Raw genomic sequence first — 72,089 nt, forward strand, 5'->3', positions numbered from 1 at the left:
AGGAGATGCTGGCGTTTGGCTCCGCCTCCACCCAGCACATGCAGTGCAGAGATCCTTCCCTCTCCCAGCAGGCTGAGTCTGGCAGGATGGTGGGAGGGACTGAGACACGGAGACAAAGTCATCAGCAACACAATCACAAAATCTTACTGCTGTGGCACCCAACCCAATATCCCACGTTTAAAGGGGCAAGAGGCAGTGAAGGTTTGCATGACACACTGGTGTTATTACAGCCACAGTCTGGCTCTAGAAGGACAAAGAATCATGGGGCCACAGCAAAATACTTGCAAGAGACTTTCATGTTTCCCTTGTCATCTCAAAGCAAAAAGTCCCTCACATATAGATTCTGTTTCTGGGGCATTAATTTTCAGATCTGTTTAGACGTGCATTGAGTGCATACAGCCAGTGGTTAAGGTACTTGACTTATAATTGGAAGGTTGCTGGTTCAAGCCCCATGACTGCCAAGTTGCCACTGTTGGGTCCCTGAGCAAAACCCTTAACCCTCAATTGCTCAGGTTGTACTCAGTCAGCTAAATGCCATAAATGTAAATGTCTATAGCAGCACGATTAAGTAACAAACTCTGTTACTATAAGACTGTATGAATATATTGTAACACCCAGTCCACTAACAAAGAGTTAAAGGGGCAGGAAGTACTGAAGCTTCTGGTATGACACAATAGTGACAGTACAGTCACAGAGAGTCTCTGGAGAGAGGTTAACAAAGACCACGGTCAACAAACAGTTCACTTGACCAAGAGTGACTCTTTTATGAATGCTTGATGGATTATGGACATGCACATCTTATCTCTCGAAGATATAAATCAACCCTCCCATGATTAAAACATGTGCAGTAATTCTAACACAGTATATGAGAGTAGATTGAGCAGGTCCATGTGTCCAATCATCTCTTACCATGAGTCATTCCAAAGTACGTAAAATAGTGTAATAATTCCCTGAGGCTGAGGTGTCAGACTACAATTCAGAACAGACACACATCAATTTAGGGATTTCTTCCCCATAACATACCTGATGTACAAAATAAAGGAATTGATATTGAGATTTTATTGAATCTATTGTGTTAAATAATCTAAAGAATATATCAGTGTAATAATGTGGCCTGTAAGAACTGTTGTTTGACAGCGTTTGCTCAACAGGTGTCAACTGTGATAGCAGCAAAGCATGTTGAAAAAGTAAATGCACCAGCTACTCACAATGGACATTCAGAGACAGTTGGTCTGATTCACCCATGTTCACTATGAACACTAAAAAAAAAAAGCTTAGTTTTCCTTGTATGGGGTGATTCCCCTAGGTGGACAACACCCATCCCAGACCACCCATACACATGACCCTAAACCTCTGGACATTTGCATTCAAATAAGTAGTGTGTTTCTGAACTCAACAGATATCCAAATTATTCAAGGAATAAAATATAGTCTGTGTTCACGCTTTGTTTATTTCATGATAATAAAACATTTTTTGCCTGACTGAAGTGCATGTTTTTTCCTTCCCCATTGTTCAAACGCATGTGCATCAGAATGTTTAATTTTCATTCTACAATCATTAAAATGATTGGTGAGGAACTTTTGGACTCACCTACACTGGCTTGTGTTCTCGGAACCTCTTGTATTTTTAGCTCCTCTCGAGTGTTCATGTCTGAAATGAAAGCAGGCCACATTATATCAGTGTAATAATGTGGCCTGTAAGAACTGTTGTTTGACAGCCTTTGCTCAACAGGTATCAACTGTGATAGCAGCAAAGCACGTTGAAAAAGTAAATGCACCAGCTACTCACAATGGACATTCAGAGACAGTTGGTCTGATTCACCCAGTCCGATGGAGTTATGGGCAATGCAGGAGATTTTTATATCTCGTCTGACATCTTGAAGCAATAAACTTCTTGTCTTGTGGTTAATGTTGCTATTCATTTGGATGATGCGCCACTCATAGCTGGCCACTGGAGGGTTGCTGTCACTACTACATGTTAATGAGATGTTACTACCCTCAACCACAGGCGTTGTTCCACTGGTATGTATGTTCACATTTGTTGGGGCATCTGCAGAAATGAATTTAATATAAACTATATATATTCATAAAGCCTTATTTCATATAGTCCACAAACTAGATTATGCAAGGATACAATACAGAGTTTATCTCAATTAGAGTTTAGCAGTTCATTTGATGGTTTGAAATGCTCTGGCATTCTTTGTTGCATTTTTAATGTGGTTTTATTTTTAACGATGAATTAAATTTATTCTCATCAATCCCCCTACCACCCAACCTGATATTTAATTTACATTTTTCAAAACGTTTAGATAATGTAAAATGAGGAAAACATTAGCGTAGTCTTTACTCACATAAGATGTTAAGTGCATCACCAGTCGCAGTGTTTCCATCTGACATTCTCCTGCATGTGAGCCTTTTACCATGGTCTCGACGGCTGGCATTGAACTGAGCGTGTGCCACAGAAACCCACAAGCCACCCGAGTCCTGTGTAGTGGTCACCTCATTAGAAACAGAAGACAGGCCCAGCCATTCCAGCAGAGGTGGAAACACTGGACAGGATTGCCGGACTGTGCATTTGGCTGAGAAAAGCGTTCCCTCCACTTGTCTGCTTTTTACAGAAATGCGAGTCTCTCAAGGTGCCACTGTATGAAAAATACAAATGTTAAAATCAGTGGTCAATATGATTACCTGGGCCAAAGTCATAATTATTTTCATAATTATTTATTAAATTTACTTAATAAACTTGTCTGCGTGTAGGTTTTGAACATTGTTTCTCCTTGTGTACTCACAGACTTTTATCTCTGTGTAATCTCCATATATGTTGTGAGGATTGATCCATACATACACACTTATTCCTCCATCCTCTTGGCGAACATTGTCAATCTTTAGGCTACAGTTTCCCTGCATAGTATTTCCCAGGAGTGATGGGCTTTCTCTAAACTGATTTATTATATCTTTGGTGTCTTTAGAATATACTGGAGGGTATCCATAGCGCTGATACTTGTACCAAGTCGCATATGTGTGAGATGTGGTACTGCACGGCACAACCACACAGGTTCCTTTGATGGCTGTAACGGATTTTGGCACCCGCACCTTTGAGCATCGACATGAGCAGCTCAGGAGTGAAGCTGGGAGACAGGACAGAGTGTAGAGTTTATTCAGCTTCACTAGATCAGTGCAGATCTTTTGTGATGGATGGTCTTTGGCTTTCAGCTTTACAGAGGTTGGTTTCAAAGTGGATAAAGCTTAAATTCATGGTGACTTCACCTAGAGCACAGAGAATCAGTGCCACAGAATAAGAAGATAATGACCAACAAACACAAGACGAGAGGACAAGGTTTAAATAGGAACACTAACGAAGGACAAACGAGGAACAGCTGGAGCTAAAGGGGAGGAGACAGGACACCATAGTAACAGACGATAGTAGGAAAACAAGGAAGTGCTTTAGGTAGCCAGGGAAACGGGGTACACTCCGGCATGCAAGCATGACCATCACATTGACATAGTGTTCTGCAAATATTATGGGAACCTTTTGAGTTTTCTTCTAAAAACACCAGAAAAACTCTGCAAATACAGTAACATGTGTCAATGGAATGGCACTATTCAAAGATTCAACAAAAGTTGTTGTTTATTTTTATTGTCACAACACTTAGTTTTGAACTGCTCAGTTACACCAAAGTGTTAATGAATGTAAAGGACTGCATGTTCTGATAAATAAATGAATTAATAAATAATAAAGCCTTCCTTTATAAACTGTCATCCTTCACATATTTATTCAAACCTTACTGGAATATTACTGGAGCTTTACTACAAGAATATTCTACTGTAATTTGGCCCCATCTGCCACTCTCAAACCAATCATTAGGAAAAACATCTATTACTGTAGGTATTCCAGGACTATTTTGAAAAGAATAGTCATAATTGGACCACCCTGAGTAAGTTTTCCACCTGTCTCCCATGGGACGCTCATCATCACGTTCACAGACAGGTAAAATCATGGTCTGTTGATCTTTACCTGTTAGAAAGAGTTTAAGCACTCTGTCCATTACTGCGCACTGTAACCTAGAAAAGAGATGGAAAACAAACATGGTGGAAGTGCACTTGCTGCTGGTGATTTTCTCCCAAAGCCATTTTCAACCCAATTCAGTTTGCATCTCAGTGACATGGTGTGCTTGCTTTCATTCTGTAATGAAGCAACCACTAAAACAGTACTAAGCAATCTGAATTGAATAATCTGGCAGTTTATTTATTTTTTGGCAATTATGAGTTGACATGTAAATGACATACTAAAAATGTCTAAGGCCAGAACTATTTTATTTATGAAGCATCACACAAGTTAGACATTTTATCCTCTTATATTGACTTGTGCTTTTGAAAGCATTTATATACAGTGTATGCAAAAAGCTTTCAGACCCTTCCAAGTTATTCATTTTTTCTTGTTCCAGATTCATCTTCAAATGGATTTAACTCACTTTCATCTCTTCAATCTACACATTTCTGCAGTGCCCAAGAGCTTAGTAGGCTCAATCATACTCACATGTAACAAGCAATATTCTTCGGCGATTTGACAACCCAGCAATAAATGAGTTATTTGGGATAAATTGCCATCATCAGACAAATAATGAATTATCAATATAAATGAGATCTAGGGTTCCTTACAGAAGGACAACTATCAGTGCAGCACTCCACTAATTAGGACTTTTATGGCAGTGACCAGGCAGAAGCCACTCCTCACTAAAAAGCACATAAGAGGCTGCTTGGAGTTTATAAAAACGCAAAGATGAGTTAGGCCGGAGGGGAAGTCGGATGCAGAAAATATAGAGTGATCCTAGGTGAAAACCTTTTGCAAAATGCTCAAGATCTCAGGCTGGGGCGAAGGTTTATATTTTGGAAAAGACATCAACTGAAAACATTCCACCCAGAAAACCCAGGAGTGGCTTCAGGAAAGCTGTGAAATCCCTGGAGCGGCCCAGTCAGTGTCCAAACATCAACCCTATAGAGCGTCTCTGGAGAGCTGAAAATGGCTGTACACCAACAATTCTTGTTCTTTCTATGGAAGTGACAGTGACACAATCTAGTATAGATGTTGTGATCAATAAGCATAAGCATTTTTTATTTAGTAAAAATGTCATAGTGTATGTATAGAGTTCCAATTTTAAATAGTTATATATTTAAAAGACTTAACTGATGTTCTTAATAAAATTACATCAAAAATCAAATGATCCCTTATTGATCTGTGGTTTAAAGCTGTAAAATTATCTCTCAGTATTAAAGAGTTCATAAATGATTTCGAGTACTAAAATTGAAAAGGCATCAATATACTTCCACCAGTCCGTATGTCTAATCCTACATTAACACAATGCAGGTCCACTATACTAAATTTCTTGGTATATTCATTGATGAGAAACTATGCTAGGAAGGACATTTACTTAACCTATATTGTGTATTCATTTATACATACTTCTCATACTGTAATATTATATAGGCCAGTGCTTTCTACAGTAATATAAACTGTTTACATATTCTTCAGAAATGCTTTGTTAAAATTATCGATTAGCTAATTATATAAACTTTCACCAACTTTTTCAAAACCTCTGGCTGTAAATGTTTATGAACTTAACCCAATATTTCAGTTTATTTTCTCCTATTAACAGTCTTCTGGACTCCATTTCAAACAGGTTTCAGTACAGCTTGTGAAATCAGTTTATGTCTGGTTTATATATGTAATGTTTTAAAATTACTTCATTTTTAGATATATTGATAGATTCATTTTTATTATATTTTTGTTAATTCCATGGCTTTGCACAACTGCATAACTTCTGTAAAGCATTTAAGCTGCATTTTAGTGTATGAAATGAATTATTATTATTATTATTATTATTATTATAATTATTATTATTATGGTTTCTTACCTTCCTCTGCTGTAGACACCACACTCACTGGCAAGTAAAGAACTGTCCTTTAATCATTTTCTTTATATAAAAACACAACCAAAGATATTTTTGACATGCTGATTTGAACACACTCTCTCATAGTTCGGACTTCCTGTTTCCTTGAATTGAACTCTATTAGCATCTGTTATCTTCACACTTTACCACTGACACTTGATTGCCATAGTGTTGCCACTTTCTGTCATGCTGCAGTTATATGCACAGTGCATATAGCAAGTAGTTCTTAATACAAACTTCAAGACAATGGCAGTGTTACACAGGAAATAGATCAGTTCTCCTCTTTGCATTTAAACGTACTGGTGTTTGTGGTTTTGCAGGCATATATATTCACACCACTAAATTTATCACTGCCCTTTTATCTGGGCATTGCGATGTATAAAGCCCCCTCGGCTGAAACACCTCTGAAATAATTTTTTCCACAAAAATATCAAAATGTCACCAACTTTCCTTTCAACACATTATTTACAAGCAATTATGCTTGGTGACTTAGTGATCTAGAAATATTTATCATTAAGAAAACTCATTAAGAAAAAATGTTTTTGATCTCATATACTAATTTTGATCTTAGATTATATCATGAGATGATGATATAGAATTCCTGGGACTGAAATATATATATAACTACCTCACTCCAGTAAAGTTTGACTACTGCACATATCCAGAACACATGGAAATATTTCATTTTAAACATTCTGTGATGTGTTCTGTGAACAACATCATACTGTTTGTTTCATCATCTGTATGTTTGCATTATGTGCCAGAAAATATTAGTGAAAGTCTGAGTCCACCGAGGAATATCTATGTTCTTTGAAATGTCTAAATCCTATTCCTTGTGTGGAGTAGGTGTGGTATCATTGAGGGGGTAAATGCTTTTATGGATTTTGAAAGCAGATCCTTTTTTGGGCTGAGGGCGCTAATGGCTTGCGTTAAAGGTGGTGATAGTAAAGGGTTTTGTTTTATGCTAATCTTAGACTTAATGGCATCAGGTGAGGCGCAATGATCGGATCAGGTACAGTAGGGTCAGGTTCACGAACAGACTCAGAAACAGCCAAATCATCAGAAGGATTACACGCGAAAGTGTCTGAACATCACCTAACGTGCATGTCTGAGCACGGGTCAGCACTCAAGTCAGGCTCCGAGTCAACAGGGTTTTCCACCACTTCGGGTACAGGGAACGCGATACCACAAGCTATGCCGTTCCCAAGTATAAAGGAAACGCCATTCACTGGCAATTCAGGACGAACAGCAACTTTCTCTTCTGAAAATAGCAACACACTGATCAAAACAAAGGATACGATGGGGCTGGAGCACGACTGGATACTGTAACGCTTGGAGTTAGTGCTATTTAAGTTACACTCCACCCCAGATGAGCAGAGCTTTGGGACCGGTATAGAGAAGCCTGTGAAGCATGCGGTGTAGACGTGAGCCACACTCACTAAGTTTTGTAGTAATCTTGCTGGTTTATTCGCCACGCCACCTAGGCTCGCTCTTGGAGTATTGTAAACAGCTCATACATGAGTTGTGGAGACGTCCAAAGCTCATAACGCGTTACTAAAGAAGTAAATAATGACAAAAGAAGAGCTGGGTCCAGTAATGCCCGTCACGTATAGTACCAACCAAAAACTCCTCTGCGTGGGCTACATGCACACGCCTTTTACGTAAACGTAACTTAAGGAGACGGTACGCAAATTACTGACCGTTACAATGCGCGTATTGGAGGAGCCGCCAACTGTTATGAACCTCCGTCTAGGCTTGGAGGCCGTACCAGCGAAAAGCAACGATAAACGCCTAACGGAATGGAGAATGCCCCTGGTAAAGAATAACAAAAAGAAACGGAAGCACAAATGGTAGTCTCTTCTTTGGTGTACTAGTGTGTAGTACAGAGGTTAATATTTAGAAACAAGTAAACAAACTGCTGTAATTGCTTCGGAAGTGACCCAGGCCAAAACAACAAACGAGACCCATACGAATGAAAAAAATAAACACACACTATATAATCCTAACAAAAAAGAAACATACAAACGACTACCCTCACTACCTACACATAAACAGAAGCAAAAACCCCCACCCAACAAATTTGGCAGCCAATTCCTACCACCAGTAACCAACACCAAAGTACCATACACAAAACAAAATGATATTGTATAGAATAAAAGAAATATAAATTAAACTTCTCTGACGGTGTATCTGATCTCCAATTTGAAATGGCAGATGACGTCCCTGACACAGTGGCTGTATCTGGGTGGAGTAGAATCTTTCCATTTAATGGCTAAGCACCACCTGATATGAAAGTGTATAACACATAACTGCAGCGAAAGCTGAGTATCTAACTTGTGATTATCGATAGTTAGAAAACCTTTTATTTATTTATTTATTTATTTTTACAAATTCAAGGAATACGGCTTAAAAAATTGTGTTTTTCAGATTCTGTCATAATTGTCATCCGTGTGATGGTGGACAGCAACTCAAGAAACTCAAGTTCAATTAAAGATGATACAAAATGACAAAAGGCTGTGTTGTCTTTGGCTGCAAAAATTCAATGTATAGTGGGAATCCCGTGCACTAATAGTCCAAAGATCCATAAATATTTTAAAAATGGACAAAGTTTGTCCAAGTTAAAAGGGCACATTGGAAAGGATCATTCGCTTATTTCGTTAGCAGTAGTTCTTTACCACAACTGTGGGATGTGGAAAGCCACGCTCACACGATAACTTGAGCTGCTGCTTTTCTAACAATATGGGAATTTAAAGAAACTTGTTAAAGAGAGGTGTTCATGAGACTCTGTGTGAATGGAAGTAAACAGGGTAAGTGCAATTATTATTATTATTATTATTTACATTTATATAGCACCTTTCTCATACTCAATTACTTTGCCTATTTTAGATTACATTAGCTAACTAACAGACTTTCGAAGCTTGGTGCCATACTAGGCTAAAACTACTGCATGTAGTTGTATTACGGAGATTTATAGAGTATCTTATGAATTTGAATTCAACAAAGATCGCTTTTACAGCAATAACAATAACTGAATGTTTGCGCTTAGATAGCTAGCTATTGTCATTAATAGCTAATTTTCTAATGAATTTCTAATGTTCATTATTTATCTAGTTAGCTGCATTTCCCATAATTAACCAGCATCTTTCCAAACACCCAAACACTTGTGTGGTTAACACTTCGTCAGTTTATTTCAGGGTTATGTTTTTTGTTTTTGTTTTTTTGTCAATGTATGGAGTTAGCACTAGACATTCACTGAAGTCAGCCATGCAAAAGAGAAGGAAATGATAATGCATGCATTTCAAGGCTGTTACATCTCAGTCTAGGCAGGAGTGTCCGAGCGACTGGTGCGTGATATGACAAACAAAACGGACAAAGTGAATACGGTGCACAGCAAATGTATTACAAAGTGTTGGAATAACATACAACTATACAGGGAACTAGTGTTACAGCATCAGGAGGGACCAAGGCCAACAAAACAAACAAACAGAGCAGGCTAAAACTGTATATACAAGGCAGCCAACTATTAGAGGCATAACATTAACTCTAAAATCAGGGACAGAATACAAGGTCATATACAGATTTCTCAGTTAGTTGAAAGCAAACAAGCCCAACCCCACACAAGTCTCTTACCAGACATAACCCCCCACCCCCCATCTCTATCTGGTGAGCCGGGAAGTTGGCGATTGTTAATAGACAAGATTACATTTAGTAATAGTTTTTACTTTTAGAATTAGTTTTCAGAATAATGGCCAATATAAAGGTTTTTACCAGTTGGAATTCCCAGTTCTGTCTACTGGGTCAGGTTGTTCATTGCTCTCTGGAGTATCTTCTTCCATCTCTAGCTAAAATATAAATGGTTGAATTTCACTATTGATGATATTCAGTCCACCACATTGTCACTGCAGATTCATAATCTTCATCGAATTAAAAAAAATGTCTTCGGAATCTGAAGAACCAGCACTGGAAAATTCGCAGTCCAAGTCAGTCATAATGGTGTTTGTGCGCGGCTTTTTTCACTGATGTCCACCAATGACTTCACTCGGAAACGTTCTGGAATTTCCAGTGCAACATAGGGTTTTTCCGTCAAAATTTACTTGAATTTGTCATTTTTAAAGTGAACATATTTTCATTTTAATTCACATATGCATTTTTGCAGTAGCTAAGATAATGTGAAATCTTCAGGGAGGTCCATTTGGTACTTAGACTTTAAACAAGATCATACCCCTGGCAAAGAGAGAGCAGAAGGTCAGCATAACAGTTCCCCCTTACAAAGATGGGTGCCTGTTGGAGCCACACCAAACAATGCAATGAGAGATGATGGCTCTACTGCCTTATTAAATATCCTAGAAAAGGTCTCGAATATGGTTTGCCAGAATGTACTGAAATGATAATTGGGTACATTTACATTTTACAAACATCAGCTACAGCAATAGTTACCTGTGAGGGGGAAAAAAATTTATTTTGTCAGTGAGTTTTGTGATCTTCACACATGGTTTTATAACTTCAATTAAATGTCATATTTTGATAGAGGGAGGAATATTAGATTGTCAGTATTAGAGTCCCAAACTGTATTACAATCCAGAACAGTTCATTAGTTGTGAACAGAAATCATGAAAAATAAAAGCTGATTCATCTTTGTTAGGGCCGTAAATACTGGTAAAAAAAGAAAAGTTTGGATTGTGATTGTGATTGTCGGGTTATGGATTACAATAGAACAATTCATGTTGTAATACTGATTTGGCAATATTGTAAGTGCTTATGGTCATGCCAGTAAAGCTAACTGAACTGAACTAAGGGGTCATCTTTACTAACTGCAAACTTGTAACCCCCCACCCCACCTTTAAATAATAGTTGTATAATAATAATAGTTGTCCTTTAAATATTCTGCAAATAGATGGGTCTTCAGTCTGCGTTTGAAGACTGCAAGGGATTCTGCTGTCCAGACAGCAAGCGGGAGTTCATTCCACCATCTTGGAGCCAGGACAGAAAATAGTCTCAATGCTTGTCGTCCATGAGACCTGAAGCAAGGTATTTCAAGCCTAGCCGTACTTGAGGTTCGAAGTACTCGAGGTTCGGATCGGGCTTTGACCATTGACCTTGTGTATGAGGGGGCTGGCCCATTTTTGGCTTTGTAGGCAAACATCAAGGTTTTGAATCTGATACGTGCAGCTACAGGGAGCCAATGAAGGGAGCGCAGCAGTGGAGTAACATGTGTGAACTTTGGAAGATTGAAGACCAGATATTGGCTTTAAGCTTACTTAGGTGAGTGAATATTTTTGTTCTTATCAAGGTGAATGTAACATGTAGTCAATAAAATTGTTTAAAACCAAGTGCAATTGACAGTTTGGAAACCTTGTTATACCATTGTCAAAGACACATTTGATGTTTTTTGTTGTTCTGTTGTTTAGCATCAGTCAAGTTGGTTTGAACAAAGCCAATGGAGGAAATCTTATGACTGAGTAAAGACAGATTTCAGTGAGAACATTTGGCATCAGTCCCTACTTTGCTACAGTAAAGATAAACTGAAATGTATATGAGATCAGCCAGAGTTAGAGCTCAAAACTCAGACTCCAAAATAAAAAAAAGAATCATTTCTGAAGTTAATAGGAAATACAGGTTCCATAGATAGAAATCCAAATGCACAAAGATGGATCAGAGTTAAGATATTATACTGTTGTGGAATGGGAATTGTCAGTTTTCCTGCCACCTATTGCACTGTAGCAGTAGGACGCTGTATGGCCCTCTGGTGGCCGAAGGCATTTCAGCAGACGCTTTAAGAAAGCACTGCTCTACTATGGCACCAGTCAGATGGAACTCAGTATACTGAAGAGGTGATATGCAGTAGGATCGCCTAGTCACTAGGCCTAGAAGGTGCAATAAATCATGATCACTGATCATGACAGTGTGGAAGAACAGAGCATCTCAGACCTAACATAGTAGAGTATAAGTATGAACAGTGACTGGCACAAGAGGGGATTATTAGGGCTCACGCTGTATAAAAATGGGCCTCATTGTGACTTATTTAGGACAAGCAGAATTTGCAGATTGGATTGTTGACAAGTTTAGGGTGACTTCCCTTCATTTAAAGGAATGACGGTACCAAGAGGCTTATTGTTACAATGCTAAGGCATTTATTCCTACATCTTATTTTGACAGACCTTGTGACAGATTGCAAGGTGGATCACAGAAAGACACAGATGGACAACTTCAGTTGTTTTTTTCTTCTTTTTGCGCTGCGCTGAATATATATTTTATTTATTTTACATTTTGATTTATGTAGAAATATAAATATGCACAAAATCAAGATTTTTTTTTTATTTGAGAGAATGTTAACTTTATGTTTGCAGATTGCAGAATGTGCAGATACTCAGCTCTGACATGGAATATTAAAATCCCAGACATCAGTGAATGCAGAATATTTTGGTGTGAAGCATACTGAAGCTTAGCAATGGACATGCGAGGCCATCAAGAGTATCATTCATTCAGGTAGATACTTGCCATCTCATCCTACCAAAAAAAAACAAAAAACAAAAAAAAACCACCATGACTTACACCATCAGTATATCAACACAAAACCTGCATCATTACGAATACATTCAACTTTCCTTTTTTCCCCCATTTGTTGTTTTTTTTTTTTGCTCTGAGGTGCCCAGAAATAGCCCACATTAATAAATAAACTGAACAGCTGTTATGAAATATTCACAAGACTCTTTAGGTATGATTGGTGATCACTGTAAACTATTATTTCTAGGTTCTAATCTCACTCCTCCATTTTGGACTGGCATCCTACCAGTACTAATATGTAAAATAGGTCTGTTCTTAATACACACTAGATAGACTTTATGAAGATTCAGACTATGAAAGGCCTAATAATTAGAAGAAGAGTTTAGAAATCAGTTGGAGCGAAAAGAGCATGGCCCATGGTCCAGCACTGGGACTGAGAAACAACTACATTACTAACTGTAGAGGCATTACTTTGTCTTTAGGGGGCAGTGTGCTGTTGCTACCTCGGGAGCCTGTGAAGTCACCATGGCGGTACTCCAAATATGCCCACCCGATACATCATTTGCATAGATGTTGTCATCCTTGTGCCATTCATAGGTCTTCTGCCGGACCTTGGTCTGGGTTCCATTTGACTCTATGTTCTGTCTAAACAAACAAAGCAGTTCCTTAGAAGTGTCTTTAAAAACAAATCCATGACAGAACACACACTATAAAGCTCATTTAAATATACACAGATGAAAAATGTTAAAACATAATGCATCTGGATGAAGCACTTACTTGTATTTTTAATTTGAAAAACAATCCTAGATTAAATGAAAATGTTAATCATTCTGTAGTTGAGTGGTGGCTCATTATCATTTAAAGGAACAGGCACTCAAACAAATAGTTATGAACAGGGTTGTTTGGACAGACAGAGAAGCATGTTGTGCTGGATGATCCTGGTAGTATTTGGTCCAAAAAATATCAGACATTTCACTAAGACCCCAGGGAACTGTTTTCCTTATTGTAAAGGGCCCCCCTTCAACTGTCTGTACAGCATATGTGAAGAAATGTCATGATTTGGCAATATTGTAAAGGGGAAACACTGACGTAGCACACTCACACCTTCAAAATGGCTAATAGGAAAGCTGAGCATTTGATGACCATCGATGACCATTGATGATAATTGATGTCAAAATTACAGAAAACTATGAACACTAAAAAAAAAAAGCTTAGTTTTCCTTGTATGGGGTGATTCCCCTAGGTGGACAACACCCATCCCAGACCACCCATACACATGACCCTAAACCTCTGGACATTTGCATTCAAATAAGTAGTGTGTTTCTGAACTCAACAGATATCCAAATTATTCAAGGAATAAAATATAGCCATAAAGTCTGTGTTCACGCTTTGTTTATTTCATGATAATAAAACATTTTTTGCCTGACTGAAGTGCATGTTTTTTCCTTCCCCATTGTTCAAACGCATGTGCATCAGAATGTTTAATTTTCATTCTACAATCATTAAAATGATTGGTGAGGAACTTTTGGACTCACCTACACTGGCTTGTGTTCTCGGAACCTCTTGTATTTTTAGCTCCTCTCGAGTGTTCATGTCTGAAATGAAAGCAGATTGAAGAGTCCTGTAAATATGTGAGAGAAAACTGTAATGCATAAGAGAACTTTTAAGCTTAATGAAAAAGGTCTGTTCCTCCCTTTTTAAATCTACTACTCTATTGAAGGTGCTGCTGGGTATTAAGTTTAGCTCAGTGCTAAGATACCAGATAAACGTAATTGTATGTAAGGTCGGTTCGAACCCAGCAAGTAGGCAGCCTACTGGGAGAGCAATCATGCTCTAATGGTAGGCCCATGTGGAAAAGTAAAGTAAACAACCAAAGGGGGGAGTCGAACCCCGGCTGTTGTGTTGCGAGGTGAACGCACACCTGCTAGACTGCGGTGGCCAAAAAACCACCTGCACGTATAATCGCTCTTCAAAGGAATGGAAGATGACAAATCTAGAAGGAAAACAAAACTAAACACCATGCCGAGCGTGGAAAAAGGGAGAACCAAGGATGCCACGGGAAGGAGGGCAGAATCGATACCAGAAAACAGGGAGGAACGGTAATGGCGAAGGGGAGTCTTAGGAGAGAGACAGATTTGAGGGGGAAAACTGGAGAGGAGAGGGAACATGTAAAAGCAGGTACACCCTCACAGCACAGAAGTGAGGTATAGCACAAGGGCTCACAGACCTCAATACCCAAAGTTACCAGCTAGGCACTTTGCTCAGAACTTTGGTGACTGAGTCACTGGGCTTATATAGGCCTAGCCCAGCTGTTGGGCATTATGCCTGATTAGTGGTGTACCTGACTCGAGACCTCCCTCTGGTGGCCAGAGGGGGCCTCGGCATGGCACCGACCCTTACATTGTGGCTGAATAAATAAATCATGTAAAACTACCTCTTTTTCATTCTTCTGTGGACACCTACCACAACTATTCCAAGGACAATTAAAACTATGGCCGCCAGAATGAAATAGGTCAATCCATCAGTGCCTGGAAAGAATGGAGGAAATGACTTAAGAACAAGCAGCAATGTCCTTCTGCGGTTTCCCCTACACACAAGTGAGAAGTATCCAGTACCTTGTGCCAGCTGTGGAAAGCCAGACATCTGGTAAGTGTCATTGCCCAAGTAGTTTGCTGCCTCACAAGTTACAAAGTGGCCCGTTGGCCCTGTCATCACTGACACTGTCGTCATTCCCGTATAGTTATTTGTCATGTTGAAGTGAGGAAGGAGAGCACTTCTTCCATCAACAGTCCAGGAGATGCTGGCGTTTGGCTCCGCCTCCACCCAACACATGCAGTGTAGAGATCCTTCCCTCTCCCAGCAGGCTGAGTCTGGCAGGATGGTGGGAGGGACTGAGACACGGAGACAAAGTCATCAGCAACACAATCACAAAATCTTACTGCTGTGGCACCCAACCCAATATCCCACGTTTAAAGGGGCAAGAGGCAGTGAAGGTTTGCATGACACACTGGTGTTATTACAGCCACAGTCTGGCTCTAGAAGGACAAAGAATCATGGGGCCACAGCAAAATACTTGCAAGAGACTTTCATGTTTCCTTTGTCATCTGAAAGTGAGAAAAAGAAAAACCAACAAACAGGTTTTGTTTCTGGCACATTCATTTTCAGATCTGTTTAGAAGTGCATTGAGTGCATAAGTCACATTTGACTGTGGTCTGTCTGATCATGTCTCTAGAGAGAATTTAACAAAGGCCAAGGTAACCAATCATTAAGGCAGCACAGTAGATCACTTGACCAAGAGTGACTCTCTTTTGAATGCTTGATGGATTATGGACATGCACATCTTATCTCTCGAAGACGTAAATCAACCCTCCCAGGATTAAATCATGTGCAGTAATTCTAACACAGTATATGAGAGTAGATTGAGCAGGTCCATGTGTCCAATCATCTCTCACTGTGAGTCACTCCAAAGTACATAAAATACAGTAATAATTCCCTAAGACTGAGGTGTCAGACTCCAATTTATAATAGACATACAATACAATAACAGTATAAATGATACCACAATAAAATAAGAATACAATAACAGTATCAATTAAATTATGCTATCCTAGCTATACATCTTCATTTAGTTTTAATGACACTCCAAACTACAGTTGGGTTAACTTGAATAAGATCTATTCTACAAAGTACACCTTAATTCATATTTACTGGAGTTACTGATACAGAGAAACTGGGGTCCCACAATGAAAAGAAGATACAGAGCTACATGGGCCTGGAATTCTGGAGCAGGATGAAGGCCACTCGTAGTTGGCCACTAGGGGATTGCTGTCACTACTGCATGTTAATGAGATGTTACCACCCTCAACCACAGGCCTTGTTCAACTGATATTTATGGTTGCATGTGCTGGGGCATCTGCAGAAATGAATTTAATATAAACTATATATTCATAAATAGTCTACCAACTAGATTATGTAACTGTATACAACACAGAGTTCATCACAATTGCTTTGAAATTCTCTTGTATTCTTGTATGGACTAATACAATGAACTAATCTCATGATTCCCCCCTGCAACCCAACCTGATATTTAATTTACATTTTTAAAATATGTTTGATGGTATAACATGAGGAAAGCACAATTGTATAGTAAACACTCACATAAGATGTGAATTGCATCACTAATTGCAGTGTTTCCATCTGACATTCTCCTGCATGTGAGCCTTTTACCATGGTCTCGACGGCTGGCATTGAACTGAGCGTGTGCCACAGAAACCCACAAGCCACCCGAGTCCTGTGTAGTGGTCACCTCATTAGAAACAGAAGACAGGCCCAGCCATTCCAGCAGAGGTGGAGACACTGGACAGGAGTGCCGGACTGTGCATTTGGCTGAGAAAAGCGTTCCTTCCACTTGTGTGCTTTCTACAGAAATGCGAGTCTCTGAAGGTGCCACTGTATGAAAAATACAAATGTTAAAATCAGTGGTCAATATGATTACCTGGGCCAAAGTCATAATTCTTTTCATAATTATTTATTAAATTTACTTAATAAACTTGTCTGCGTGTAGGTTTTGAACATTGTTTCTCCTTGTGTACTCACAGACTTTTATCTCTGTGTAATCTCCATATATGTTGTGAGGATTGATCCATACATACACACTTATTCCTCCATCCTCTTGGCGAACATTGTCAATCTTTAGGCTACAGTTTCCCTGCATAGCATTTCCCAGGAGTGATGTCCTTCCTCTAAACTGATTTATTATATCTTTGGTGTCTTTAGAATACACTGGAGGGTATCCATAGTGCTGATACTTGTACCAAGTCGCATATGTGTGAGATGTGGTACTGCACGGCACCACCACACAGGTTCCTTTGATGGCTGTAACAAATTTTGGCACCCGCACCTTCGAGCATCGACATGAGCAGCTCAGGAGTGAAGCTGGGAGACAGGACAGAGTGTAGAGTTTATTCAGTTTCACTAGATCAGTGCAGATCTTTTGTGATGGATGGACTTTGGCTTTCAGCTTTACAGAGGTTGGTTTCAAAGTGGATGTAAAATGAGTTTAGCTGATCCTTTTATGCAAAGCTACTCACAATTATTACTGAATACAACTTGAGCAATTGAAGGTTAAGGGCCTTGCTCAGGGGCCCAACTATTACATTTTGGCAGCACTGGGTAACCTTCTGAATACTTGTCAAGTATCTTAGCCACCAAGCTAAACCCTGTATGTGTAACATTATAGCAGGGACAAGGTGAGAGGCAGAATGCACGAGCTTTTTACTAAACTGAAACAAAACTAAGAATTAAGCTACAGCTACAACTAACTGACCACAGGGGAAACCAAACACAGGGCTTAAATAACCAAAACAATCGAGCACTAACCAGACACAGGTAACCATATGAACAGGGAGAACCAAAACAAAGACTGGAATTGAGGAACAGACGAGGGGCAGAGAAAACGAAACCAAGAAAAGGAACAAACAGGAAACAAAGGAAAACAGACACGGCAGGGAAACCACAGTAGCAGGGACGTCAGGAGGGTGGCCAATCGTGACAGTGACATGCTCCCATGAAATTGCACTATTCAAAGATTAAACAAAGGTTTTTGATAAAGCCAAAAAGCAGCTTAAAAATTGTTTTAAAAAAACGATAGTTTGATCTGCTCTATCAGTTGCACCAATGAGATAATGGAAGTGCAAACCTGCATGTTCTGCTTTTTAGAATGTGCCCTATAAATAATGACATTCAAATGAATTAATAAATAATAAAGCCTTCCTTTATAAGTTGTCATCCTTCACATATTTATTCAAACCTTACTGGAATATTACTGGAGCTTTTCTACAGGAATGCTGCAGTGTATTTTTGCCCCATCTGCAAGTATCAAACCAATCATTTGGCAAAACATGTATTACTGTAGGTATCCCAGGACAATTATAAAAGAATACTTATAACTGGACCACTGTTGAATATATCAAGAACCTACAGTGAACATCCTAAGTTTTCTACCCTGTGGGGCGTAACATGAGACATTCATCATCACTTTCACAATCAGGTAAAATCATGGTCTGTTGATCTTTACCTGTTAGAAAGAGTTTAAGCACTCTGTCCATTACTGCACACTTCAACCTAGAAAACAGATGGAAAAACATAGAGGAAGTTGAAACAAACTGAGTTCAGTTGCAGCTGGTGAGTTTCTTTCTAAGCCATTCCCAACCCAATTCAGTTTGCATCTCAGTGACATGGAGTGCTTGCGTTTATTTTTAAGTATATTCTATAGGACACTGTAATGCAGGTGAAAACCAAACTTCTTCCAAGTTGGTACAGAAGTAACCACTAAAGCAGTACTAAGCAATCTAAGTTGAATTATCTCTATCTACAGAACAAGTAGGAAGATGGCAGTTTATTTATTGTTCCTAATTGTGAGTTGACATGTAAATCACATAATAATGTTAAAAATTAGCATTATTTTACTTAGGAAGTATCAAAGTTAAACATTTTATTCTGTTTAGGTAGACTTGTGACTTTTAAAGCCTTTACATAAAGTGCATACAGAAGCTTTTCAGACCCTTTCAAGTTAGTGACTTTTTCTTATGTACCAGACACATCTTAAAATGGATTCAGCAATTTTTGTCTCATCAATGTGCACACAATGCTCCACAATGACAAAGCAATAAAAAAGGTTTTGGAATGTTTCATAAATAAATAAAAAATTTAAAAAATATTGCAATTACTTAATTTGCAGACTTGTTGTTCAAACAGTTGCAGATGAGCATTGTTGTATCCTACTTCTTACAGTGATCCTTGAAATACTGCTACAAATTCAGTGGTGTCTACCTGTGTCTATATGACTGCCTACACCTCTTGGCAGAGTCTACACCTGTGCGTATACCTGTAGGTAACTATATAAGATCTCTCAGTTGATGGTGCATGTTAGATTGAAAACCAAGATAGAGTAAAATGTGCATAGACCTGCAACACAGGACTGCATCAAATCACGGATCTGCAATGCAGCAATGAAAGTGCCTCCATCTTGCTCAAATGGAAAACATTTGGAACCATCAACATTCTTTGTAGATTTGGCAACCCAGCCACAAATGAGTAATTAGGGATGAAGGGCTTTTATCATACAATTAACCAAGCACCCAACGGTCAGTATAAATGAGATCTAGAGTTCCTTTGTGGAGATGGCATAACCTTACAGAAGGTTAACTCTTAGTGCACCACTCCACTAATTAGGACTTTTATGGGAGACTGACAAGCTAGAAGGCATTCCTTACTAAAAAGAACATTAGTATATGATTGGAGATTAAAAAAGGGATCTAAACAACTCTCAGATCAGTAAAAGTAAGATCCTCTGGTTTGATTAAACAAAGATTGAACTATTTTTCCACAATTCCCTGTGATATGTATGGAGGAAACCAGATAGAGTATCATCTCATTAACACCTTCTCTACAGTCCAACACGGTGATGGCAGCATCCTGCTGTGGGGTGTTTTTCTGCAACAGCGACTGGAACACGAGTCAAGACAGAAGGAAAAAATAGATGCAGAAAATATAGAGCATCTTAGGTGAAAACTTTTTGCAAAATGCCTGAGACCTCAGGCTGAGGTGAAGGTTTAGATTTTGAAAAAGACTGGAGATATTCCACCCAGCAAACCGAGGAGTGGCTTCAGGAAAGCTATAGAGGTGAGAGACCTGTTTTTTGTTAAAAATCACATACCTTTTCTAAAGTGCCATAATACAATAGAGATGCTAGCTAACAAAGCAGAGCTAGTGATCAATGAGCTAAAGATTTTTTAAATTTGGTAAAAATGTTGTATTTTGTTGTATTTGCAGACTTCCAATTTCAAACAGTTAAACATTAAATATATTAACTGATATTCCTAATAAGATTACACAGGAAAAATCTAATTATTCCTTATTGATAACTCATTTAAACCTGAGAGATTACGCTTCACAAGAGTTAATGCAAGCAGAATAAATGAAAAAGCCATTTGTACACTCCCCCCAGTCCATATGTCTAATCATACATCAGTATGTTCAATAATGAGAAACTATGTTAGGAAGGGCACATATATTAGGAAAAACAAAACACAAAAAAATAGACAAAAAGACAAAAAATGAAAATATTGCTCATAAGAAGAGTTAAATTCCACTAGTTAAAAGAATATTACTTAACCTGTAACCTGTATGCATTGATTTATCCATACTTTTCTTACTATAATATTATCTAGGCCAGTACTTTCAAAAGTAATATAAGCTGTTTGAATATATAAGCATATTCAGAAATGCTTTGTTAGAATGAACTCTTTATCTCATTTTTATGTCAACTTTCATGCACTTTTTCAGATCTTCTGATAATACATTTTTATGAAATTAACCATTTATTTCAGTTTATTTTTTCCTTTTTCTGGACTCCCTTGTAAACCGATTTCAGTACAGTTTGTCTTTATTTCACAAGATATTCTGATAAGCTCTACAAATGTTTCTTTAGAACTTCAGATTACTCTTTCTTATAGAGGAACTCCAGTCTGGATCAATTTACCAACACATCTAAAAAGCTGAAATCATCTCTTCAGGTTCAACAGAAGATCAAAACTCATTTCCTCTTAACCTAAAGTAGATCATCTGTATATCAATTTAATGTGGCTTTTGTGTGTCTTTTTTCTTATTCCTTACAGTTTAATTTTTCTCACTTTTTTCTTTCTTTCTTTAAAGTGTTTTATTGTTGTATTTTTTCAACACAATGTATTGGTTGCTAGTTGTATTTTCCCTCATATATATATATATATATATATATATATATATATATATATATATATATATACACACACACACACACACACAGTACACATATTAAATAAATACATTTCCAACAGAAAGCTGCACTGAGTTTGTGGGGTAATTACCAAAACAAAGATCTGAGGCTGTCACTGCTGCACAAGGTGCTTTAACCAAGTGCTAAGGATAGGGACTGAATACTTATGCTAAATAGATATTTGTTTTTATTTGAAAATAAAGTTATAAAACATCCAAGAACTTGTTTTTGCATTGTGACTTTGGACTTTGTGTCTAGATTTATGAGCAAAAAAATTGTGTTGAAATAATTTAAAGATGAATGCGAAACATACCAATATTAGTAACTATGGTGTGTTCCCTTGCCCAGTACAGAACAGCTGTAAAAGCTCACTTGCATAAAATCTAAATGAATCTTGCCTTGAGTTTCTTATTTGCCTAGTGTGGTTTTCATGTTCCTGTTTTGGGGGATTAGCATCAGTCAACAGCATTAGCTTAGACTAGGTTTTAGGAATTCCTCATTACTGTTGGTTTTTAGTTACCTTTTAGTTATGTTAGCTGAGCCATGTGGGCTTCTGTTTTTGTTGTTTTTCTGTTAATAAGCAGAATCCCCCTGCTATAGTGTCCACAGAAAATCTCATCAGATCCTTTATCACATATGCAGGGAAATTGCTTTTTGTAGCTCTAAATAGTAAAACCAGTTTTTGGTTTATATATAGATATATATACTTGCACAAATGCACTACTTCTGCATTTTAATGTATGAAATATCATTCTTCTTATTAGTATTTTTATATTATTATTATTATTATTGTAGTGTTTTTTGTTGTGTTGATGTTTCTTACCTTCCTTCATGTAGACACCACACGCGCTGGCAAATAAATACCAGTCCTTTGGTCATGTTCTTTATAGAAAACACTAACGAAAGCCATTTCTGACTTCCTGATTTGAACACACTCTCATATTTCTGACTTCCTCTTTCCTTCAATTAAACATTATCACCTCAGGAGACTTCATTTTATCTTTGACATTTAATCTCTGCATGACCATATTAGTGCCAGTTTCTGTCATGCTGCAATTCATTTTTTTTAATGTAAAAATGTCTTACATCAAAAAATATTCACAGAAAATCTGTTTTGAGACACCAGTGTCCAGCTGTCCATAGCAGAAAACAATAGAACACTGAAGCCATGTGATAAAAGCACAGAAAAGATGAGCCAGTAAGTATCGGAAGTCTTAAAGCAGTGGAAAAGGTCTACAAAGATGATCTCACGAAAGAGAAACTTCTGCCTTACAGTAACTCTGCCTTTTTGGAAAGGAGTTTCCTGTCATTCAGGAAGAACTCAGTCAGAAAGGATTACATCACAGCACAGCCAGAGTGAGTTGTATAGCCCCATATAAAATTTAAAAGATTATCCAAGATGAAATTTAGTTAAGTTGTATTCTTGCCAGGATATGGAGCTGTGGTTTAGATTTGATGGTATGGGGTAGTGTAACCAGGAAAACAGAAACATATTTGGCACCACAATTTAAGAGAAACACTAGTACCAAGGAGACATTTCAGACAAGGTACTCTGAACAGCATCAGTTTCAAACTAGCAAGACATAATTCAACAGTCCAGTCAACATTGTATCATTGGTACAGAAGAAGGGCCACAGAATGCCATTTCTGCTCAAAACAGCAACTGTCTGATGTGAACACTATAAAAAAAAAAGCAGAAATGAAATTGAACTGCTCATTTTAAGAACAAATGGAAAATGAAGGGGGAGACCAAAATGACACACGACGAAGGCAACACATCTAAGCAAACTAAGAAAAAAGACAAACTGCTGAAATCAAACATACCATATACAAATTCACCATTTTCAAATATTTACCACAATTAAATTTTTAACTAAATAAGGACTGAAGAGAGAAACATGGCAGTCCATGCTGTGCACATCTCCACTCACCCCCGGGTCTACTGCCCAAGTCCATGTCAGGTGCGACATACATAGTTTCAAGTTTTCAAGTTTCAAGTTTGTCACATACATAGTCATACACAGTATAACTCGCAGTGAAATGGTTTGAGAGTGCTCTGTCCAAACTGAGGAAAAAGAAAACAGGGGTGTATTGGGAAATTTTTATATATATATATATATATATATATATATATATATATATATATATATATATACACATACATACACACACACGCTTTTCCAATATTGTTCAATTTCCAGCTTTGGTGGGTCTGTTCTTAGGCTCTTAGCCTGCCACAGAGAGTACACTTGGCTTGTGGGAGAAGCTGTTTATTCTCCTGGCTTTTACTTTTCTCTACCTCTTCAGGTGGGCAGCCAGAGCTGGTAATATTTGCTTGGCAGTCTCCAAGGCCTTATTTATGGACAGCTTGTTATACCTCTCAGGTAGCTTCAAGTATCTTACACCTTTCTGCAGTTCTGATAGCTGGCTAACATCCCTCTGTGTTGCACTCATCTTTCCAACAACCTTCTCCAAGGGAGATACAGAAAGAGAAAAAAGACCAGAAGTTTGCCATCCATCCTAACCTTGCAACAGTAAAGTTCAACAGAAATTGATGTAAGATCAGGCAGAGTTAGAGCTCAAAATTGCCAGAGTCAAAAAACCTCAATTCTATTTCTGAACATTTTGGGTTGAAGAGTACTGAAGAAATGGACAGCTGAGGCCATCAAGATATTTGCAGAGTATCATTCGTTCAGGTAGATATTGGACATGTCATCCTAAGAAACAAACAATCAAACAAAAAACATCATGACTCTGTTCTTAATACATACAAGATAAACTTAATAGTAAACTTAAAATTAATAGATGCATCTGATAAGGGTCAACTGTAAACTACACAGTGCTTTTACTCTCCAGGGTTGAATGTGAGGAACACTAATTTCTTCATTACTAGAGTTCATCAGTTCCAGATATGGGGGGCACCCTGCTCTGAATGTGTGTATTTTCTCTGCCCCAGCCCACCTGATTCAGACTATGAAAGGCCTAATAATTAGATGATGAGTTTAGAAATCAGTTGGAGCAGAGAGAACATGGCAGATGGCCCAGCACTGGAACTGAGAAACCACTACATTACTAACTGTAATAACATTGCATTGTCTTTATTGGGCAGTGTGCTGTTGCTACCTCAGGAGCCTGTGAAGTCACCATGGAGTTATTGTAAATATTCCCACCACATGCAGTATTTGCATAGATAATATCAAAGTTGTACAAATTATTGCTCATCATCTGTTGGGTATTGGTCTGGGTTCCACTTGACGATGTTCTGCCTAAATAAACAAAACAGTGTTCCTTAGAAAAAAACATCTACAACATATTAAAATTAAGTATTGTAATAACTTAAAATATATGTACTGTTATTGTACATATACAGTTGAAAAATGTTAGAACAAAACATTTGCATGAAGCAATTACTTCTTACGTTATTCATTTGCAAATCAAATCGAGGTTAAATGAAAATGTTAATATTCTCTAGTTGAATTAATTTGAAAAGTAAAAAGATTAATTTATTTTTTGTGTACAGTCTAACTGGAATTAGAGTCTAAAGTGGGCAGGCCAGTGGAGGACTGAGGCCTAGTAGTAGACGATGGAGCAGTAGTGAAGCATCTGAATACATTCAGCAGATTAATCAAGAGACAATTAATTTAACTGTTTAAATAAGATTTGTTTATAATCTGATGAATTCGATTGTTTTTCACATTATTTAGAGTGTCTAAATTCATATTTGTAGATTTTTTCATGATCAAAATGACAGAAAACTATGAACGTTCAGAAAAGTTTTCCTTGAAGGGGCAGATTCCTCTGGGTGTTTTTGTATTGTTTCTGAATTCAACAAATATTCAGATTATACAAGGAAAAAAATATGGCCATAAAGATTGTGTCCACACTATTTCTAGGTAATAAGACTTTTGTGTGACTGAAGTGCATATTTTCCTTTGCTACAGTTCAACCCAGAATGAGTCATTTCCATATTAAAATGATTACAAACATGACTGCAGAGGAGCTTTTGGACTTACCTACACTGGGTTGGGTTCTCTGAACTTGTATTTTTAGCTCCTCCTGAGTTTTCATGTCTGAAATTAAATCAGTATGTACAGATTGAAGAGCAAACAGACTATAAATATGTGAGACAGAAATCTGGTCTATTAAAAAAGAAAAAAGGTAACAATAGACCTTAAAAGGTTTATTGTTCCTTTCTCCTTATATCTACTGTTCCATTAAGGGATGCTGCTGGTTTTAAATTTATCCCAGTACTAAGACACCAGATAAATGTAATTGTGACTGTATAAATGAATCATACAAAACTACCTCTTTTTCAGTCTTCTGTGGACAACTATAACAATTCCAAGGAAGATGAAAACTATGGCCGCCAGAATGAAATAGTAAAATCCAACAGTGCCTGGAAAGAATGGAGGAAATGACTTAAGAACAAGCAGCAATGTCCTTCTGCGGTTTCCCCTACACACAAGTGAGAAGTATCCAGTACCTTGTGCCAGATGTGGAAAGCCAGACATCTGGTAAGTGTCATTGCCCAAGTAGTTTGCTGCCTCACAAGTTACAAAGTGGCCCGGTGGCCCTGTCATCACTGACACTGTGGTCCTTCCCGTACAGTTATTTGTCATGTTGAAGTGAGGAAGGAGAGCACTTCTTCCATCAACAGTCCAGGAGATGCTGGCGTTTGGCTCCGCCTCCACCCAGCACATGCAGTGCAGAGATCCTTCCCTCTCCCAGCAGGCTGAGTCTGGCAGGATGGTGGGAGGGACTGAGACACGGAGACAAAGTCATCAGCAACACAATCGCAAAATCTTAACAAAGACCACGGTCAACAAACAGTTCACTTGACCAAGAGTGACTTTTTTATGAATGCTTGATTGATTATGGACATGCACATCTTATCTCTCGAAGATATAAATCAACCCTCCCATGATTAAAACATGTGCAGTAATTCTAACACAGTATATGAGAGTAGATTGAGCAGGTCCATGTGTATAATCATCTCTTACCATGAGTCATTCCAAAGTACGTAAAATAGAGTAATAATTCCCTGAGGCTGAGGTGTCAGACTACAATTCAGAACAGACACACATCAATTTAGGGATTTCTTCCCCATAACATACCTGATGTACAAAATAAAGGAATTGATATTGAGATTTTATTGAATCTATTGTGTTAAATAATCTAAAGAATATATCAGTGTAATAATGTGGCCTGTAAGAACTGTTGTTTGACAGCCTTTGCTCAACAGGTAAATGCACCAGCTACTCACAATGGACATTCAGAGACAGTTGGTCTGATTCACCCAGTCCGATGGAGTTATGGGCAATGCAGGAGATTTTCATATCTCGTCTGACATCTTGAAGCAATAAACTTCTTGTCTTGTGCTTAATGGTGCTATTCATTTGGATGATGCGCCACTCATAGCTAGCCACTGGAGGGTTGCTGTCACTACTACATGTTAATGAGATGTTACCACCCTCAACCACAGGCTTTGTTCCACTGGTATGCATGTTCACATTTGTTGGGGCATCTGCAGAAATGAATTTAATATAAACTATATATATTCATAAAGCCTTATTTCATATAGTCCACAAACTAGATTATGCAAGGATACAATACAGAGTTTATCTCAATTAGAGTTTAGCAGTTCATTTGATGGTTTGAAATGCTCTGGCATTCTTTGTTGCATTTTTAATGTGGTTTTATTTTTAACGATGAATTAAATTTATTCTCATCTATCCCCCTACCACCCAACCTGATATTTAATTTACATTTTTCAAAACGTTTAGATAATATAAAATGAGGAAAACATTAGCGTAGTCTTTACTCACATAAGATGTTAAGTGCATCACCAGTCGCAGTGTTTCCATCTGACATTCTCCTGCATGTGAGCCTTTTACCATGGTCTCGACGGCTGGCATTGAACTGAGCGTGTGCCACAGAAACCCACAAGCCACCCAAGTCCTGTGTAGTGGTCACCTCATTAGAAACAGAAGGAGTGCCGGACTGTGCATTTGGCTGAGAAAAGCGTTCCTTCCACTTGTGTGCTTTCTACAGAAATGCGAGTCTTTGAAGGTGCCACTGTATGAAAAATACAAATGTTAAAATCAGTGGTCAATATGATTACCTGGGCCAAAGTCATAATTATTTTCATAATTATTTATTAAATTTACTTAATAGGTTTTGAACATTGTTTCTCTTTGTGTACTCACAGACTTTTATCTCTGTGTAATCTCCATATATGTTGTGAGGATTGATCCATACATACACACTTATTCCTCCATCCTCTTGGCGAACATTGTCAATCTTTAGGCTACAGTTTCCCTGCGTAGCATTTCCCAGGAGTGATGTCCTTCCTCTAAACTGATTTATTATATCTTTGGTGTCATTAGAATACATTGGAGGGTATCCAGAGTGCTGATACTTGTACCAAGTCGCATATGTGTGAGATGTGGTATTGCACGGCACCACCACACAGGTTCCATTGATGGCTGTAACGGATTTTGGCACCTGCACCTTCGAGCATCGACATGAGCAGCTCAGGAGTGAAGCTGGGAGACAGGACAGAGTGTAGAGTTTATTCAGCTTCACTAGATCAGTGCAGATCTTTTGTGATGGATGGTCTTTGGCTTTCAGCTTTACAGAGGTTGGTTTCAAAGTGGATGAAGCTTAAATTCATGATGACTTAGCATAGAGCACAGAGAATCAGTGCCACAGAATAATTAGATAATGACCAACAAGGTTTAAATAGGAACACTAACGAAGGACAAACGAGGAACAGCTGGAGCTAAAGGGGAGGAGACAGGACACCATAGTAACAGACGATAGTAGGAAAACAAGGAAGTGCTTTAGGTAGCCAGGGAAACGGGGGACACTCCGACATGCGAGCATGACCATCACCTTGACATAGTGTTCTGCAAATATTATGGGAACCTTTTGAGTTTTCTTCTAAAAACACCAGAAAAACTCCGCAAATACAGTAACGTGTCAATGGAATGGCACTATTCAAAGATTCAACAAAAGTTGTTGTTTTTTTATAGTCACAACACTTAGTTTTGAACTGCTCAGTTACACCAAAGTGATAATGAATGTAAAGGACTGCATGTTCTGATAAATAAATATATTAATAAATAATAAAGCCTTCCTTTATAAACTGTCATCCTTCACATATTTATTCAAACCTTACTGGAATATTACTACAAGAATATTCTACTGTAATTTGGCCCCATCTGCCACTCTCAAACCAATCATTAGGAAAAACATCTATTACTGTAGGTACTCCAGGACTATTTTGAAAAGAATAGTCATAATTGGACCACCCTGAGTAAGTTTTCCACCTGTCTCCCATGGGACGCTCATCATCACGTTCACAGACAGGTAAAATCATGGTCTGTTGATCTTTACCTGTTAGAAAGAGTTTAAGCACTCTGTCCATTACTGCGCACTGTAACCTAGAAAAGAGATGGAAAACAAACATGGTAGAAGTGCACTTGCTGCTGGTGATTTTCTCCCAAAGCCATTTTCAACCCAATTCAGTTTGCATCTCAGTGACATGGTGTGCTTGCTTTCATTCTGTAATGAAGCAACCACTAAAACAGTACTAAGCAATCTGAATTGAATAATCTGGCAGTTTATTTATTTTTTTGCAATTATGAGTTGACATGTAAATGACATACTGATAATGTCTAAGGCCAGAACTATTTTACTTATGAAGCATCACACAAGTTAGACATTTTATCCTCTTATTTTGACTTGTGCTTTTGAAAGCATTTATATACAGTGTATGCAAAAAGCTTTCAGACCCTTCCAAGTTATTCATTTTTTCTTGTTCCAGATTCATCTTCAAATGGATTTAACTCACTTTCATCTCATCAATCTACACACAATACTCAACAATGACAAAGCAACGACACACATGAAAGTGACACACAAGCACAGATCTGGGGAAGGATACAGGAACATTTCTGCAGTGCCCAAGAGCTTGGTAGGCTCAATCATACTCACATGTAACAAGCAATATTCTTTGGCGATTTGACAACCCAGCAATAAATGAGTTATTTGGGATAAATTGCCATCATCAGACAAATAATGAATTATCAATATAAATGAGATCTAGGGTTCCTTACAGAAGGACAACTATCAGTGCAGAACTCCACTAATTAGGACTTTTATGGCAGTGACCAGGCAGAAGCCACTCCTCACTAAAAAGCACATAAGAGGCTGCTTGGAGTTTATAAAAACGCAAAGATGAGTTAGGCCGGAGGGGAAGTCGGATGCAGAAAATATAGAGTGATCCAAGGTGAAAACCTTTTGCAAAATGCTCAAGATCTCAGGCTGGGGCGAAGGTTTATATTTTGGAAAAGACATCAACTGAAAACATTCCACCCAGAAAACCCAGGAGTGGCTTCAGGAAAGCTGTGAAATCCCTGGAGCGGCCCAGTCAGTGTCCAAACATCAACCCTATAGAGCGTCTCTGGAGAGCTGCAAATGGCTGTACACCAACAATTCTTGTTCTTTCTATGGAAGTGACAGTGACACAATCTAGTATAGGTGTTGTGATCAATAAGCATAATCATATTTTATTTAGTAAAAATGTCATAGTGTATGTATAGAGTTCCAATTTTAAATAGTTATATATTTAAAAGACTTAACTGATGTTCTTAATAAAATTACATAGGAAAAATCAAATGATCCCTTATTGATCTGTGGTTTGAAGCTGTTAAATTATCTCTCAATATTAAAGAGTTCATAAATGATTTTGAGTACTAAAATTGAAACGGCATCGATATACTTCCACCAGTCCGTATGTCTAATCCTACATTAACACAATGCAGGTCCACTATACTAAATTTCTTGGTATATTCATTGATGAGAAACTATGCTAGGAAGGGCACATTTACTTAATATCAGAGAAAATAGAAAATATTAGTGTTATGGTAAGAGATAAATTCCTCTTGTTAAAACATTTACTTAACCGATATTGTGTATTCATTTATACATACTTCTCATACTGTAATATTATATATGCTTTCTACAGTAATATAAACTGTTTACATATTCTTCAGAAATGCTTTGTTAAAATTATCGATTAGCTAATTATATAAACTTTCACCAACTTTTTCAAAACCTCTGGCTGTAAATGTTTATGAACTTAACCCAAGAGAAGTTTATTTTCTCCTATTAACAGTCTTCTGGACTCCATTTCAAACAGGGTTCAGTACAGCTTGTGAAATCAGTTTATGTCTGGTTTATATATGTAATGTTTTAAAATTACTTCATTGTTAGATATATTGATAGATTCATTTTTATTATATTTTTGGTAATTCCATGGCTTTGCACAACTGCATAACTTCTGTAAAGCATTTAAGATGTATTTTAGTGTATGAAATGAATTATTATTATTATTATTATTATGGTTTCTTACCTTCCTCTGCTGTAGACATCACACTCACTGGCAAGTAAAGAACTGTCCTTTAATCATTTTCTTTATATAAACACACAACCAAAGATATTTTTGACATCCTGATTTGAACACACTCTCTCATAGTTCTCGCTTCCTGTTTCCTTGAATTGAACTCCATTAGCATGTTATCTTCACACTTTACCACTGACACTTGATTGCCATACTGTTGCCACTTTCTGTCATTCTGCAGTTATATGCACAGTGCATATAGCAAGTAGTTCTTAATACAAACTTCAAGACAATGGCAGTGTTACACAGGAAATAGATCAGTTCTCCTCTTTGCATTTAAAGGTACTGGTGTTTGTGGTTTTGCAGGCATATATATCCACACCACTTAATTTATCACTGCCCTTTTATCTGGGCATTGCGATGTATAAAGCCTACTCGGCTAAAACACCTCTGAAATAATCTTTTCCACAAAAATATCAAAATGTCACCAAATTTCCTTTCAACACATTATTTACAAGCAATTTTGCTTGGTGAATTAGTGATCTAGAAATATTTATCATTAAGAAAAAATGTTTTTGATCTTATATACTAATTTTGATCTTAGATTATATCATGAGATGATGATATAGAATTCCTTGGACTGAAATATATATATAACTACCTCACTCCAGTAAAGTTTGACTACTGCACATATCCAGAACACATGAAAATATTTCATTTTAAACATCTTATATTCTGTGATGTGTTCTGTGAATAACATCATACTGTTTGTTTCATCATCTGTATGGTATCATCTGTATGTCTGCATTATGTGCCAGAAAATATTAGTGAAAGTCTGAGTCCACCGAGGAATATCTATGTTCTTTGAAATGTCTAAATCCTATTCCTTGTGTGGAGTAGGTGTGGTATCATTGAGTGGGTAAATGTTTTTATGGATTTTGAAAGCAGATCCTTTTTTGGGCTGAGGGCGCTAATGGCTTGCGTTCAAGGTGGTGATGGTAAAGGGTTTTGTTTTATGCTAATCTTGGACTTAATGGCATCAGGTTAGGCGAAATGATCGGATCAGGTACACGAACAGACTCAGAAACAGCCAAATCATCAGAAGGATTACACGCGAAAGTGTCTGAACATCACCTAACGTGCATGTCTGAGCACGGGTCAGCACACAAGTCAGGCTCCGAGTCAACAGGGGTTTCCACCACTTCGGGTACAGGGAACGCGATACCACAAGCTATGCCGTTCCCAAGTATAAAGGAAACGCCACTCAATGGCAATTCAGAACGAACAGCAACTTTCTCTTCTGAAAATAGCAACACACTGATCAAAACAAGGGATACGATGGGGCTGGAGCACGAGGGATACTGTAACTCTTGGAGTTAGTGCTATTTAAGTTACACTCCACCCCAGATGAGCAGAGCTTTGGGACCGGTATAGAGAAGCCTGTGAAACATGCGGTGTAGACGTGAGCCACACTCACTCAGTTTTGTAGTAATCTTGCTGGTTTATTCGCCACGCCACCTAGGCTCGCTCTTGGAGTTTTGTAAACAGCTCATACATGAGTTGTGGAAACGTCCAAAGATCATAACGCGTTACTAAAGAAGTAAATAATGACAAAAGAAGAGCTGGGTCCAGTAATGCCCGTCATGTATAGTACCAACCAAAAACTCCTCTGCGTGGGCTACATGCACACGCCTTTTACGTAAACGTAACTTAAGGAGACGGTACGCAAATTACTGGCCGTTACAATGCGCATATTGGAGGAGCTGCCAACTGTTATGAACCTCCGTCTAGGCTTGGAGGCCGTACCAGGGAAAAGCAACGATAAACGCCTAACGGAATGGAGAATGCCCCTGGTAAAGAATAACAAAAAGAAACGGAAGCACAAATGGTAGTCTCTTCTTTGGTGTACTAGTGTGTAGTACAGAGGTTAATATTTAGAAACAAGTAAACAAACTGCTGTAACTGGTTCGGAAGTGACCCAGACCAAAACAACAAACGAGACCCACACGAATGAAAAAAATAAACACACACTATATAATCCTAACAAAAAAGAAACATACAAACGACTACCCTCACTACCTACACATAAACAGAAGCAAAAACCCTCACCCAACAAAAATGGGAGCCAATTCCTACTACCAGTAACCAACACCAAAGTACCATACACAAAACAAACGATATTGTATAGAATAAAAGAAATATAAATTAAACTTCCTGGAAGACCCTCTGACGGTGTATCTGATCTCCAATTTGAAATGGCAGATGACGTCCCTGACACAGTGGCTGTATCTGGGTGGAGTAGAATCTTTCCATTTAATGGCTAAACACCAGCTGATATGAAAGTGTATAACACATAACTGCAGCGAAAGCTGAGTATCTAACTTGTGATTATCGATAGTTAGAAAACTTTTTTTTTTTTTTTTTTTTTTTTTACAAATTCAAGGAATACGGCCTAAAAAATGTTGTTTTTCAGATTCTGTCATAAATGTCATCCGTGTGATGGTGGACAGCAACTCAAGAAACTCGAGTTCAATTATAGGTGATACAAAATGACAAAAGGCTGTGTTGTCTTTGGCTGCAAAAATTCAATGTATAGTGGGAATCCCGTGCACTAATAGTCCAAAGATCCAAAAATATTTTAAAAATGGACAAAGTTTGTCCAAGTTAAAAGGGCACATTGGAAAGGATCATTCGCTTACTTCGTTAGCAGTAGTTCTTTACCACAACTGTGGGATGTGGAAAGCCACGCTCACACGATAACTTGAGCTGCTGCTTTTCTAACAATATGGGAATTTAAAGAAACTTGTTAAAGAGAGGTGTTCATGAGACTCTTTGTGAATGGAAGTAAACAGGGTAAGTGCAATTATTATTATTATTATTATTATTATTATTATTATTATTTACATTTATATAGCACCTTTCTCATACTCAATTACTTTGCCTATTTTAGATTATATTAGCTAACTAACAGACTTTCGAAGCTTGGTACCATACTAGGCTAAAACTACTGCATGTAGTTGTATTACGGAGATTTATAGAGTATCTTATGAATTTGAATGCAACACAGATCGCTTTTACAGCAATAACAATAACTGAATGTTTGCGCTTAGACAGCTAGCTATTGTCATTAATAGCTAATTTTCTAATGAATTTCTAATGTTCATTATTTAGTTAATTAGCTACATTACCCATAATTAACCAGCATCTTTCCAAACACCCAAACACTTGTGTGGTTAACATTTCGTCAGTTTATTTCAGGGTTATGTTTTTTTATTTTGTTTTTTTGTCAATGTATGGAGTTAGCACTAGACATTCACTGAAGTCAGCCATGCAAAAGAGAAGGCAATGATAATGCATGCATTTCAAGGCTGTTACATCTCAGTCTAGGCAGGATTGTCCGAGCGACTGGTGCGTGATATGACAAACAAAACAGACAAAGTGAATACGGTGCAGAGCAAATGTATTACAAAGTGTTGGAATAACATACAACTATACAGGGAACTAGTGTTACAACATCAGAAGGGACCAAGGCCAACAAAACAAACAAACAGAGCAGGCTAAAACTGTATATACAAGGCAGCCAACTATTAGAGGCATAACATTAACTCTAAAATCAGGGACAGAATACAAGGTCATACACAGATTTCTCAGTTAGTTGAAAGCAAACAAGCCCAACACCACACAAGTCTCTTACCAGACACAACCCCCCACCCCCCATCTCTATCTGGTGAGTCGGGAAGTTGGCGATTGTTAATAGACAAGATTACATTTAGTAATAGTTTTTACTTTTAGAATCAGTTTTCAGAATAATGGCCAATATAAAGGTTTTTACCAGTTGGAATTCCCAGTTCTCTCTACTGGGTTAGGTTGTTCATTGCTCTCTGGAGTATCTTCTTCCATCTCTAGCTAAAATATAAATGGTTGAATTTCACTATTGATGATATTCAGTCCACCACATTGTCACTGCAGATTCATGATCTTCATCGAATTAAAAAAATGTCTTCGGAATCTGAAGAACCAGCACTGGAAAATTCGCAGTCCAAGTCAGTCATAATAGTGTTTGTGCGCGGCTTTTTTCCCTGATGTCCACCAATGACTTCACTCGGAAACGTTCTGGAATTTCCAGTGCAACATCGGGTTTTTCCGTCAAAATTTACTTGAATTTGTCATTTTTAAAGTGAACATATTTTCATTTTAATTCACATATACATTTTTGCAGTAGCTAAGATAATGTGAAATCTTCAGGGAGGTCCATTTGGTACTTAGACTTTAAACAAGATCATACCCCTGGCAAAGAGAGAGCAGAAGGTGAGCATAACAGTTCCCCCTTACAAAGATGGGTGCCTGTTGGAGCCACACCAAACAATGCAATGAGAGATGATGGCTCTACTGCCTTATGAAATATCCTAGAAAAGGTCTCGAATATGGTTTGCCAGAATGTACTGAAATGATAATTGGGTACATTTACATTTTACAAACATCAGCTACAGCAATAGTTACCTGTGAGGGGAAAAAAAATTTTGTCAGTGAGTTTTGTGATCTTGACACATGGTTTTATAACTTCAATTAAATGTCATATTTTGATAGAGGGAGGAATATTAGATTGTCACTATTAGAGTCCCAAACTGTATTACAATCCAGAACAGTTCATTAGTTGTGAACAGAAATCATGAAAAAAAAAGCTGATTCATCTTTATTAGGGCCATAAATACTGGTAAAAAAAAAAAAAGTTTTTGATTGTTGTATTATTAATAACAAACAATGACCCTCTGGGTCTGTGATTGTCGGGTTATGGATTACAATAGAACAATTCATGTTGTAATACTGATTTGGCAATATTGTAACTCCCCCCCCCCCCCCCCCACACACACACCTTTAAATAAAATAAAAAAAACTATAATTTTTTTTTAAGAGTTAAAGGATGCAATTTTTTTTTTTCAAATTTTGAAGTTCAAAGTCTGTGAGATGTTTTACATTTATAGCATTTAGCAGACGCTCTTATCCAGAGCGACTTACAAAAGTGCTTTGTCATTTACTCATAGAATATATCCAAGTACATTATTAATTATTATTATTAGAATTAAACATACCAATGAACTAGAATACTGTAGAATACAGGGATGAATGCTGATACCTAGAAGTGCAAAATAGATAAGGTCTATCTTAAACAATGATAAGTGCTATAAACAATAAGTGCTAGAGTTTGTTAAAATACATAAACAGTGCCCTACAATAATTACTAAATTAGTCAGTCAATAAGGGAGCAGTTTCAGTTGTCCTTTAAATATTCTGCAAATAGATGGGTCTTCAGTCTGCGTTTGAAGACTGCAAGGGATTCTGCTGTCCAGACAGCAAGCGGGAGTTCATTCCACCATCTTGGAGCCAGGACAGAAAATAGTCTCAATGCTTGTCGTCCATGAGACCTGAAGCAAGGTATTTCAAGCCTAGCCGTACTTGAGGTTCGAAGTACTCGAGGTTCGGATCGGGCTTTGACCATTGACCTTGTGTATGAGGGGGCTGGCCCATTTTTGGCTTTGTAGGCAAACATCAAGGTTTTGAATCTGATACGTGCAGCTACAGGGAGCCAATGAAGGGAGCGCAGCAGTGGAGTAACATGTGTGAACTTTGGAAGATTGAAGACCAGATATTGGCTTTAAGCTTACTTAGGTGAGTGAATATTTTTGTTCTTATCAAGGTGAATGTAACATGTAGTCAATAAAATTGTTTAAAACCAAGTGCAATTGACAGTTTGGAAACCTTGTTATACCATTGTCAAAGACACATTTGATGTTTTTTGTTGTTCTGTTGTTTAGCATCAGTCAAGTTGGTTTGAACAAAGCCAATGGAGGAAATCTTATGACTGAGTAAAGACAGATTTCAGTGAGAACATTTGGCATCAGTCCCTACTTTGCTACAGTAAAGATAAACTGAAATGTATATGAGATCAGCCAGAGTTAGAGCTCAAAACTCAGACTCCAAAATAAAAAAAAGAATCATTTCTGAAGTTAATAGGAAATACAGGTTCCATAGATAGAAATCCAAATGCACAAAGATGGATCAGAGTTAAGATATTATACTGTTGTGGAATGGGAATTGTCAGTTTTCCTGCCACCTATTGCACTGTAGCAGTAGGACGCTGTATGGCCCTCTGGTGGCCGAAGGCATTTCAGCAGACGCTTTAAGAAAGCACTGCTCTACTATGGCACCAGTCAGATGGAACTCAGTATACTGAAGAGGTGATATGCAGTAGGATCGCCTAGTCACTAGGCCTAGAAGGTGCAATAAATCATGATCACTGATCATGACAGTGTGGAAGAACAGAGCATCTCAGACCTAACATAGTAGAGTATAAGTATGAACAGTGACTGGCACAAGAGGGGATTATTAGGGCTCACGCTGTATAAAAATGGGCCTCATTGTGACTTATTTAGGACAAGCAGAATTTGCAGATTGGATTGTTGACAAGTTTAGGGTGACTTCCCTTCATTTAAAGGAATGACGGTACCAAGAGGCTTATTGTTACAATGCTAAGGCATTTATTCCTACATCTTATTTTGACAGACCTTGTGACAGATTGCAAGGTGGATCACAGAAAGACACAGATGGACAACTTCAGTTGTTTTTTTCTTCTTTTTGCGCTGCGCTGAATATATATTTTATTTATTTTACATTTTGATTTATGTAGAAATATAAATATGCACAAAATCAAGATTTTTTTTTTATTTGAGAGAATGTTAACTTTATGTTTGCAGATTGCAGAATGTGCAGATACTCAGCTCTGACATGGAATATTAAAATCCCAGACATCAGTGAATGCAGAATATTTTGGTGTGAAGCATACTGAAGCTTAGCAATGGACATGCGAGACCATCAAGAGTATCATTCATTCAGGTAGATACTTGCCATCTCATCCTACCAAAAAAAACAAAAAACAAAAAAAAAACCACCATGACTTACACCATCAGTATATCAACACAAAACCTGCATCATTACGAATACATTCAACTTTCCTTTTTTCCCCCATTTGTTGTTTTTTTTTTTTTGCTCTGAGGTGCCCAGAAATAGCCCACATTAATAAATAAACTGAACAGCTGTTATGAAATATTCACAAGACTCTTTAGGTATGATTGGTGATCACTGTAAACTATTATTTCTAGGTTCTAATCTCACTCCTCCATTTTGGACTGGCATCCTACCAGTACTAATATGTAAAATAGGTCTGTTCTTAATACACACTAGATAGACTTTATGAAGATTCAGACTATGAAAGGCCTAATAATTAGAAGAAGAGTTTAGAAATCAGTTGGAGCGAAAAGAGCATGGCCCATGGTCCAGCACTGGGACTGAGAAACAACTACATTACTAACTGTAGAGGCATTACTTTGTCTTTAGGGGGCAGTGTGCTGTTGCTACCTCGGGAGCCTGTGAAGTCACCATGGCGGTACTCCAAATATGCCCACCCGATACATCATTTGCATAGATGTTGTCATCCTTGTGCCATTCATAGGTCTTCTGCCGGACCTTGGTCTGGGTTCCATTTGACTCTATGTTCTGTCTAAACAAACAAAGCAGTTCCTTAGAAGTGTCTTTAAAAACAAATCCATGACAGAACACATACTATAAAGCTCATTTAAATTTACACAGATGAAAAATGTTAAAACATAATGCATCTGGATGAAGCACTTACTTGTATTTTTAATTTGAAAAACAATCCTAGATTAAATGAAAATGTTAATCATTCTGTAGTTGAGTGGTGGCTCATTATCATTTAAAGGAACAGGCACTCAAACAAATAGTTATGAACAGGGTTGTTTGGACAGACAGAGAAGCATGTTGTGCTGGATGATCCTGGTAGTATTTGGTCCAAAAAATATCAGACATTTCACTAAGACCCCAGGGAACTGTTTTCCTTATTGTAAAGGGCCCCCCTTCAACTGTCTGTACAGCATATGTGAAGAAATGTCATGATTTGGCAATATTGTAAAGGGGAAACACTGACGTAGCACACTCACACCTTCAAAATGGCTAATAGGAAAGCAGAGCATTTGATGACCATCGATGACCATTGATGATAATTGATGTCAAAATTACAGAAAACTATGAACACTAAAAAAAAAAAGCTTAGTTTTCCTTGTATGGGGTGATTCCCCTAGGTGGACAACACCCATCCCAGACCACCCATACACATGACCCTAAACCTCTGGACATTTGCATTCAAATAAGTAGTGTGTTTCTGAACTCAACAGATATCCAAATTATTCAAGGAATAAAATATAGCCATAAAGTCTGTGTTCACGCTTTGTTTATTTCATGATAATAAAACATTTTTTGCCTGACTGAAGTGCATGTTTTTTCCTTCCCCATTGTTCAAACGCATGTGCATCAGAATGTTTAATTTTCATTCTACAATCATTAAAATGATTGGTGAGGAACTTTTGGACTCACCTACACTGGCTTGTGTTCTCGGAACCTCTTGTATTTTTAGCTCCTCTCGAGTGTTCATGTCTGAAATGAAAGCAGATTGAAGAGTCCTGTAAATATGTGAGAGAAAACTGTAATGCATAAGAGAACTTTTAAGCTTAATGAAAAAGGTCTGTTCCTCCCTTTTTAAATCTACTACTCTATTGAAGGTGCTGCTGGGTTTTAAGTTTAGCTCAGTGCTAAGATACCAGATAAACGTAATTGTATGTAAGGTCGGTTCGAACCCAGCAAGTAGGCAGCCTACTGGGAGAGCAATCATGCTCTAATGGTAGGCCCATGTGGAAAAGTAAAGTAAACAACCAAAGGGGGGAGTCGAACCCCGGCTGTTGTGTTGCGAGGTGAACGCACACCTGCTAGACTGCGGTGGCCAAAAAACCACCTGCACGTATAATCGCTCTTCAAAGGAATGGAAGATGACAAATCTAGAAGGAAAACAAAACTAAACACCAGGCCGAGCGTGGAAAAAGGGAGAACCAAGGATGCCACGGGAAGGAGGGCAGAATCGATACCAGAAAACAGGGAGGAACGGTAATGGCGAAGGGGAGTCTTAGGAGAGAGACAGATTTGAGGGGGAAAACTGGAGAGGGGAGGGAACATGTAAAAGCAGGTACACCCTCACAGCACAGAAGTGAGGTATAGCACAAGGGCTCACAGACCTCAATACCCAAAGTTACCAGCTAGGCACTTTGCTCAGAACTTTGGTGACTGAGTCACTGGGCTTATATAGGCCTAGCCCAGCTGTTGGGCATTATGCCTGATTAGTGGTGTACCTGACTCGAGACCTCCCTCTGGTGGCCAGAGGGGGCCTCGGCATGGCACCGACCCTTACATTGTGGCTGAATAAATAAATCATGTAAAACTACTTCTTTTTCATTCTTCTGTGGACACCTACCACAACAATTCCAACCACAATTAAAACTATGGCCACCAGAATGAAATAGGTCAATCCAACAGTGGCTGGAAAGAATGGAGGAAATGACTTAAGAACAAGCAGCAATGTCCTTCTGCGGTTTCCCCTACACACAAGTGAGAAGTATCCAGTACCTTGTGCCAGCTGTGGAAAGCCAGACATCTGGTAAGTGTCATTGCCAAAGTAGTTTGCTGCCTCACAAGTTACAAAGTGGCCCGGTGGCCCTGTCATCACTGACACTGTGGTCCTTCCCGTATAGTTATTTGTCATGTTGAAGTGAGGAAGGAGAGCACTTCTTCCATCAACAGTCCAGGAGATGCTGGCGTTTGGCTCCGCCTCCACCCAGCACATGCAGTGCAGAGATCCTTCCCTCTCCCAGCAGGCTGAGTCTGGCAGGATGGTGGGAGGGACTGAGACACGGAGACAAAGTCATCAGCAACACAATCACAAAATCTTACTGCTGTGGCACCTAACCCAATATCCCACGTTTAAAGGGGCAAGAGGCAGTGAAGGTTTGCATGACACACTGGTGTTATTACAGCCACAGTCTGGCTCTAGAAGGACAAAGAATCATGGGGCCACAGCAAAATACTTGCAAGAGACTTTCATGTTTCCCTTGTCATCTCAAAGCGAAATGTCCCTCACATATAGATTCTGTTTCTGGGGCATTCATTTTCAGATCTGTTTAGACGTGCATTGAGTGCATACAGCCAGTGATTAAGGTACTTGACTTATAATTGGAAGGTTGCTGTTTCAAGCCCCATGACTGCCAAGTTGCCACTGTTGGGTCCCTGAGCAAAACCCTTAACCCTCAATTGCTCAGGTTGTACTCAGTCAGCTAAATGCTATAAATGTAAATGTCTATAGCAGCACAATTAAATAACAAACTCTGTTACTATAAGACTGTATGAATATATTGTAACACCCAGTCCACTAACAAAGAGTTAAAGGGGCAGGAAGTACTGAAGCTTCTGGTATGACACAATAGTGACAGTACAGTCACAGAGAGTCTCTGGAGAGAGGTTAACAAAGACCACGGTCAACAAACAGTTCACTTGACCAAGAGTGACTCTTGTATGAATGCTTGATGGATTATGGACATGCACATCTTATCTCTCGAAGATATAAATCAACCCTCCCATGATTAAAACATGTGCAGTAATTCTAACACAGTATATGAGAGTAGATTGAGCAGGTCCATGTATCCAATCATCTCTTACCATGAGTCATTCCAAAGTACGTAAAATAGACTAATAATTCCCTGAGCCTGAGGTGTCAGACTACAATTCAGAACAGACGCACATCAATTTAGGGATTTCTTCCCCATAACATACCTGATGTACAAAATAAAGGAATTGATATTGAGATTTTATTGAATCTATTGTGTTAAATAATCTAAAGAATATATCAGTGTAATAATGTGGCCTGTAAGAACTGTTGTTTGACAGCCTTTGCTCAACAGGTGTCAACTGTGATAGCAGCAAAGCATGTTGAAAAAGTAAATGCACCAGCTACTCACAATGGACATTCAGAGACAGTTGGTCTGATTCACCCAGTCCGATGGAGTTATGGGCAATGCAGGAGATTTTCATATCTCGTCTGACCTCTTGAAGCAATAAACTTCTTGTCTTGTGCTTAATGGTGCTATTCATTTGGATGATGCGCCACTCATAGCTAGCCACTGGAGGGTTGCTGTCACTACTACATGTTAATGAGATGTTACCACCCTCAACCACAGGCGTTGTTCCACTGGTATTTATGTTCACATTTGTTGGGGCATCTGCAGAAATGAATTTAATATAAACTATATATATTCATAAAGCCTTATTTCATATAGTCCACAAACTAGATTATGCAAGGATACAATACAGAGTTTATCTCAATTAGAGTTTAGCAGTTCATTTGATGGTTTGAAATGCTCTGACATTCTTTGTTGCATTTTTAATGTGGTTTTATTTTTAAGGATGAATTAAATTTAATCTCATCTATCCCTCTACCACCCAACCTGATTTTTAATTTACATTTTTCAAAATGTTTAGATAATATAAAATGAGGAAATCATTAGCGTAGTCTTTACTCACATAAGATGTTAAGTGCATCACCAGTCGCAGTGTTTCCATCTGACATTCTCCTGCATGTGAGCCTTTTACCATGGTCTCGACGGCTGGCATTGAACTGAGCGTGTGCCACAGAAACCCACAAGCCACCCGAGTCCTGTGTAGTGGTCACCTCATTAGAAACAGAAGACAGGCCCAGCCATTCCAGCAGAGGTGGAGACACTGGACAGGAGTGCCGGACTGTGCATTTGGCTGAGAAAAGCGTTCCTTCCACTTGTGTGCTTTCTACAGAAATGCGAGTCTCTGAAGGTGCCGCTGTATGAAAAATACAAATGTTAAAATCAGTGGTCAATATGATTACCTGGGCCAAAGTCATAATTATTTTCATAATTACTTATTCAATTTACTTAATAAACTTGTCTGCGTGCAGGTTTTGAACATTGTTTCTCCTTGTGTACTCACAGACTTTTATCTCTGTGTAATCTCCATATATGCTGTGAGGATTGATCCATACATACAAACTTATTCCTCCATCCTCTTGGCGAACATTGTCAATCTTTAGGCTACAGTTTCCCTGCATAGCATTTCCCAGGAGTGATGTCCTTCCTCTAAACTGATTTATTATATCTTTGGTGTCTTTAGAATACACTGGAGGGTATCCAGAGCGCTGATACTTGTACCAAGTCGCATATGTGTGAGATGTGGTACTGCACGGCACCACCACACAGGTTCCTTTGATGGCTGTAACGGATTTTGGCACCCGCACCTTCGAGCATCGACATGAGCAGCTCAGGAGTGAAGCTGGGAGACAGGACAGAGTGTAGAGTTTATTGAGCTTCACTAGATCAGTGCAAATATTTTGTGATGGATGGACTTTGGCTTTCAGCTTTACAGAGGTTGGTTTCAAAGTGGATGAAGCTTAAATTCATGGTGACTTAGCCTAGAGCACAGAGAGTCAGTGCCACAGAATAAGAAGATAATGACCAACAAACACAAGAGGAGAGGACAAGGTTTAAATAGGAACACTAACGAAGGACAAACGAGGAACAGCTGGAGCTAAAGGGGAGGAGACAGGAAACCATAGAAATAGACGATAGTAGGAAAACAAGGAAGTGCTTTAGGTAGCCAGGGAAATGGGGGACACTCCGGCATGCGAGCATGACCATCACATTGACAGTGTTCTGCAAATATTATGGGAACCTTTTGAGTTTTCTTCTAAAAACACCAGAAAAACTCCGCAAATACAGTAACATGTGTCAATGGAATGGCACTATTCAAAGATTCAACAAAAGTTGTTGTTTTTTTATAGTCACAACACTTAGTTTTGAACTGCTCAGTTACACCAAAGTGTTAATGAATGTAAAGGACTGCATGTTCTGATAAATAAATGAATTAATAAATAATAAAGCCTTCCTTTATAAACTGTTATCCTTCACATATTTATTCAAACCTTACTGGAATATTACTACAAGAATATTCTAGTGTAATTTGGCCCCATCTGCCACTGTCAAACCAATCATTAGGAAAAACATCTATTACTGTAGGTATTCCAGGACTATTTTGAAAAGAATAGTCATAATTGGACCACCCTGAGTAAATTTTCCACCTGTCTCATCATCACGTTCACAGACAGGTAAAATCATGGTCTGTTGATCACTGTAACCTAGAAAAGAGATGGAAAACAAACATGGTGGAAGTGCACTTGCTGCTGGTGATTTTCTCCCAAAGCCATTTTCAACCCAATTCAGTTTGCATCTCAGTGACATGGTGTGCTTGTTTTCATTCTGTAATGAAGCAACCACTAAAACAGTACTAAGCAATCTGAATTGAATAATCTGGCAGTTTATTTATTTTTTTGCAATTATGAGTTGACATGTAAATGACATACTGATAATGTCTAAGGCCAGAACTATTTTACTTATGAAGCATCACAGAAGTTAGACATTTTATCCTCTTATTTTGACTTGTGCTTTTGAAAGCATTTATATACAGTGTATGCAAAAAGCTTTCAGACCCTTTCAAGTTATTCATTTTTTCTTGTTCTAGATTCATCTTCAAATGGATTTAACTCACTTTCATCTCTTCAATCTACACATAATACTCAACAACGACAAAGCAACGACACACATGAAAGTGACACACAAGCACAGATCTGGGGAAGGATACAGGAACATTTCTGCAGTGCCCAAGAGCTTGGTAGGCTCAATCATACTCACATGTAACAAGCAATATTCTTCAGCGATTTGACAACCCAGCAATAAATGAGTTATTAGGGATAAATTGCCATCATCAGACAAATAATGAATTATCAATATAAATGAGATCTAGGGTTCCTTACAGAAGGACAACTATCAGTGCAGCACTCCACTAATTAGGACTTTTATGGCAGAGTGACCAGGCAGAAGCCACTCCTCAGTAAAAAGCACATAAGAGGCTGCTTGGAGTTTATAAAAACACAAAGATGAGTTAGGCCGGAGGGGAAGTCGGATGCAGAAAATATAGCGCTATACTAGGTGAAAACCTTTTGCAAAATGCTCAAGATCTCAGGCTGGGGCGAAGGTTTATATTTTGGAAAAGACATCAACTGAAAACATTCCACCCATAAAACCCAGGAGTGGCTTCAGGAAAGCTGTGAAATCCCTTGAGCGGCCCAGTCAGTGTCCAAACATCAACCCTATAGAGCGTCTCTGGAGAGAGCTGAAAATGGCTGTACACCAACAATTCTTGTTCTTTCTATGGAAGTGACAGTGACACAATCTAGTATAGATGTTGTGATCAATAAGCATAAGCATTTTTTATTTAGTAAAAATGTCATAGTGTATGTATAGAGTTCCAATTTGAAATAATTATATGTTTAAAAGACTTAACCAATGTTCTTAATAAAATTACATAGGAAAAATCAAATGATCCCTTATTGATCTGTGGTTTAAAGCTGTAAAATTATCTCTTAATATTAAAGAGTTCATAAATGATTTCGAGTACTAAAATTGAAAAGGCATCGATACACTTCCACCAGTCCGTATGTCTAATCCTACATTAACACAATGCAGGTCCACTATACTAAATTTCTTGGTATATTCATTGATGAGAAACTATGCTAGGAAGGGCACATTTACTTAATATCAGAGAAAATAGAAAATATTAGTGTTATGGTAAGAGATCAATTCCTCTTGTTAAAACATTTACTTAACCTATATTGTGTATTCATTTATACATACTTCTCATACTGTAATATTATATAGGCCAATGCTTTCTACAGTAATATAAACTGTTTACATATTCTTCAGAAATGCTTTGTTAAAATTATCGATTAGCTAATTATATAAACTAACTTTTTCAAAACCTCTGGCTGTAAATGTTTATTAACGTAACCCAATATTTCAGTTTATTTTCTCCTATTAATAGTCTTCTAGACTCCATTTCAAACAGGTTTCAGTACAGCTTGTGAAATCAGTTTATGTCTGGTTTATATATGTAATGTTTTAAAATTACTTCATTGTTAGATATATTGATAGATTCATTTTTATTATATTTTTGGTAATTCCATTGCTTTGCACAACTGCATAACTTCTGTAAAGCATTTAAGCTGCATTTTAGTGTATGAAATGAATTATTATTATTATGGTTTCTTACCTTCCTCTGCTGTAGACACCACACTCACTGGCAAGTAAAGAACTGTCCTTTAATCATTTTCTTTATATAAAAACACAACCAAAGATATTTTTGACATCCTGATTTGAACACACACTCTCATAGTTCTGGCTTCCTGTTTCCTTGAATTGAACTCTATTAGCATCTGTTATCTTCACACTTGACACCACTGACACTTGATTGCCATAGTGTTGCCACTTTCTGTCATGCTGCAGTTATATGCACAGTGCATAAAGCAAGTAGTTCTTAATGCAAACTTCAAGACAATGGCAGTGTTACACAGGAAATAGATCAGTTCTCCTCTTTGCATTTAAAGGTACTGGTGTTTGTGGTTTTGCAGGCATATATATCCACACCACTTAATTTATCACTGCCCTTTTATCTGGGCATTGCGATGTATAAAGCCCCCTCGGCTAAAACACCTCTGAAATAATTTTTTCCACAAAAATATCAAAATGTCACCAACTTTCCTTTCAACACATTATTTACAAGCAATTATGCTTGGTGACTTAGTGATCTAGAAATATTTATCATTAAAAAAATTAATTAAGAAAAAATGTTTTTGATCTCATATACTAATTTTGATCTTAGATTATATCATGAGATGATGATATAGAATTCCTGGGACTGAAATATATATAACTACCTCACTCCAGTAAAGTTTGACTACTGCACATATGAAAATATTTCATTTTAAACATCTTATATTCTGTGATGTGTTCTGTGAATAACATCATACTGTTTGTTTCATCATCTGTATGGTATCATCTGTATGTTTGCATTATGTGCCAGAAAATATTAGTGAAAGTCTGAGTCCACCGAGGAATATCTATGTTCTTTGAAATGTCTAAATCCTATTCCTTGTGTGGAGTAGGTGTGGTATCATTGAGGGGGTAAATGCTTTTATGGATTTTGAAAGCAGATCGTTTTTTGGGCTGAGGGCGCTAATGGCTTGCGTTCAAGATGGTGATAGTAAAGGGTTTTGTTTTATGCTAATCTTAGACTTAATGGCATCAGGTTAGGCGAAATGATCGGATCAGGTACAGTAGGGTCAGGTTCACGAACAGACTCAGAAACAGCCAAATCATCAGAAGGATTACACGCGAAAGTGTCTGAACATCACCCAACGTGCATGTCTGAGCACGGGTCAGCACACAAGTCAGGCTCCGAGTCAACAGGGTTTTCCACCACTTCGGGTACAGGGAACGCGATACCACAAGCTATGCCGTTCCCAAGTATAAAGGAAACGCCACTCAATGGCAATTCAGGACGAACAGCAACTTTCTCTTCTGAAAATAGCAACACACTGATCAAAACAAGGGATACGATGGGGCTGGAGCACGACTGGATACTGTAACTCTTGGAGTTAGTGCTATTTAAGTTACACTCCACCCCAGATGAGCAGAGCTTTAGGTATAGAGAAGCCTGTGAAGCATGCGGTGTAGACGTGAGCCACACTCACTCAGTTTTGTAGTAATCTTGCTGGTTTATTCGCCACGCCACCTAGGCTCGCTCTTGGAGTTTTGTAAACAGCTCATACATGAGTTGTGGAGACGTCCAAAGCTCATAACGCGTTACTAAAGAAGTAAATAATGACAAAAGAAGAGCTGGGTCCAGTAATGCCCGTCATGTATAGTACCAACCAAAAACTCCTCTGCGTGGGCTACATGCACACACCTTTTACGTAAACGTAACTTAAGGAGACGGTACGCAAATTACTGACCGTTACAATGCGCGTATTGGAGGAGCCGCCAACTGTTATGAACCTCCGTCTAGGCTTGGAGGCCGTACCAGCGAAAAGCAACGATAAACGCCTAACGGAATGGAGAATGCCCCTGGTAAAGAATGACAAAAAGAAACGGAAGCACAAATAGTAGTCTCTTCTTTGGTGTACTAGTGTGTAGTACAGAGGTTAATATTTAGAAACAAGTAAACAAACTGCTGTAATTGCTTCGGAAGTGACCCAGGCCAAAACAACAAACGAGACCCATACGAATGAAAAAAATAAACACACACTATATAATCCTAACAAAAAAGAAACATACAAACGACTACCCTCACTACCTACACATAAACAGAAGCAAAAACCCCCACCCAACAAATTTGGCAGCCAATTCCTACTACCAGTAACCAACACCAAAGTACCATACACAAAACAAAATGATATTGTATAGAATAAAAAAAATATAAATTAAACTTCTCTGACGGTGTATCTGATCTCCAATTTGAAATGGCAGATGACGTCCCTGACACAGTGGCTGTATCTGGGTGGAGTAGAATCTTTCCATTTAATGGCTAAGCACCACCTGATATGAAAGTGTATAACACATAACTGCAGCGAAAGCTGAGTATCTAACTTGTGATTATCGATAGTTAGAAAACCTTTTATTTATTTATTTATTTATTTTTACAAATTCAAGGAATACGGCCTAAAAAATGTGTTTTTCAGATTCTGTCGTAAATGTCATCCGTGTGATGGTGGACAGCAACTCAAGAAACTCGAGTTCAATTATAGGTGATACAAAATGACAAAAGGCTGTGTTGTCGTTGGCTGCAAAAATCCAATGTATAGTGGGAATCCCGTGCGCTAATAGTCCAAAGATCCAAAAATATTTTAAAAATGGACAAAGTTTGTCCAAGTTAAAAGGGCACATTGGAAAGGATCATTCGCTTATTTCGTTAGCAGTAGTTCTTTACCACAACTGTGGGATGTGGAAAGCCACGCTCACACGATAACTTGAGCAGCTGCTTTTCTAACAATGTGGGAATTTAAAGAAACTTGTTAAAGAGAGGTGTTCATGAGACTCTGTGTGAATGGAAGTAAACAGGGTAAGTGCAATTATTATTATTATTATTATTTACATTTATATAGCACCTTTCTCATACTCAATTACTTTGCCTATTTTAGATTACATTAGCTAACTAACAGACTTTCGAAGCTTGGTACCATACTAGGCTAAAACTACTGCATGTAGTTGTATTAGGGAGATTTATAGAGTATCTTATGAATTTGAATGCAACACAGATCGCTTTTACAGCAATAACAATAACTGAATGTTTGCGCTTAGATAGCTAGCTATTGTCATTAATAGCTAATTTTCTAATGAATTTCTAATGTTCATTATTTATCTAGTTAGCTGCATTTCCCATAATTAACCAGCATCTTTCCAAACACCCAAACACTTGTGTGGTTAACACTTCGTCAGTTTATTTCAGGGTTATGATTTTGTTTTTGTTTTTTTGTCAATCTATGGAGTTAGCACTAGACATTCACTGAAGTCAGCCATGCAAAAGAGAAGGAAATGATAATGCATGCATTTCAAGGCTGTTACATCTCAGTCTAGGCAGGAGTGTCCGAGCGACTGGTGCGTGATATGACAAACAAAACGGACAAAGTGAATACGGTGCACAGCAAATGTATTACAAAGTGTTGGAATAACATACAACTATACAGGGAACTAGTGTTACAACATCAGGAGGGACCAAGGCCAACAAAACAAACAAACAGAGCAGGCTAAAACTGTATATACAAGGCAGCCAACTATTAGAGGCATAACATTAACTCTAAAATCAGGGACAGAATACAAGGTCATATACAGATTTCTCAGTTAGTTGAAAGCAAACAAGCCCAACACCACACAAGTCTCTTACCAGACACAACCCCCCACCCCCCATCTCTATCTGGTGAGCTGGGAAGTTGGCGATTGTTAATAGACAAGATTACATTTAGTAATAGTTTTTACTTTTAGAATTAGTTTTCAGAATAATGGCCAATATAAAGGTTTTTACCAGTTGGAATTCCCAGTTCTGTCTACTGGGTCAGGTTGTTCATTGCTCTCTGGAGTATCTTCTTCCATCTCTAGCTAAAATATAAATGGTTGAATTTCACTATTGATGATATTCAGTCCACCACATTGTCACTGCAGATTCATAATCTTCATCGAATTAAAAAAATGTCTTCGGAATCTGAAGAACCAGCACTGGAAAATTCGCAGTCCAAGTCAGTCATAATGGTGTTTGTGCGCGGCTTTTTTCACTGATGTCCACCAATGACTTCACTCGGAAACGTTCTGGAATTTCCAGTGCAACATAGGGTTTTTCCGTCAAAATTTACTTGAATTTGTCATTTTTAAAGTGAACATATTTTCATTTTAATTCACATATGCATTTTTGCAGTAGCTAAGATAATGTGAAATCTTCAGGGAGGTCCATTTGGTACTTAGACTTTAAACAAGATCATACCCCTGGCAAAGAGAGAGCAGAAGGTCAGCATAACAGTTCCCCCTTACAAAGATGGGTGCCTGTTGGAGCCACACCAAACAATGCAATGAGAGATGATGGCTCTACTGCCTTATTAAATATCCTAGAAAAGGTCTCGAATATGGTTTGCCAGAATGTACTGAAATGATAATTGGGTACATTTACATTTTACAAACATCAGCTACAGCAATAGTTACCTGTGAGGGGAAAAAAAAATTATTTTGTCAGTGAGTTTTGTGATCTTCACACATGGTTTTATAACTTCAATTAAATGTCATATTTTGATAGAGGGAGGAATATTAGATTGTCACTATTAGAGTCCCAAACTGTATTACAATCCAGAACAGTTCATTAGTTGTGAACAGAAATCATGAAAAATAAAAGCTGATTCATCTTTGTTAGGGCCGTAAATACTGGTAAAAAAAAAAAAAAGTTTTGATTGTTGTATTATTAATAACAAACAATGACCCTATGGGTCTGTGATTGTCGGGTTATGGATTACAATAGAAAAATTGATGTTGTAATACTGATTTGGCAATATTGTAAGTTCTTATGGTCATGCCAGTAAAGCTAACTGAACTGAACTAAGGGGTCATCTTTACTAACTGCAAACTTGTAACCCCCCACCCCACCTTTAAATAATAGTTGTATAATAATAATAGTTGTCCTTTAAATATTCTGCAAATAGATGGGTCTTCAGTCTGCGTTTGAAGACTGCAAGGGATTCTGCTGTCCAGACAGCAAGCGGGAGTTTATTCCACCATCTTGGAGCCAGGACAGAAAATAGCCTCAATGCTTGTCGTCCATGAGACCTGAAGCAAGGTATTTCAAGCCTAGCCGTACTTGAGGTTCGAAGTACTCGAGGTACGGATCGGGCTTTGACCATTGACCTTGTGTATGAGGGGGCTGGTCCATTTTTGGCTTTGTAGGCAAACATCAAGGTTTTGAATCTGATACGTGCAGCTACAGGGACCCAATGAAGGGAGCGCAGCAGTGGAGTAACATGTGTGAACTTTGGAAGATTGAAGAACAGATATTGGCTTTAAGCTTACTTAGGTGAGTGAATATTTTTGTTCTTATCAAGGTGAATGTAACATGTAGCCAATAAAATTGTTTAAAACCAAGTGCAATTGACAGTTTGGAAACCTTGTTATACCATTGTCAAAGACACATTTGATGTTTTTTGTTGTTCTGTTGTTTAGTATCAGTCAAGTTGGTTTGAACAAAGCCAATGGAGGAAATCTTATGACTGAGTAAAGACAGATTTCAGTGAGAACATTTGGCATCAATCCCTACTTTGCTACATTAAAGGTAAACTGAAATGTATATGAGATCAGCCAGAGTTAGAGCTCAAAACTCAGACTCCAAAATTAAAAAAAGAATCATTTCTGAAGTTAATAGGAAATACAGGTTCCATAGATAGAAATCCAAATGCACAAAGATGGATCAGAGTTAAGATATTATACTGTTGTGGAATGGGAATTGTCAGTTTTCCTGCCACCTATTGCACTGTAGCAGTAGGACGCTGTATGGCCCTCTGGTGGCCGAAGGCATTTCAGCAGACGCTTTAAGAAAGCACTGCTCTACTATGGCACCAGTCAGATGGAACTCAGTATACTGAAGAGGTGATATGCAGTAGGATCGCCTAGTCACTAGGCCTAGAAGGTGCAATAAATCATGATCACTGATCATGACAGTGTGGAAGAACAGAGCATCTTAGACCTAACTTAGTAGAGTATAAGTATGAACAGTGACTGGCACAAGAGGGGAATATTAGGGCTCACACTGTATAAAAATGGGCCTCATTGTGACTTATTTAGGACAAGCAGAATTTGCAGATTGGATTGTTGACAAGTTTAGGGTGACTTCCCTTCATTTAAAGGCATTTATTCCTACATCTTATTTTGACAGACCTTGTGACAGATTGCAAGGTGGATCACAGAAAGACACAGATGGACAACTTCAGCTGTTTTTTTCTTCTTTTTGCACTGCGCTGAATATATATTTTATTTATTTTAGATTTTGATTTATGTAGAAATATAAATATGCACAAAATCAAGAATTTTTTTTTATTTGAGAGAATGTTAACTTTATGCTTGCAGATTGCAGAATGTGCAGATACTCAGCTCTGACATGGAATATTAAAATCCCAGACATCAGTGAATGCAGAATATTTTGGTGTGAAGCATACTGAAGCTTAGCAATGGACATGTGAGGCCATCAAGAGTATCATTCATTGAGGTAGATACTTGCCATCTCATCCATGACTTACACCATCAGTATATCAACACAAAACCTGCATCATTACAAATACATTCCCCCCCATTTGTTGTTGTTGTTGTTTTTTTTGCTCTGAGGTGCCCAGAAATAGCCCACATTAATAAATAAACTGAACAGCTGTTATGAAATATTCACAAGACTCTTTAGGTATGATTGGTGATCACTGTAAACTATTATTTCTAGGTTCTAATCTCACTCCTCCATTTTGGACTGGCATCCTACCAGTACTAATATGTAAAATAGGTCTGTTCTTAATACACACTAGATAGACTTTATGAAGATTCAGACCATGAAAGGCCTAATAATTAGAAGATGAGTTTAGAAATCAGTTGGAGCGAAGACAGCATGGCCCATGGTCCAGCACTGGGACTGAGAAACAACTACATTAATAACTGTAGAGGCATTACTTTGTCTTTAGGGGGCAGTGTGCTGTTGCTACCTCGGGAGCCTGTGAAGTCACCATGGCGGTACTCCAAATATGCCCACCCGATACATCATTTGCATAGACGTTGTCATCCTTGTGCCATTCATAGGTCTTCTGCCGGACCTTGGTCTGGGTTCCATTTGACTCTATGTTCTGTCTAAACAAACAAAGCAGTTCCTTAGATGTGTCTTTAAAAACAAATCCATGACAGAACACATACTATAAAGCTCATTTAAATATACACAGATGAAAAATGTTAAAACATAATGCATCTGGATGAAGCACTTACTTGTATTTTTAATTTGAAAAACAATCCTAGATTAAATGAAAATGTTAATCATTCTGTAGTTGAGTGGTGGCTCATTATCATTTAAAGGAACAGGCACTCAAACAAATAGTTATGAACAGGGTTGTTTGGACAGACAGAGAAGCATGTTGTGCTGGATGATCCTGGTAGTATTTGGTCCAAAAAATATCAGACATTTCACTAAGACCCCAGGGAACTGTTTTCCTTATTGTAAAGGGCCCCCCTTCAACTGTCTGTACAGCATATGTGAAGAAATGTCATGATTTGGCAATATTGTAAAGGGGAAACACTGACGTAGCACACTCACACCTTCAAAATGGCTAATAGGAAAGCTGAGCATTTGATGACCATCGATGACCATTGATGATAATTGATGTCAAAATTACAGAAAACTATGAACACTAAAAAAAAAGCTTAGTTTTCCTTGTATGGGGTGATTCCCCTAGGTGGACAACACCCACCCCAGACCACCCATACACAGGACGCTAAACCTCTGGACATTTGCATTCAAATAAGCAGTGTGTTTCTGAACTCAACAGATATCCAAATTATTCAAGGAATAAAATATAGCCATAAAGTCTGTGTTCACGCTTTGTTTATTTCATGATAATAAAACATTTTTTTGCCTGACTGAAGTGCATGTTTTTTCCTTCCCCATTGTTCAAACGCATGTGCATCAGAATGTTTAATTTTCATTCTACAATCATTAAAATGATTGGTGAGGAACTTTTGGACTCACCTACACTGGCTTGTGTTCTCGGAACTTCTTGTATTTTTAGGTCCTCTCGAGTGTTCATGTCTGAAGTGAAAGCAGATTGAAGAGTCCTGTAAATATGTGAGAGAAAACTAATGCATAAGAGAACTTTTAAGCTTAATGAAAAAGGTCTGTTCCTCCCTTTTTAAATCTACTACTCTATTGAAAGTGCTGCTGGGTTTTAAGTTTAGCTCAGTACTAAGATACCAGATAAACGTAATTGTATGTAAGGTCAGTTCGAACCCAGCAAGGTGATGACATCGACAGCCTACTGGGAGAGCAATCATGCTCTAATGGTGGGCCCGTGTGCAGAACAGTTAGAACAGGTAAAGAAGAAAAGTAAAGTAAACAACCAAAGGGGGGAGTCGAACCCCAGCCGTTGTGTTGCGAGGTGAACGCGCACCTGCTAGACTGCGGCGGCCAAAAAACCACCTGCACGTATAATCGCTCTTCAAAGGAATGGAAGATGACAAATCTAGAAGGAAAGAAAAACTAAACACCATGCCGAGCGTGGGAAAAGGGAGAACCAAGGATGCCACGGGAAAGAGGGCAGCCCCGATACCAGAAAACAAGGAGGAACGGTAATGGCTAAGGGGAGCCTTAGGAGAGAGACAGATTTGAGGGGGAAACCTGGAGAGGGGAGGGGACATGTAAAAGCAGGTACACCCTCACAGCACAGAAGTGAGGTACAGCACAAGGGCTCACAGACCTCAATACCCAAAGTTACCAGCTAGGCACTTTGCTCAGAACTTTGGTGACTGAGTCACTGGGCTTATATAGGCCTAGCACAGCTGTTGGGCATTAAGCCTGATTAGTGGTGTACCTGACTCGTGGCCAGAGGGGGCCTCAGCATGGCACCGCCCCTTACATTGTGACTGAATAAACAAATCATGCAAAACTACCTCTTTTTCATTCTTCTGTGGACACCTAGCACAACAATTCCAAGGACAATTAAAACTATGGCCGCCAGAATGAAATAGGTCAATCCAACAGTGGCTGGAAAGAATGGAGGAAATGACTTAAGAACAAGCAGTAATGTCCTTCTGCGGTTTCCCCTACATACAAGTGAGAAGTATCCAGTACCTTGTGCCAGCTGTGGAAAGCCAGACATCTGGTAAGTGTCATTGCCCAAGTAGTTTGCTGCCTCACAAGTTACAAAGTGGCCCGGTGGCCCTGCCATCACTGACACTGTCGTCCTTCCCGCATAGTTATTTGTCATGTTGAAGTGAGGAAGGAGAGCACTTCTTCCATCAACAGTCCAGGAGATGCTGGCGTTTGGCTCCGCCTCCACCCAGCACATGCAGTGCAGAGATCCTTCCCTCTCCCAGCAGGCTGAGTCTGGCAGGATGGTGGGAGGGACTGAGACACGGAGACAAAGTCATCAGCAACACAATCACAAAATCTTACTGCTGTGGCACCCAACCCAATATCCCACGTTTAAAGGGGCAAGAGGCAGTGAAGGTTTGCATGACACACTGGTGTTATTACAGCCACAGTCTGGCTCTAGAAGGACAAAGAATCATGGGGCCACAGCAAAATACTTGCAAGAGACTTTCATGTTTCCCTTGTCATCTCAAAGCAAAAAGTCCCTCACATATAGATTCTGTTTCTGGGGCATTAATTTTCAGATCTGTTTAGACGTGCATTGAGTGCATACAGCCAATGACTAAGGTACTTGACTTATAATTGGAAGGTTGCTGGTTTCAGCCCCATGACTGCCAAGTTGCCACTGTTGGGTCCCTGAGCAAAACCCTTAACCCTCAATTGCTCAGGTTGTACTCAGTCAGCTAAATGCCATAAATGTAAATGTCTATAGCAGCACAATTAAGTAACTATAAGACTGTATGAATATATTGTAACACCCAGTCCACTAACAAAGAGTTAAAGGGGCAGGAAGTACTGAAGCTTCTGGTATGACACAATAGTGACAGTACAGTTACAGAGAGTCTCTGGAGAGATGTTAACAAAGACCACGGTCAACAAACAGTTAACTTGACCAAGAGTGACTCTTTTATGAGTGCTTGATGGATTATGGACATGCACATCTTATCTCTCGAAGATATAAATCAACCCTCCCATGATTAAAACATGTGCAGTAATTCTAACACAGTATATGAGAGTAGATTGAGCAGGTCCATGTGTCCAATCATCTCTTACCATGAGTCATTCCAAATTACGTAAAATAGAGTAATAATTCCCTGAGGCTGAGGTGTCAGACTACAATTCAGAACAGACACACATCAATTTAGGGATTTCTTCCCCATAACATACCTGATGTACAAAATAAAGGAATTGATATTGAGATTTTATTGAATCTATTGTGTTAAATAATCTAAAGAATATATCAGTGTAATAATGTGGCCTGTAAGAACTGTTGTTTGACAGCCTTTGCTCAACAGGTAAATGCACCAGCTACTCACAATGGACATTTAGAGACAGTTGGTCTGATTCACCCAGTCCGATGGAGTTATGGGCAATGCAGGAGATTTTCATATCTCGTCTGACATCTTGAAGCAATAAACTTCTTGTCTTGTGCTTAATGGTGCTATTCATTTGGATGATGCGCCACTCATAGCTAGCCACTGGAGGGTTGCTGTCACTACTACATGTTAATGAGATGTTACCACCCTCAACCACAGGCGTTGTTCCACTGGTATGTATGTTCACATTTGTTGGGGCATCTGCAGAAATGAATTTAATATAAACTATATATATTCATAAAGCCTTATTTCATATAGTCCACAAACTAGATTATGCAACGATACAATACAGAGTTTATCTCAATTAGAGTTTAGCAGTTCATTTGATGGTTTGAAATGCTCTGGCATTCTTTGTTGCATTTTTAATGTGGTTTTATTTTTAACGATGAATTAAATTTATTCTCATCTATCCCCCTACCACCCAACCTGATATTTAATTTACATTTTTCAAAACGTTTAGATAATATAAAATGAGGAAAACATTAGCGTAGTCTTTACTCACATAAGATGTTAAGTGCATGACCAGTCGCAGTGTTTCCATCTGACATTCTCCTGCATGTGAGCCTTTTACCATGGTCTCGACGGCTGGCATTGAACTGAGCGTGTGCCACAGAAACCCACAAGCCACCTGGGTCCTGTGTAGTGGTCACCTCATTAGAAACAGAAGACAGGCCCAGCCATTCCAGCAGAGGTGGAGACACTGGACAGGAGTGCCGGACTGTGCATTTGGCTGGGAAAAGCGTTCCCTCCACTTGTGTGCTTTCTACAGAAATGCGAGTCTCTGAAGGTGCCACTGTATGAAAAATACAAATATTAAAATCAGTGGTCAATATGATTACCTGGGCCAAAGTCATAATTATTTTCATAATTATTTATTAAATTTACTTAATAAACTTGTCTGCGTGTAGGTTTTGAACATTGTTTCTCCTTGTGTACTCACAGACTTTTATCTCTGTGTAATCTCCATATATGTTGTGAGGATTGATCCATACATACACACTTATTCCTCCATCCTCTTGGCGAACATTGTCAATCTTTAGGCTACAGTTTCCCTGCATAGAATTTCCCAGGAGTGATGTCCTTCCTCTAAACTGATTTATTATATCTTTGGTGTCTTTAGAATACACTGGAGGGTATCCATAACGCTGATACTTGTACCAAGTCGCATATGTGTGAGATGTGGTACTGCACGGCACCACCACACAGGTTCCTTTGATGGCTGTAACGGATTTTGGCACCCGCACCTTCGAGCATCGACATGAGCAGCTCAGGAGTGAAGCTGGGAGACAGGACAGAGTGTAGAGTTTATTCAGCTTCATTAGATCAGTGCAGATCTTTTGTGATGGATGGACTTTGGCTTTCAGCTTTACAGTGGTTGGTTTCAAAGTGGATGAAGCTTAAATTCATGGTGACTTAGCCTAGAGCACAGAGAGTCAGTGCCACAGAATAAGAAGATAATGACCAACAAACACAAGACGAGAGGACAAGGTTTGAATAGGAACACTAACGAAGGACGAACAGCTGGAGCTAAAGGGGAGGAGACAGGACACCATAGAAACAGACGATAGTAGGAAAACAAGGAAGTGCTTTAGGTAGCCAGGGAAATGGGGGACACTCCGGCATGCGAGCATGACCATCACATTGACAGTGTTCTGCAAATATTATGGGAACCTTTTGAGTTTTCTTCTAAAAACACCAGAAAAACTCCGCAAATACAGTAACATGTGTCAATGGAATGGCACTATTCAAAGATTCAACAAAAGTTGTTGTTTTTTTATAGTCACAACACTTAGTTTTGAACTGCTCAGTTACACCAAAGTGATAATGAATGTAAAGGACTGCATGTTCTGATAAATAAATGAATTAATAAATAATAAAGCCTTCCTTTATAAACTGTTATCCTTCACATATTTATTCAAACCTTACTGGAATATTACTACAAGAATATTCTAGTGTAATTTGGCCCCATCTGCCACTCTCAAACCAATCATTAGGAAAAACATCTATTACTATAGGTATTCCAGGACTATTTTGAAAAGAATAGTCATAATTGGACCACCCTGAGTAAGTTTTCCACCTGTCTCCCATGGGACGCTCATCATCACGTTCACAGACAGGTAAAATCATGGTCTGTTGATCTTTACCTGTTAGAAAGAGTTTAAGCACTCTGTCCATTACTGCGCACTGTAACCTAGAAAAGAGATGGAAAACAAACATGGTGGAAGTGCACTTGCTGCTGGTGATTTTCTCCCAAAGCCATTTTCAACCCAATTCAGTTGGCATCTCAGTGACATGGTGTGCTTGCTTTCATTCTGTAATGAAGCAACCACTAAAACAGTACTAAGCAATCTGAATTGAATAATCTGGCAGTTTATTTATTTTTTTGCAATTATGAGTTGACATGTAAATGACATACTGATAATGTCTAAGGCCAGAACTATTTTACTTATGAAGCATCACACAAGTTAGACATTTTATCCTCTTATTTTGACTTGTGCTTTTGAAAGCATTTATATACAGTGTATGCAAAAAGCTTTCAGACCCTTTCAAGTTATTCATTTTTTCTTGTTCCAGATTCATCTTCAAATGGATTTAACTCACTTTCATCTCTTCAATCTACACATAATACTCAACAATGACAAAGCAACGACACACATGAAAGTGACACACAAGCACAGATCTGGGGAAGGATACAGGAACATTTCTGCAGTGCCCAAGAGCTTGGTAGGCTCAATCATACTCACATGTAACAAGCAATATTCTTCAGCGATTTGACAACCCAGCAATAAATGAGTTATTAGGGATAAATTGCCATCATCAGACAAATAATGAATTATCAATATAAATGAGATCTAGGGTTCCTTACAGAAGGACAACTATCAGTGCAGCACTCCACTAATTAGGACTTTTATGGCAGAGTGACCAGGCAGAAGCCACTCCTCAGTAAAAAGCACATAAGAGGCTGCTTGGCGTTTATAAAAACACAAAGATGAGTTAGGCCGGAGGGGAAGTCGTATGCAGAAAATATAGAGCTATACTAGGTGAAAACCTTTTGCAAAATGCTCAAGATCTCAGGCTGGGGCGAAGGTTTATATTTTGGAAAAGACATCAACTGAAAACATTCCACCCAGAAAACCCAGGAGTGGCTTCAGGAAAGCTGTGAAATCCCTGGAGCGGCCCAGTCAGTGTCCAAACATCAACCCTATAGAGCGTCTCTGGAGAGAGCTGAAAATGACTGTACACCAACAATTCTTGTTCTTTCTATGGAAGTCACAGTGACACAATCTAGTATAGATGTTGTGATCAATAAGCATAAGCATTTTTTATTTAATAAAAATGTCATAGTGTATGTATAGAGTTCCATTTTTAAATAATTATATGTTTAAAAGACTTAATCGATGTTCTTAATAAAATTACATAGGAAAAATCAAATGATCCCTTATTGATCTGTGGTTTAAAGCTGTAAAATTATCTCTCAATAGTAAAGAGTTCATAAATGATTTCGAGTACTAAAATTGAAAAGGCATCGATATACTTCCACCAGTCCGTATGTCTAATCCTACATTAACACAATGCAGGTCCACTATACTAAATTTCTTGGTATATTCATTGATGAGAAACTATGCTAGGAAGGGCACATTTACTTAATATCAGAGAAAATAGAAAATATTAGTGTTATGGTAAGAGATCAATTCCTCTTGTTAAAACATTTACTTAACCTATATTGTGTATTCATTTATACATACTTCTCATACTGTAATATTATATAGGCCAGTGCTTTCTACAGTAATATAAACTGTTTACATATTCTTCAGAAATGCTTTGTTAAAATTATCGATTAGCTAATTATGTAAACTTTCACCAACTTTTTCAAAACCTCTGGCTGTAAATGTTTATTAACTTAACCCAATATTTCAGTTTATTTTCTCCTATTAATAGTCTTCTAGACTCCATTTCAAACAGGTTTCAGTACAGCTTGTGAAATCAGTTTATGTCTGGTTTATATATGTAATGTTTTAAAATTACTTCATTGTTAGATATATAGATAGATTCATTTTTATTATATTTTTGGTAATTCCATTGCTTTGCACAACTGCATAACTTCTGTAAAGCATTTAAGCTGCATTTTAGTGTATGAAATGAATTATTATTATTATGGTTTCTTACCTTCCTCTGCTGTAGACACCACACTCACTGGCAAGTAAAGAACTGTCCTTTAATCATTTTCTTTATATAAAAACACAACCAAAGATATTTTTGACATCCTGATTTGAACACACACTCTCATAGTTCTGGCTTCCTGTTTCCTTGAATTGAACTCTATTAGCATCTGTTATCTTCACACTTGACACCACTGACACTTGATTGCCATAGTGTTGCCACTTTCTGTCATGCTGCAGTTATATGCACTGTGCATAAAGCAAGTAGTTCTTAATACAAACTTCAAGACAATGGCAGTGTTACACAGGAAATAGATCAGTTCGCCTCTTTGCATTTAAAGGTACTGGTGTTTGTGGTTTTGCAGGCATATATATCCACACCACTTAATTTATCACTGCCCTTTTATCTGGGCATTGCGATGTATAAAGCCCCCTCGGCTAAAACACCTCTGAAATAATTTTTTCCACAAAAATATCAAAATGTCACCAACTTTCCTTTCAACACATTATTTACAAGCAATTATGCTTGGTGACTTAGTGATCTAGAAATATTTATCATTAAGAATATTCATTAAGAAAAAATGTTTTTGATCTCATATACTAATTTTGATCTTAGATTATATCATGAGATGATGATATAGAATTCCTGGGACTGAAATATATATATAACTACCTCACTCCAGTAAAGTTTGACTACTGCACATATCCAGAACACATGAAAATATTTCATTTTAAACATCTTATATTCTGTGATGTGTTCTGTGAACAACATCATACTGTTTGTTTAATCATCTGTATGTTTGCATTATGTGCCAGAAAATATTAGTGAAAGTCTGAGTCCAACGAGGAATATCTATGTTCGTTGAAATGTCTAAATCCTATTCCTTGTGTGGAGTAGGTGTGGTATCATTGAGTGGGTAAATGTTTTTGTGGATTTTGAAAGCAGATCCTTTTTTGGGCTGAGGGCGCTAATGGCTTGCGTTCAAGGTGGTGATAGCAAAGGGTTTTGTTTTATGATAATCTTAGACTTAATGGCATCAGGTTAGGCGAAATGATCGGATCAGGTACAGTAGGGTCAGGTTCACGAACAGACTCAGAAACAGCCAAATCATCAGAAGGATTACACGCGAAAGTGTCTGAACATCACCTAACGTGCATGTCTGAGCACGGGTCAGCACACAAGTCAGGCTCCGAGTCAACAGGGTTTTCCACCACTTCGGGTACAGGGAACGCGATACCACAAGCTATGCCGTTACCAAGTACAAAGGAAACGCCACTCAATGGCAATTCAGGACGAACAGCAACTTTCTCTTCTGAAAATAGCAACACACTGATCAAAACAAGGGATACGATGGGGCTGGAGCACGACTGGATACTGTAACTCTTGGAGTTAGTGCTATTTAAGTTACACTCCACCCCAGATGAGCAGAGCTTTGGGACCGGTATAGAGAAGCCTGTGAAGCATGCGGTGTAGACGTGAGCCACACTCACTCAGTTTTGTAGTAATCTTGCTGGTTTATTCGCCACGCCACCTAGGCTCGCTCTTGGAGTTTTGTAAACAGCTCATACATGAGTTGTGGAAACGTCCAAAGATCATAACGCGTTAATAAAGAAGTAAATAATGACAAAAGAAGAGCTGGGTCCAGTAATGCCCGTCATGTATAGTACCAACCAAAAACTCCTCTGCGTGGGCTACATGCACACGCCTTTTACGTAAACGTAACTTAAGGAGACGGTACGCAAATTACTGGCCATTACAATGCGCGTATTGGAGGAGCTGCCAACTGTTATGAACCTCCGTCTAGGCTTGGAGGCCGTACCAGGGAAAAGCAACGATAAATGGCTAACGGAATGGAGAATGCCCCTGGTAAAGAATAACAAAAAGAAACGGAAGCACAAATGGTAGTCTCTTCTTTGGTGTACTAGTGTGTAGTACAGAGGTTAATATTTAGAAACAAGTAAACAAACTGCTGTAACTGGTTCGGAAGTGACCCAGACCAAAACAACAAACGAGACCCACACGAATGAAAAAAATAAACACACTATATAATCCTAACAAAAAAGAAACATACAAACGACTACCCTCACTACCTACACATAAACTGAAGCAAAAACCCTCACCCAACAAAAATGGCAGCCAATTCCTACTACCAGTAACCAACACCAAAGTACCATACACAAAACAAAACGATATTGTATAGAATAAAAGAAATATAAATTAAACTTCCTGGAAGACCCTCTGACGGTGTATCTGATCTCCAATTTGAAATGGCAGATGACGTCCCTGACACAGTGGCTGTATCTGGGTGGAGTAGAATCTTTCCATTTAATGGCTAAACACCAGCTGATATGAAAGTGTATAACACATAACTGCAGCGAAAGCTGAGTATCTAACTTGTGATTATCGATAGTTAGAAAACTTTTTTTTTTTTTTTTTTTTTTACAAATTCAAGGAATACGGCCTAAAAAATGTTGTTTTTCAGATTCTGTCATAAATGTCATCCGTGTGATGGTGGACAGCAACTCAAGAAACTCGAGTTCAATTATAGGTGATACAAAATGACAAAAGGCTGTGTTGTCTTTGGCTGCAAAAATTCAATGTATAGTGGGAATCCCGTGCACTAATAGTCCAAAGATCCAAAAATATTTTGAAAATGGACAAAGTTTGTCCAAGTTAAAAGGGCACATTGGAAAGGATCATTCGCTTACTTCGTTAGCAGTAGTTCTTTACCACAACTGTGGGATGTGGAAAGCCACGCTCACACGATAACTTGAGCTACTGCTTTTCTAACAATATGGGAATTTAAAGAAACTTGTTAAAGAGAGGTGTTCATGAGACTCTGTGTGAATGGAAGTAAACAGGGTAAGTGCAATTATTATTATTATTATTATTATTATTATTATTATTATTATTATTATTATTATTATTATTATTATTTACATTTATATAGCACCTTTCTCATACTCAATTACTTTGCCTATTTTAGATTATATTAGCTAACTAACAGACTTTCGAAGCTTGGTACCATACTAGGCTAAAACTACTGCATGTAGTTGTATTACGGAGATTTATAGAGTATCTTATGAATTTGAATGCAACACAAATCGCTTTTACAGCAATAACAATAACTGAATGTTTGCGCTTAGACAGCTAGCTATTGTCATTAATAGCTAATTTTCTAATGAATTTCTAATGTTCATTATTTAGTTAATTAGCTACATTACCCATAATTAACCAGCATCTTTCCAAACACCCAAACACTTGTGTGGTTAACATTTCGTCAGTTTATTTCAGGGTTATGTTTTTTTATTTTGTTTTTTTGTCAATGTATGGAGTTAGCACTAGACATTCACTGAAGTCAGCCATGCAAAAGAGAAGGCAATGATAATGCATGCATTTCAAGGCTGTTACATCTCAGTCTAGGCAGGATTGTCCGAGCGACTGGTGCGTGATATGACAAACAAAACAGACAAAGTGAATACGGTGCAGAGCAAATGTATTACAAAGTGTTGGAATAACATACAACTATACAGGGAACTAGTGTTACAACATCAGAAGGGACCAAGGCCAACAAAACAAACAAACAGAGCAGGCTAAAACTGTATATACAAGGCAGCCAACTATTAGAGGCATAACATTAACTCTAAAATCAGGGACAGAATACAAGGTCATACACAGATTTCTCAGTTAGTTGAAAGCAAACAAGCCCAACACCACACAAGTCTCGTACCAGACACAACCCCCCACCCCCCATCTCTATCTGGTGAGTCGGGAAGTTGGCGATTGTTAATAGACAAGATTACATTTAGTAATAGTTTTTACTTTTAGAATCAGTTTTCAGAATAATGGCCAATATAAAGGTTTTTACCAGTTGGAATTCCCAGTTCTCTCTACTGGGTTAGGTTGTTCATTGCTCTCTGGAGTATCTTCTTCCATCTCTAGCTAAAATATAAATGGTTGAATTTCACTATTGATGATATTCAGTCCACCACATTGTCACTGCAGATTCATGATCTTCATCGAATTAAAAAAATGTCTTCGGAATCTGAAGAACCAGCACTGGAAAATTCGCAGTCCAAGTCAGTCATAATAGTGTTTGTGCGCGGCTTTTTTCCCTGATGTCCACCAATGACTTCACTCGGAAACGTTCTGGAATTTCCAGTGCAACATCGGGTTTTTCCGTCAAAATTTACTTGAATTTGTCATTTTTAAAGTGAACATATTTTCATTTTAATTCACATATACATTTTTGCAGTAGCTAAGATAATGTGAAATCTTCAGGGAGGTCCATTTGGTACTTAGACTTTAAACAAGATCATACCCCTGGCAAAGAGAGAGCAGAAGGTGAGCATAACAGTTCCCCCTTACAAAGATGGGTGCCTGTTGGAGCCACACCAAACAATGCAATGAGAGATGATGGCTCTACTGCCTTATGAAATATCCTAGAAAAGGTCTCGAATATGGTTTGCCAGAATGTACTGAAATGATAATTGGGTACATTTACATTTTACAAACATCAGCTACAGCAATAGTTACCTGTGAGGGGAAAAAAAATTATTTTGTCAGTGAGTTTTGTGATCTTCACACATGGTTTTATAACTTCAATTAAATGTCATATTTTGATAGAGGGAGGAATATTAGATTGTCACTATTAGAGTCCCAAACTGTATTACAATCCAGAACAGTTCATTAGTTGTGAACAGAAATCATGAAAAAAAAAGCTGATTCATCTTTGTTAGGGCCATAAATACTGGTAAAAAAAAAAAAAAAGTTTTTGATTGTTGTATTATTAATAACAAACAATGACCCTCTGGGTCTGTGATTGTCGGGTTATGGATTACAATAGAACAATTCATGTTGTAATACTGATTTGGCAATATTCTAACTCCCCCCCCCCCCCTCCCACACACACACACACCTTTAAATAAAATTTAAAAAACTATAATTTTTTTTTAAGAGTTAAAGGATGCAAAGGAAATTATTTTTTCAAATTTTGAAGTTCAAAGTCTGTGAGATGTTTTACATTTATAGCATTTAGCAGACGCTCTTATCCAGAGCGACTTACAAAAGTGCTTTGTCATTTACTCATAGAATATATCCAAGTACATTATTAATTATTATTATTAGAATTAAACATACCAGTGAACTAGAATACTGTAGAATACAGGGATGAATGCTGATACCTAGAAGTGCAAAATAGATTAGGTCTATCTTAAACAATGATAAGTGCTATAAACAATAAGTGCTAGAGTTTGTTAAAAAACATAAACAGTGCCCTACAATAATTACTAAATTAGTCAGTCAATAAGGGAGCAGTTTCAGTTGTCCTTTAAATATTCTGCAAATAGATGGGTCTTCAGTCTGCGTTTGAAGACTGCAAGGGATTCTGCTGTCCAGACAGCAAGCGGGAGTTCATTCCACCATCTTGGAGCCAGGACAGAAAATAGTCTCAATGCTTGTCGTCCATGAGACCTGAAGCAAGGTATTTCAAGCCTAGCCGTACTTGAGGTTCGAAGTACTCGAGGTACGGATCGGGCTTTGACCATTGACCTTGTGTATGAGGGGGCTGGCCCATTTTTGGCTTTGTAGGCAAACATCAAGGTTTTGAATCTGATACGTGCAGCTACAGGGAGCCAATGAAGGGAGCGCAGCAGTAGAGTAACGTGTGAACTTTGGAAGATTGAAGACCAGATATTGGCTTTAAGCTTACTTAGGTGAGTGAATATGTTTGTTCTTATCAAGGTGAATGTAACATGTAGTCAATAAAATTGTTTAAAACCAAGTGCAATTGACAGTTTGGAAACCTTGTTATACCATTGTCAAAGACACATTTGATGTTTTTTGTTGTTCTGTTGTTTAGCATCAGTCAAGTTGGTTTGAACAAAGCCAATGGAGGAAATCTTATGACTGAGTAAAGACAGATTTCAGTGAGAACATTTGGCATCAGTCCCTACTTTGCTACAGTAAAGGTAAACTGAAATGTATATGAGATCAGCCAGAGTTAGAGCTCAAAACTCAGACTCCAAAATAAAAAAAGAATCATTTCTGAAGTTAATAGGAAATACAGGTTCCATAGATAGAAATCCAAATGCACAAAGATGGATCAGAGTTAAGATATTATACTGTTGTGGAATGGGAATTGTCAGTTTTCCTGCCACCTATTGCACTGTAGCAGTAGGACGCTGTATGGCCCTCTGGTGGCCGAAGGCATTTCAGCAGACGCTTTAAGAAAGCACTGCTCTACTATGGCACCAGTCAGATGGAACTCAGTATACTGAAGAGGTGATATGCAGTAGGATCGCCTAGTCACTAGGCCTAGAAGGTGCAATAAATCATGATCACTGATCATGACAGTGTGGAAGAACAGAGCATCTCAGACCTAACCTAGTAGAGTATAAGTATGAACAGTGACTGGCACAAGAGGGGATTATTAGGGCTCACACTGTATAAAAATGGGCCTCATTGTGACTTATTTAGGACAAGCAGAATTTGCAGATTGGATTGTTGACAAGTTTAAGGTGACTTCCCTTCATTTAAAGGAATGACGGTACCAAGAGGCTTATTGTTACAATGCTAAGGCATTTATTCCTACATCTTATTTTGACAGACCTTGTGACAGATTGCAAGGTGGATCACAGAAAGACACAGATGCACAACTTCAGTTGTTTTTTTCTTCTTTTTGCACTGCGCTGAAAATATATTTTATTTATTTTAGATGTTGATTTATGTAGAAATATAAATATGCACAAAATCAAGAATTTTTTTTTTATTTGAGAGAATGTTAACTTTATGTTTGCAGATTGCAGAATGTGCAAATACTCAGCTCTGACATGGAATATTAAAATCCCGGACATCAGTGAATGCAGAATATTTTGGTGTGAAGCATACTGAAGCTTAGCAATGGACTTGCGAGGCCATCAAGAGTATCGTTCATTCAGGTAGATACTTGCCATCTCATCCTACCAAAAAAAACAAAAAACAAAAAAAACCACCATGACTTACACCATCAGTATATCAACACAAAACCTGCATCATTACGAATACATTTTCCCCGCATTTGTTGTTGTTTTGGGGTTTTTTTGCTCTAAGGTGCCCAGAAATAGCCCACATTAATAAATAAACTGAACAGCTGTTATGAAATATTCACAAGACTCTTTAGGTGATTCACAAGACTATTGGTGATCACTGTAGACTATTATTTCTAGGTTCTAATCTCACTCCTCCATTTTGGACTGGCATCCTACCAGTACTAATATGCAAAATAGGTCTGTTCTTAATACACACTAGATAGACTTTATGAAGAATCAGACTATGAAAGGCCTAATAATTAGAAGAAGAGTTTAGAAATCAGTTGGAGCGAAGAGAGCATGGCCCATGGTCCAGCACTGGGACTGAGAAACAACTACATTACTAACTGTAGAGGCATTACATGGTCTTTAGGGGGCAGTGTGCTGTTGCTACCTCGGGAGCCTATGAAGTCACCATGGCGGTACTCCAAATATGCCCACCCGATACATCATTTGCATAGACGTTGTCATCCTTGTGTCATTCATAGGTCTTCTTCCGGACCTTGGTCTGGGTTCCATTTGACTCTATGTTCTGTCTAAACAAACAAAGCAGTTCCTTAGAAGTGTCTTTAAAAACAAATCCATGACAGAACACATAAAGCTCATTTAAATATACACAGATGAAACATGTTAAAACATAATGCATCTGGATGAAGCACTTACTTGTATTTTTAATTTGAAAAACAATCCTAGATTAAATGAAAATGTTAATCATTCTGTAGTTGAGTGGTGGCTCATTATCATTTAAAGGAACAGGCACTCAAACAAATAGTTATGAACAGGGTTGTTTGGACAGACAGAGAAGCATGTTGTGCTGGATGATCCTGGTAGTATTTGGTCCAAAAAATATCAGACATTTCACTAAGACCCCAGGGAACTGTTTTCCTTATTGTAAAGGGCCCCCCTTCAACTGTCTGTACTCCATGTGTGAAGAAATGTCATGATTTGGCAATATTGTAAAGGGGAAACACTGACGTAGCACACTCACACCTTCAAAATGGCTAATAGGAAAGCAGAGCATTTGATGACCATCGATGACCATTGATGATAATTGATGTCAAAATTACAGAAAACTATGAACACTAAAAAAAAAAAGCTTAGTTTTCCTTGTATGGGGTGATTCCCCTAGGTGGACAACACCCATCCCAGACCACCCATACACATGACCCTAAACCTCTGGACATTTGCATTCAAATAAGCAGTGTGTTTCTGAACTCAACAGATATCCAAATTATTCAAGGAATAAAATATAGCCATAAAGTCTGTGTTCACGCTTTGTTTATTTCATGATAATAAAACATCTTTTGCCTGGCTGAAGTGCATGTTTTTTCCTTCCCCATTGTTCAAACGCATGTGCATCAGAATGTTTAATTTTCATTCTACAATCATTAAAATGATTGGTGAGGAACTTTTGGACTCACCTACACTGGCTTGTGTTCTCGGAACTTCTTGTATTTTTAGCTCCTCTCGAGTGTTCATGTCTGAAATGAAAGCAGATTGAAGAGTCCTGTAAATATGTGAGAGAAAACTGTAATGCATAAGAGAACTTTTAAGCTTAATGAAAAAGGTCTGTTCCTCCCTTTTTAAATCTACTACTCTATTGAAGGTGCTGCTGGGTTTTAAGTTTAGCTCAGTACTAAGATACCAGATAAACGTAATTGTATGTAAGGCGGTTTGAACCCAGCAAGGTGATGACATCGACAGCCTACTGGGAGAGCAATCATGCTCTAATGGTGGGCCCGTGTGCAGAACAGTTAGAACAGGTAAAGAAGAAAAGTAAAGTAAACAACCAAAGGGGGGAGTCCAACCCCAGCCGTTGTGTTGCGAGGTGAACACGCACCTGCTAGACTGCGGTGGCCAAAAAACCACCTGCACGTATAATCGCTCTTCAAAGGAATGGAACATGACAAATCTAGAAGGAAAGAAAAACTAAACACCATGCCGAGCGTGGGAAAAGGGAGAACCAAGGATGCCACGGGAAAGAGGGCAGCCTCGATACCAGAAAACAGGGAGGAACGGTAATGGCTAAGGGGAGCCTTAGGAGAGAGACAGATTTGAGGGGGAAAACTGGAGAGGGGAGGGAACATGTAAAAGCAGGTACACCCTCACAGCACAGAAGTGGGGTATAGCACAAGGGCTCACAGACCTCAATACCCAAAGTTACCAGCTAGGCACTTTGCTCAGAACTTTGGTGACTGAGTCACTGGGCTTATATAGGCCTAGCCCAGCTGTTGGGCATTAAGCCTGATTAGTGGTGTACCTGACTCGTGGCCAGAGGGGGCCTCAGCATGGCACCGCCCCTTACATTGTGACTGAATAAACAAATCATGCAAAACTACCTCTTTTTCATTCTTCTGTGGACACCTAGCACAACAATTCCAAGGACAATTAAAACTATGGCCACCAGAATGAAATAGGTCAATCCAACAGTGGCTGGAAAGAATGGAGGAAATGACTTAAGAACAAGCAGCAATGTCCTTCTGCGGTTTCCCCTACACACAAGTGAGAAGTATCCAGTACCTTGTGCCAGCTGTGGAAAGCCAGACATCTGGTAAGTGTCATTGCCAAAGTAGTTTGCTGCCTCACAAGTTACAAAGTGGCCCGGTGGCCCTGTCATCACTGACACTGTGGTCCTTCCCGTATAGTTATTTGTCATGTTGAAGTGAGGAAGGAGAGCACTTCTTCCATCAACAGTCCAGGAGATGCTGGCGTTTGGCTCCGCCTCCACCCAGCACATGCAGTGCAGAGATCCTTCCCTCTCCCAGCAGGCTGAGTCTGGCAGGATGGTGGGAGGGACTGAGACACAGAGACAAAGTCATCAGCAACACAATCACAAAATCTTACTGCTGTGGCACCTAACCCAATATCCCACGTTTAAAGGGGCAAGAGGCAGTGAAGGTTTGCATGACACACTGGTGTTATTACAGCCACAGTCTGGCTCTAGAAGGACAAAGAATCATGGGGCCACAGCAAAATACTTGCAAGAGACTTTCATGTTTCCCTTGTCATCTCAAAGCGAAATGTCCCTCACATATAGATTCTGTTTCTGGGGCATTAATTTTCAGATCTGTTTAGATGTGCATTGAGTGCATACAGCCAGTGATTAAGGTACTTGACTTATAATTGGAAGGTTGCTGTTTCAAGCCCCATGACTGCCAAGTTGCCACTGTTGGGTCCCTGAGCAAAACCCTTAACCCTCAATTGCTTAGGTTGTACTCAGTCAGCTAAATGCTATAAATGTAAATGTCTATAGCAGCACAATTAAGTAACAAACTCTGTTACTATAAGACTGTATGAATATATTGTAACACCCAGTCCACTAACAAAGAGTTAAAGGGGCAGGAAGTACTGAAGCTTCTGGTATGACACAATAGTGACAGTACAGTCACAGAGAGTCTCTGGAGAGAGGTTAACAAAGACCATGGTCAACAAACAGTTCACTTGACCAAGAGTGACTCTTGTATGAATGCTTGATGGATTATGGACATACACATCTTATCTCTCGAAGATATAAATCAACCCTCCCATGATTAAAACATGTGCAGTAATTCTAACACAGTATATGAGAGTAGATTGAGCAGGTCCATGTGTCCAATCATCTCTTACCATGAGTCATTCCAAAGTACGTAAAATAGACTAATAATTCCCTGAGCCTGAGGTGTCAGACTACAATTCAGAACAGACGCACATCAATTTAGGGATTTCTTCCCCATAACATACCTGATGTACAAAATAAAGGAATTGATATTGAGATTTTATTGAATCTATTGTGTTAAATAATCTAAAGAATATATCAGTGTAATAATGTGGCCTGTAAGAACTGTTGTTTGACAGCCTTTGCTCAACAGGTGTCAACTGTGATAGCAGCAAAGCACGTTGAAAAAGTAAATGCACCAGCTACTCACAATGGACATTCAGAGACAGTTGGTCTGATTCACTCAGTCCGATGGAGTTATGGGCAATGCAGGAGATTTTCATATCTCGTCTGACCTCTTGAAGCAATAAACTTCTTGTCTTGTGCTTAATGGTGCTATTCATTTGGATGATGCGCCACTCATAGCTAGCCACTGGAGGGTTGCTGTCACTACTACATGTTAATGAGATGTTACCACCCTCAACCACAGGCGTTGTTCCACTGGTATTTATGTTCACATTTGTTGGGGCATCTGCAGAAATGAATTTAATATAAACTATATATATTCATAAAGCCTTATTTCATATAGTCCACAAACTAGATTATGCAAGGATACAATACAGAGTTTATCTCAATTAGAGTTTAGCAGTTCATTTGATGGTTTGAAATGCTCTGACATTCTTTGTTGCATTTTTAATGTGGTTTTATTTTTAAGGATGAATTCAATTTAATCTCATCTATCCCCCTACCACCCAACCTGATTTTTAATTTACATTTTTCAAAATGTTTAGATAATATAAAATGAGGAAAACATTAGCGTAGTCTTTACTCACATAAGATGTTAAGTGCATCACCAGTCGCAGTGTTTCCATCTGACATTCTCCTGCATGTGAGCCTTTTACCATGGTCTCGACGGCTGGCATTGAACTGAGCGTGTGCCACAGAAACCCA

The 72,089-nt window shown here is 38.3% G+C and overlaps 1 protein-coding gene and 3 long non-coding RNA genes across 6 annotated transcripts; all 4 read right to left on the reverse strand.

Annotated features, from left to right (window-relative positions):
* Positions 1–12,604: 12,604 nt before the first annotated feature.
* On the reverse strand, positions 12,605–17,361 carry LOC145659689 (sialic acid-binding Ig-like lectin 12). Its single transcript, XM_081722643.1, has 6 exons — positions 17,352–17,361; positions 16,610–16,900; positions 15,067–15,342; positions 14,886–14,979; positions 13,987–14,046; positions 12,605–13,096 (listed from the first exon to the last, which is right to left on the reverse strand). Exons 1-6 carry the CDS (start codon positions 17,359–17,361, stop codon positions 12,919–12,921), a joined length of 909 nt encoding a protein of 302 aa, XP_081578769.1. The 3' UTR covers positions 12,605–12,918.
* A 6,076-nt stretch (positions 17,362–23,437) lies between these two features.
* On the reverse strand, positions 23,438–25,664 carry LOC145647101 (uncharacterized). Of its 2 annotated transcripts, XR_014116295.1 has the most exons (4): positions 25,572–25,664; positions 25,280–25,336; positions 24,390–24,532; positions 23,438–23,983 (listed from the first exon to the last, which is right to left on the reverse strand). It is a non-coding gene; the product is annotated as an uncharacterized LOC145647101 (long non-coding RNA). The 2 variants fall into 2 exon arrangements; XR_014116287.1 differs by lacking the exon at positions 25,572–25,664 and having other exon boundaries at positions 25,280–25,449.
* Positions 25,665–37,207: 11,543 nt separating this feature from the next.
* LOC145647262 (uncharacterized) lies at positions 37,208–40,519 on the reverse strand. The gene is made up of 3 exons (XR_014116317.1): positions 39,118–40,519; positions 38,086–38,227; positions 37,208–37,584 (listed from the first exon to the last, which is right to left on the reverse strand). It is a non-coding gene; the product is annotated as an uncharacterized LOC145647262 (long non-coding RNA).
* A 26,487-nt stretch (positions 40,520–67,006) lies between these two features.
* Positions 67,007–70,300, reverse strand: LOC145647368 (uncharacterized). Of its 2 annotated transcripts, XR_014116338.1 has the most exons (4): positions 70,025–70,300; positions 68,926–68,985; positions 67,899–68,040; positions 67,007–67,396 (listed from the first exon to the last, which is right to left on the reverse strand). It is a non-coding gene; the product is annotated as an uncharacterized LOC145647368 (long non-coding RNA). The 2 variants fall into 2 exon arrangements; XR_014116329.1 differs by having other exon boundaries at positions 68,926–70,300.
* Between the last annotated feature and the right edge of the window lie 1,789 nt (positions 70,301–72,089).

This window comes from Electrophorus electricus, chromosome 1 (genome assembly GCF_041902795.1).
Source record: "Electrophorus electricus isolate QZ-2024a chromosome 1, ASM4190279v1, whole genome shotgun sequence".
Classification (NCBI taxonomy): Eukaryota; Metazoa; Chordata; class Actinopteri; order Gymnotiformes; family Gymnotidae; genus Electrophorus; species Electrophorus electricus.

Excerpts from the sequence above, each read along its gene's own strand:
- LOC145659689 (XM_081722643.1), bottom strand. Across the intron at positions 15,343-16,609 it reads TGATGCAATTCACATCTTAT|TCCCTCCCACCATCCTGCCA; the intron begins GTGAGTGTTTAC and ends TCCGTGTCTCAG. Across the intron at positions 14,047-14,885 it reads CACAGAAGAATGAAAAAGAG|ACATGAACACTCGAGAGGAG; the intron begins GTAGTTTTACAT and ends CTTTCATTTCAG.